A 72,089-nucleotide genomic window follows, 5' to 3' on the forward strand; every position below is an offset into this window, starting at 1 on the left:
AATACAACCACATAGTGGCTAAACAATACGCTACTAAATAACCAAGAGATCACTAAAAAAATCACGGAGGAAACCAAAAACTACCTAAAAACAAATGACAATAAAAACGCAACAACCCCAAACCTATTCGATGCAGCAAAATCAGTTCTAAGAGGGAAGTTTATAGCAATACAATCCTACCTCAAGAAACAAGACAAATCTCAAATAAACAACCTAACCTTAGACCTAAAGCAATTAGAGAAAGAACAAAAAGAAACCCGAAGTTAGCAGAAGGAAAGAAATCATAAACATCAGATCAGAAATAAATGAAAAAAAACTGAAGGAAACAATAGCAAAGATCAATAAAAGTAAAAGCTGGTTCTTTGAGAAGATAAACAAAATTGATAAGCCATTAGCCAGACTCATCAAGAAAAAAAAAGGGAGAAGACTCAAATCAACAGAATTAGAAATGATAAAGAAGGAACAACTGACACTGCAGAAATACAAAGCATCATGAGAGATGACTACAAGAAACTGTATGCCAATAAAATGGACAACCTGGAAGAAATGGACAAATTCATAGAAAAGTACAATCGACACTGAACCAGGAAGAAAATATGAACAGACCAATCACAGCACTGAAATTGAAACTGGGATTAAATATCTTCCAGCAAACAAAAGCCCAGGACCAGATGGCTTCACAGGCGAACTCTACCAAACATTTAGAGAAGAGCTAACACCTATCCTTCTCAAACTCTTCCAAAATATAGCAGAGGGAGGAACACTCCCAAACTCATTCTATGAGGCCACCATTACTCTGACACCAAAACCAGACAAAGATGCCACAAAAAAAGAAAACTACAGGCCAATATCACTGATGAACATAGATGCAAAAATCCTCAACAAAATACTAGCAAACAGAATCCAGCAACACATTAAAAGGATCATACACCATGATAAAGTGGGGTTGATCCCAGGAATGCAAGGATTCTTCAATATATGCAAATCAATCAACAAGATACACCATATTAACAAATAGAAGGAAAAAAACCATATGATCATTTCAGTAGATGCAGAGAAAGCTTTCAACAAGATTCAACACCCATTTATGATAAAAACTCTCCAGAAAGTGGGCATAAAGGTAACCTACCTCAACATAATAAAGGCCATATATGACAAACAGACAGCCAACATCATTTTCAATGGTGAAATACTGAAACCATTTCCTCTAATATCAGGAACAAGACAAGGTTGCCCACTCTCACAACTAATATTCAACACAGTATGGAAGTTTTAGCCACAGCAATCATAGAAGAAAAAGAAATAAAAGGAATCCAAATTGGAAAAGCAGAAGTAAAACTGTCACTGTTTGCAGATGGCATGATACTATACACAAAGAATCCTAAAGATGCTACCAGAAAACTACTAGAGCTAATTAATGAATCTGGCCAAGTAGCAGGATACAAAATTAATGCACAGAAATCTCCTATATTCCTATACACTAATAATGAAAAATCTGAAAGAGAAATTAAGGAAACACTTGCATATACGATTGCAACAAAAAGAATAAAATCAGAAATAAATAAAATCATATCAGAAATAAATGAAAAAGAAATGAAAGAAAGAATAGCAAAGATCAGTAAAACTAAAAGCTGGGTCTTTGAGAAGATAAACCTACCTAAAGAGACAAAAGACCTGTATGCAGAAAACTATAAGACACTGATGAAAGAAATTAAAGATGATACAAACAGATGGAGAGATATACCATGTTCTTGGATTGGAAGAATCAACATTGTGAAAATGACTATACTACCCAAAGCAATCTACAGATTCAATGCAATCCCTATCAAACTGCCACTGGCATTTTTCACAGAAGTAGAACAAAAAAATCACACAATTTGTATGGAAACACAAAAGACCCTGAATAGCCAAAGCAATCTTGAGAAAGAAAAACGGATCTGGAGGAACCAGGCTCCCTGACTTCAGACTATACTACAAAGCTAAAGTAATCAAGACAGTATGATACTGGCACAAAAACAGAAATATAGATCAATAGAACAGGATAGAAAGCCCAGAGATAAACCCATGTACATATGATCACCTTATTTTCGATAATGGAGGCACAAATATATGATGGAGAAAAGACAGCCTCTTCGATGACTGGTGCTGGGAAAACTGGACAGCTACATGTAAAAGAATGAAATTAGAACACTTCCTAACACCATACACAAAAATAAACTCCAAATGGATTAAAGACCTAAATGTAAGGCCAGACACTATCAAACTCTTAGAGGAAAACATAGGCAAAACACTCTATGACATAAATCACAGCAAGATCCTTTTTGACCCACCTCCTAAAGAAATGGAAATAAAACCAAAAATAAACAAACGGGACCTAATGAAACTATAATTCAAAAAGAGTCATGTACCACAATGTTCATTGCAGCTCTATTTACAATAGCCAGGACATGGAAGCAACTTATGAATGACAGATGAATGGATAAGGAAGATGTCACATATATATACAATGGAATATTACTCAGCCATAAAAAGAAACGAAATTCAGTTATTTGTAGTGAGGTGGATGGACCTAGAGTCTGTCATACAGAGTGAAGTAAGTCAGAAAGAGAAAAACAAATACTGTTCACTAACATATATATGGAATCTAACAACAACAACAACAACAAAATGGTTCTGAAGAACCTAGGGGCAGGACAGGAATAAAGATGCAGACATAGAGAATGGACTTGAGGACATGGGGAGGGGGAAGGGTAAGCTGGGACGAAGTGAGAGAGTGGCATGGACTTATATATATTACGTAATGTAAAATAGATAGCTAGTGGGAAGCAGCCGCATAGCACAGGGAGATCAGCTCAGTGCTTTGTGACGACCTAGAGGGGTGGTATAGGGAGGGTGGATGGGAGATGCAAGAGGGAGGGGATATGGGGACATATGCATATGTATAGCTGATTCACCTTGTTATAAAGCAGAAACTAAAACACCACTGTAAAGCAATTATACTCCAATAAAGACGTTTAAAAAAAATAAGGAAAAGAAAACAGGCTTTTATTCAAATTCTTCAGATAGTACAAAATCCACAAAATAGAAACAGTATTCTCTATTGCGAGATTAATCTACCATAATGCCTTTTGGGGATTATCTGTCACTCATTTTATTTTATTTTTTAAAGGACTTAGCTTTTCCTGAAAAAGTATATTCAGAATCTTGGTCTTGAATTGCATGTTCTGTTTTGGGTTATTTCTAATAGAAGAACATAGTATAATTTCATAAGGCTCCAAATAACTGTTATGTTTCTATAGTTAGGAGATGTATTCCATTTTCACTAGGAAGTGGTAAACCAGCATCAAAATGGCCCCTTACCCTTGCCCGTTTTAATTCCCAAACCATACTCAATATCCTTTATGCTTTCCAACACAAGTTGAAAACTCTTAATTCCTCAACTGTGGCCAACTAAACAGTTTCTCTTAAAAATGCAAGCTCCATGTTGTTAGTACTAATAAAAATAATAGTTTACCCAAATTTTCCCCTTTCATCTAATACTGTATGTATGATACATAATGTCTTAAACAATGATTTTCTATAAAAACCACATATTGAAGAAATAAAAAAATCTCTCAACAACAGAAAGGAAACCAAAATGCTTCAGTAATGATTTTGGAGACCAGATTATCCTTATGGTTCCTGCGGTTGGTAGATAAGACCATTTTTAGAAGTTTTATGCAGAGTTCAAGATTACTACAAATGTAAATTTCAGATGGGTATGTCCACTGTGAAGGTTGGAAGATTAGAAAGATCTTCTTAAATTAGCCTTTTTTTTTTCCTAGTGGGTTACAACCAACTTGCAAGTCTTGAACATAATGTATTCCTAGATAAAATTTGAGACCTCTAAGGTTACAGTAAATAGGTTCTATAAAACTAAACCTAAAATGTGTGTTATTTCTTCTAGGATACAATTGGACCAAGCCATTCCCGATGGCAAAAATCCAATTACAGCAGTAAAGACTGCTCTTAGTTACTCCTTCCTTCGAATCAAAGCAAATGGCAAAAAGAGGTGAGTAGGAAGCAACTACCTTCGTAAATACATGGACTGACATTTGGTATCAATTTTGTGTTAGAGAATGAAAATGGAGAAGAGGATCCAGTGTGTTGCAAATGCCTTCGATATAGGTTTTTGCATTTTTTTTTTTTCAAGAAAGTGGCCAGAGAAGGAAAGTAACTTTTTTTCATGAAAATAAGATATTCTGAGTAAGGCAGAATGGTGTCATGGTGAGTCAGTGGTTGAAATTCTGGCCTAGACAGCCCCATGATTCTGAACAGGTTACATCAACTTTGAGCCTCTGTTTTCTTCAGTAAAATAGGGCTGATTACTGTGCTGCTCCCTTAATATGAATTAGGACTAAGTGAAATAGTGCTGGTAAGCCATCTATCAAATAGTCCATGCTCAATCAATATTATCATCAGCTCAGCTGTTACACAAATATGTATTCTTCCTGGCAGACTAAGTTTCACTTTGCCTAACCCAGCTTGATGTGCACTGTTTTGGGGCTGGCTCATTTAAAGCCTAGAAAATGACAAAGATGCCATGAACACAATTACCGTGACACTTTACTGATTTTTACAAGAGAGAACAGCAGGGGGGATGACAGAAGAGATGGCTTTGCTGTTCTCAGGAATCCAATTGTGGAGAAAATGACACATCACTAAGGCCAAGAGTCTGAACTGTGCTGATAAATTCTGCTTTCCCTCTAACTTTTCTTTTCTGCCTGATCTTTCTAATGAACCCAGTTTGTCTAATCAGCAGAATATTTATAGTTCTAAAGCAGTTCTTTTGTTCCTGAAAATGGGCACCAGCCAGAGGTGAGAACAGTGAAACATTTATCTTGAGATCACAGAAGAAGGCACTGCTTTCTGTTCTGTGCACATGCTCTCTGAGTGCGGTAACTGATCTATTCAGCATCCTACAGCTGTCGATGGTGGTATCACTGCTCTCAACTAGCCAGCTTCCTCCTTTCTTGTTGATACAGAAGACCACCTGGAAGCAAGCAGAGCCCACTCACTCATCACCTGCCAGTCCCCGACCCCAAACTCAGGGTGCTCTTCATCTGCCAGAGACTTACAGAGAGATGACTGAACAGACTCAACAAATAAGAGTTCCAAAGTTCCTTCTGTCACTTCCCAGCTGTGTGATCTCAGTGAAGTTGCTTAACCTCTCTGAGTCTCAAGTTTTCATCTGTAGCATAGGACTAATTCTGAATCTCGCTAAGCTTCTCTGAAAGAATTAAGTGAGGTGATATGTAAAAGCCTCTGGCATAAACTAGGGGCTTAGTTTTGATTCAAAAACCTCAGCATTAAAAAAAAAAACAAAACCCTCGGCATTTAACCAAGAACAGTCTTTTTTTTTTTAGTCAAATAGAACTTTCCTGTTTGTTGTTGTATACTTCTGGGTTCAGAAGACTCCTTCTCTGAGTTCACAACACACTCCCAAGGTGATAATAAGAGCTCTGAGAGGTGCCTTATGTTTTTTAAAAATAGTTTTCAGATAATTCCCTTAATGCCACAGTCCCATTTGGGCCTCATGGTTTCTGGAATCATCTGGGAAAATGAGAAACACTGAGATAAAGCAAAAATACAGACTGAACAGAAAAAAGACAGTATAATGGGAAAATACTTCCTTGTACAAGAGAATGTAGTGCTGTCTAATAGAAATACAATACAAGCCACACCTGTAATTTCAAATTTTCTATCAGCCACAGTTTTGAAAAACTGAGACCAGCTCAAATTTTATTTTGTTTAATCTGATATATCCAAAATATTATTTCAATTATTTCAATTATTTGAAATATAATTTCAAAATATTATTTAATTAATATAAAAACCAGTGAGGCATTTTACATTACTTTTTGGTACTTAATCTTCAAAACCTGGTATGCATTTTACACTTACAGCACATCTCAATGAAAAATACCCATGTTTTACATGCTCAATAGCACACGTGGCAAGTGGCTACTGTATTGATAGACTTGGTATAGAATGCAGTTTGCAGTTGTGTTGAAAATGATTAAATTCATAAACCATTTACCAAAGCCAATGTACACATCATTTTCAAACATTTGTTCCAGTTAGAAAATGCCTTGAAAAGAAAAATAATCTAATCACACTGAAACCATACTGAAACCATTCAGTGAGCAAGCCTTCTGGTTTTTGTTTGTTTGTTTGTTTGCGGTACGTGGGCCTCTCAGTGCTGTGGCCTCTCCCATTGCAGAGCACAAGCTCCGGACGCGCAGGGTCAGCGGCCATGGCTCACGGGCCCAGCCGCTCCGTGGCATGTGGGATCTTCCCAGACCGGGGCACGAACCCATGTCCCCTGAATCGGCAGGCAGACTCTCAACCACTGCGCCTCCAGGGAAGCCCAAGCCTTCTGGTTTTAAACCAGTGCCCCCTACTGGGTATGTGCCGGATTAAATAGTAAAGAAAGAAAAGTTCTGTCACAGTTGACACTGGCCTAGACTTGAGCACCAAGTAATTTTTATTGTATTTCAAGAAAACTATCAACTTAGATACATGCAGTTAACTAGCACTTGACTATACCAAACATTGCACTGTCCTAAAAATGTTAGTCCCTTCTCACCTTGGCAAACAAATGGATATACAACTATTTCCAACTCAGTAAATCCAAATGGGCACTCCTAACGTCTGTTTGACTCTAAGAACTTTAAACATGAAAAGGAACATTTAGACTAAAAGATGACTGGACTTTTTATGCAACTTTGTCACCAGAAGCAATCAAGACTGCCAGCTGCTGTTAATTTAGATTGAAATCACCAAATCCATGTTTCAATTGACAGCTCATCAATGACAGCTTCTCAGGTGGGATTTCCTGACCCTGCTTTTGGTGAAGGGGAGGAGACAATCTCAGTAGAAGGTCTCACAGCTGCAGGAATGATAAGGATGACTAAGCATGGGCCCGGCCTTCACTAAGTTTGGAGAAGTTTTCTTTTCTTGACTTTTTCCCAAGAAAGTTTATATTCCTTGGTTAAGTGGCTTCAGATGAAGTGTACAACATTCACAGGGAATGCGTGACCTTGACTTATCAAAAAGCCACAAGTGAACTTGTTTCCTCTTGGAGCTGATCCCTCAGTCTCGCCCCTCAAATCCCTGCCTTTAGTAGAAGCACACCTGTGGCTCTGTTCACCCGAGATGACTTTCAACCTGAGCTCTTAATTCTGCATCACAAAGAGACCTGGGATCAGCTGGTTAGGACTGAATTCCCCTTAGATATGGAAGGAGGGGAGAGAACTAAGTGGCTGATCAATTGAAAGCAAATAATCTTTCCTGGCTCCTATGATAGGCTACAAGTCCACGTCCACATCCATCCTCCTATAGCTTTTATGGTTCAGGAAGTGAAGATGTACCAGGGAAAGGAGTTGTTGAGAATGAAGTGCATGGTAAATACCTTATCTTTCCTGCCATCAAGAATAAAGATCAGGGCTTCCCTGGTGGCGCAGTGGTTGAGAGTCAGCCTGCAAACGCGGGTTTGTGCCCCAGTCCGGGAAGGTCCCACATGCCGCGGAGCGGCTGGGCCCGTGAGCCATGGCCGCTGAGCCTGGGCGTCCGGAGCCTGTGCTCCGCAATGGGAGAGGCCGCAACAGTGAGAGGCCCGCGTACCGCAAAAAAAAAAAAAAAAAAAAAAAAGAATAAAGAAGATCTTAAATTACACCAAAGGCTTTTGTGGAAAACATAGTAGAGCGTTTGAAAGTAATGTCTTGGGAGCCACACGTAGCTCCCAAGTTTTCTATTCCCTCTACCACTGCCCTTGTTCAGACTCCCCATTTCTTCCACTGGACCTGGACAATAAGCTCCACATTCTGCATTGCTGCCTAGTAAGCCACTCCGAAGCGAGTGGTTTAAAACAATGACTTATTATTTCTCATGATTCTGTGGTTTGGCAGGGAGGTTCGACTCTGGTCTTACCTGAACATATCCATGTGGTAGGTAAGCTGGAAGCTTGTCTTGGCTGGGATGTTGAAAAGACACCTTCTTTCTCCTTAATGTCTGGGTGTCTCTATTTTCACCCAGCCTCCCATCTTGACGGAGGCTAGCCTGAAATTCTCACCCGGTGGCTAAACTGCAAGAAGCAAGCCCCCCTTCAACAAGCGATTTTTAAGCCTCCACGGGCATCACGCTTGTTGATGACTATTGGCCAAAGCAAGTCACATGACCAAGCCCTGCATCAGTATGGGGAGGGGAACTCCACAGGTGTGGATATAAGGAGGCTTGACTCACAGAGGCAATCAATGTAGCAGTTTGCCACACCTTAGATGAATTCCCTTCTCCAATCAGCTTTAACATCTCAGCTGCCTTCAATCACGGCTGATCTTGCCTCCTTACCCCCACTCAGAGGAGACACTTCTGATTATCCTCAGTGCAGGAGGTGTGCTACTAGCATCTACTGGGCAGAGCAGGGATGCTAGACTTCCTACAGTGTGCAGGACAGCCCCACAAGAGGATTATCTAGTCCAAAATATCAACAGTGCCAAAGCTGAGAGACTTTGTTCTAGATGTAAGGTCCTGGGATACCACTCGGAACAAAACTGGACCTGAACTCTCAACTCAGGGAGTTATTTCTCATGGGGGAAGACAGGCAGGTAAAGAGCAAATGCAATAAAGCGATAGATGTTCTAAAATATGAGGAAGAACCTGAAGGCTTGGGTGCCCAGGGAGGGAGTAGTCAGTTCTGCTTGAGGTGAGAAGAATCAGGCAGATAGTGAGGAGGGAAGGTGAGCCACACAGACACAGAGAACAGCATACTTTAAAGCCAGAGGGCTTGAAATAGATTGACATATTTGAGAATTTACCATTCTTTCAACATGGATGAAGGACAAGCCATGGGCTGAAAGTGGGGTAAGGTTGGGAGAGAAAGGGGAGACATAAGCAATGGGCAAATCAATGACAGCTTCTGTGGCTCATGGCGGTAATTCTCACTCATGGCTGCACATCAGAATCACCTGGGAGCTTTGACAAACTAGCCCTTCTGAGCCTCACGCCGGCGCATTTAACTCTGACTCTGGGCGTAGGATTCTGACATCTATGCATTTTGAAAGCTCCTCATGAGATTCCAGTTCACAGTTAGAGTTGAGAACTGTGCTGACTTTATCTTATAGGCAATAGGGAAACAGAGAAGAGATTTAAGCAAGGGGCAGCCTGATATTTTAGGACTGTGTTCATCAGAGGGTGGAAAACAGATGGAGGATGGGCAACACTGGACACAAAGGGCCCCATTCTATTAGGAGATGACCAGGGGAAACACCTCAGGGGAGAGATATTGAAGATCCACACCAAGATCAAGGATGGGGCTGTCAATAGGTTAACATGATTCAAGTATCATTTTGAAATTGAGTAAAACGGAAGAAGTGATGAGAGAAGAAGAGGAATTAAGACAGAAGGATGAATATTGCATGATTCCACTTGTATGAGGTATCTAAACTAATCCAACTCATAGAAACAGAGAGTGGAATGATGGTTGCCAGGGACTGGGGGGAGGGGAAATAGGAAGTTGATTTTCAACAAGTATAACCTTTCAGTTATGTGAGGGGAATAAGCTTTAGAGATCTGCTGTATAACACTGCACTACAGTTAACAGTACTGTATTCTGCACTTTAAATTTTCAAAGGGTAGATCTCGTGTTAAGTGTCCTTATCACAATTTAAAAAAAAGGAAAAAAAGGGAGGGATTTAGGAAATCTGATTTTCTGATAGGCTTGCCTATCTGATGGAATAGAGAGGTCATTACTGATTTGAGATCGTGATAACAGTTTGGAGGATTATGAGTCAGATTTGGATGCACGGAGTTTGAGATTCCTCAGCTTCAAGCAGCTGTTAGTGGGCAGTGACGGGCTCTTCCTCATGAGAGGGACCCAGCTGGCTTGCAGCAATTTGTGAGTCATGGGACTGGATAAGTGTGAACAAGTGAGTGTGGAAAGTAAGAAGAAGGGGCCAAGGACTGGCTTTTGCATTGTGGCTGCACAGGAAGCGAAGACAGCAGAGAAGTCAGCAAACACTGATAAGGAAGGTTCAGAGAGACCCCATCTGTCCGCATTCCAGATCATTATACACCCCTGCCACGAAGACTGCTCAGTAATGAAAATATGAGATCCTTGGCCCACTGTTTAAATTCTTCAGTGGCTCTGCACTGCTCCTTGGCTGAAGACTAAGCTTGGCATTTAAAGCCTTCCCACTCCAGACACGGCATGTATGTCTTCCTGGTTTCATCCTTCACTGGGGGCCAGCATTTACCCGACCCTCTGCTAGTACTGAACTGCTTTAAACTCTCTGTACTTGGGCTTCCCTGGTGGCGCAGTGGTTGAGGGTCCGCCTGCGATGCAGGGGACACGGGTTCGTGCCCTGGTCCGTGAAGATCCCACATGCCACAGAGCGGCTGGGCTCGTGAGCCATGGCTGCTGAGCCTGCGCGTCCGGAGTCTGTGCTCCACAACGGGAGAGGCCACAACAGTGAGAGGCCCGCATACCGCCACAAAAAAAAAAAAAAAAATCTAGTTTCCCAGAGATAATGGTATCTGGATTCAGAGTGACCTGGGTTCAAGTATATTCATTCACTCAGGCCACAAATTATCTATGAAGCTCCTATTATCAGCCAGTCCCTTTCTTTGTACATCTTGACTTCTCTATAGGTAACAATTGGATATAAGAATGGCACACCTATGACCACATCTTTCTTATACTACTTACCAGGCCATACGACTTTGAGTAATTCCTTTACTTTCTTGGTGCCTCTATTTCCTTGTGTATAAAATGGGGATATAACACTACCTACCACATAAGATTATTATGAAAATTAAAGAGTTAATAGGTGGAAGTTCATCAGGGTCAGCATACCTTTTCTGTCAGGGATCAGATAGTGTCTCTTTCTGGTTTTGTAAACCATATGGTCTTTGCTGCAATGAATCAGCTACAGAAGAGCAGCCGCAGACTGACTCTACAAATGAATGTGTGGCTATGTTCCAATAAAAGTTATTTACAAAAAAAAGGTGGCAGCCACATCTGGGCCATGGACTATATCTTGTCAACCCCTAGAGAACAAGCCCTGGAATATATCAAAATTTATCTATCTTTATCATTATTTTATATTTTTGGAGGAAATGTTTTGCAATCAATAACATCTTACTTGACTGTTTATCCAGATTTGTATTTGTTTCTGCCAGTCACGTGGGAGCACCACATACCTGAGAGCACTTTAAAGTGCCTGCTCAAGGTTTTGGGACCATCTTGGTGGTGTGAATGCAAGTAACATATCCATGGTACTAAGAGCTTGTGGTTCTAACTCTAATGGGAGTTGTCTTTTTCTTCCTTCCATCCTGTGCCAACATCGAAATATGAAAGCTCATTATTGCCCTTTGCTGCCTGGTGTTTTTTTTACTCATTTGCTCTGACACTGCAGATTTAGCTCTTGGGTGTCCCAGCTTTACGTGAAGGTTTTTTTTTTTTTTTTTATTAAACCCTCACCTTGGACATTTTTTCCTTTCTTTATAGTACTTAAAATAATAGTGCATTTTATAATTGGTGGGGCCCTAAATTTGATGAACTATGTTCTTAAAGCTCAGGAAACATTAGCTATTGTTATTTATGACCATTTCTGCAGTGGACCCTGTGGGGCTCTGGCCAGACTCCCTTCCCCAGCCCCTACCCGGTTTAAGTGTTTTCCAGGCACACCCAGAAGGTGGCCCCAGAGGTGGCCTTCAGCCACTGACTGGCAGATCAATGTATGTTATGGGCTGAATTGTTCACCACCCTCCAAATTCATACAATGAAGCCCTAATCCCAGTACCTCAGAATATGACTATATTTGGAGACAGGGCCTTTAATTAGGTGATTCATTAAAATGAGACACTTAGGGGAGGCTCTCATCCAATCTGACTGGTGTCTTTAAAATACGAGGATGTTTGGACATAAAAAGAGACACCAGGGTTTCCCTGATGGCGCGGTGATTAAGAATCCACCTGCCAATGCCTGGGACACAGGTTCGAGCCTGGGTCCGGGAAGATCCCACATGCCGCGGAGCAACTAAGCCTGTGCGCCACAACTACTGAGCCTGTGCTCTAGAGTCTGCGAGCCACAACTACTGAGCCCGTGCTCCACAACAAGAGAAGCCACCGCAATGAGAAGCCTGCGCGCAGCAATGAAGATCCAACATAGCAAAAAATAAATAATAAAAAAATAAAAAAAAAAGAGAGAGAGAGACACCAGTGACTTGAGCGTGCAGAGAGATGGCCATGTGAAGAGGCAGCAAGAGGGTGGCCATCCGCAAACCAAGGACAGAGGCCTGGACCAGATCCTTCCCTTATGGTCCTCAGAGGAAACCGACCCTATCAGCACCTCAATCTTGGACTTCCAGCCTCCAGAATTATGAGACAATACATTTCTCTCATTTAAGCCACCCAACCTGTGGCATTTTGTGAAGGCAGTTCTAGCAAACTAGTAAAATGGGGGCACAAAATGATGGCCCTCTTGTCTCAAGGTAGAGCCACCTCTTGCTGATCCTATCCCCCTCCTATCTTGCTTCCCTCACTTCTTTCCTCTTGAGCACCCTCCCTTAATTAGTCAAGTGCATCCAAATCCCTGGTTCTAGAGGACCAGGGATCCTGGTCAGGTTCTGCTACTAGAGGACCGGCTCTAAAAGAAGGTCTTCCCTTCTCTTAATCTGCTCCAGTTATTATAACAGACAACCACAGACTGTATGGCTTAAATATCAGAAATTTATTTTTTACGTTACTGAAGACTGGGAAGTTCAAGATCAAGGTGGCAGCAGATTCAGTATCTGGTCAGGGCCCACATTCTGGTTCACAGACGGCCATCTGGTCACTGCATCCTCACATGGTGTTAGAAGCAAGGCAGCTCTCTGGGCCATCTTTCATAAGGGCACTAATCTAGTTCATGAGGACTCAGTCCTTAAGACCTAAGCACCTTCCAATGCCCACCAGCTCAAAACACCATTGTGTTGTGGTTAGGTTTTAACATATGAATTTGAGGGACACAAATATTCAGTCCATAGCAGCACCTCAAAACTCTTCCATGTTCTGGAAGCCTATCAGTTTTGGCAGGTAAATGTTGAGGCTGTAAATTACATTGGATTGTAAGGGCCACCACTGTCAATAGAAAGATGAATATGCCCAGTAAATGAATTATTTTCTCATAATGATAGCATGTTTCTACATCTGTGCTGACATCCCCAGCACACCAGTATGTTCCAGTGATGTTAAAATATCACATGTGTATATACTATCACTGAAATAGAAGACATTCAAACACAGTATCTCGGTTGGCAGAATGACTCAGGAAAAACCTGGCATGCTTCAGCGCATGTGGGGAGCAGATTTTTAAATACCCACATCTCTCTAATTAGAAAAAAGCAGGGAAAAATATTAATATCCTAGGCATATGCAGGAATTTTAATTATCTTTTGCAATATGTTACAATTTTGCATGTTACAAAACATTGTTATTTTTAATCGTTAGATAGCGACTCATCTTGAGAAACTTTAATGACTGTGGACTTTTTCAAAGTTTTTCTTTATTAGAATGCATTAACAAAAATAGCTATATAGCATGTGTGTGTGAGAGAGGGAAAGGGGAGAGGGAGAGAGAGAAACATGTTTGTGAAAACATTTAGATATTTATTGCCCCATGGATTTAGAAGCTAATAAGTTCTTTAAATATATGAGAAGAGGTAAGGGAATTCATGTGTTTCCTTATTTATGTCACTATGGTCTGTGATAACATTGTACAGTATTAAGAGAAAGCAGTGCAAGTATTGTTGGGAATCACTCAACCAACCAGGAAGTAAATTATGGTTAGGTCTTCACAGTCTGATTGAGATGGAAACTGGAAGCAATTATCAGGTAATTCAATGAATTTCAAAACAATTGCCAGAGTTCTCCACCTCCACTGTATCTAAAGGCAGGTGAGCCATTCTAAATTAAGAGAGAAACAAGAGGGATCCTATGTCCCTAATGGAGATTATACTCTACCTCGTTCTTATTTTCCTGGACAAGTCTACACCAATTTTTTCTTTTCCCCTGAATTTGTCTTCAGAATAACAAAAACACACATGCAAAAAAAATTACAAAGCACAAAAGTGATCCTGTGAGTCTATTAAAAAACCATAATTTGATTGCTTGCTTTCCTATACCACCCCCTCTCACCCGCCACATACATGCACATGCTCAGCTCACTGCTTGCCACTTACCTCTGAACTGCAGAACATGTTTGATTTAACTCTTGTTCTTAAGATAATGGCTCCCAAACTTGGTCCCTCATTAGCATCACTTGGGGAAGTTTTGGAAAGTTTGCATTCCCAAACACCAGCACAGAGAGTTTTAATTCTATAAGTATGGGAAATATTTCCCTTGAGTCCTGAAGTTAAATAATAGGAAAAATTAGTCAGTCTTGCCCTTTGACTTTATATACACGAGGAAGGCAAAATGTCTTGCAAAAAACATGCTACCACTTCTCCCTCTCAAACTCATGACAGACATCCTTAGTTGGTCATGATAATGTTTCAAATAACTTCAGACAGTTTCAAAATCCTCATTACAGCACTACTGGTGGCTACTAGCAACTCAAGTTGGGGGAAAAAATTCAAACCTGTTTGCCCTAAAAAGAAAAAGAGACTGAGTTAATTCAATTACTATAAAGACGGTCAAAACTTAAGCAGCAGCAACATGTGTTCATACCATAGTTATTCCACTTATGGTTTGTAAATTGATTAATTTCTTAACGTCATATGCTGATTTAAATATAAAAAACTATGTACCTTATTTTTCCCCAAGAGAGGCCCACTTTATATGTTATCCAGAAAATATTTCATAGAAGTCAAGTCAACAGAAAACTGTCTCATTAAGTAACATATAATCTTAAATCATCATTAGAAGAAGCAAAGGGAGGGGGTTATTAAAAATTTCAAACTTCCCTTTCCATATTTCCTTCATTCTGCAGAATACACTGAGGTTAAGAAGATTCTGATTTACAAAGCTTGCATGAAGAAATTTCTCATTTTATAAACTTAGTTTAGGAAAGTTACACTTTTAAGGGTGGAATAAGATTTTGATTAAGAGCTTATCTGCAAAGACAATAAAGAATATGGCATGACTGCAAATTTGATGATGGACATACAGAGCTAGCAAGGGTAATGCAGGATGAATTAATTTTTTTTAAATGTGTGAAATAATATTAATAATCAGAGGGAAATCTGATATTAAAATCTAATTGAAATTGAATTCAGTCAGAAAACTTCAACTTCTACTCTTCTAACTTGACATCTCCACAAAGACTTTCCTTTGATATTTTCCTTCACAAATAATTGAATTATAGGACTTTTGTGATATAGGAAGCCTCTGGCCCATGCATCCAGGAAAAGCTGCTAGGTGGAAACAGGAAAAATATATTAGATATTTGTTTTAGCTTGTTGTGGTATGGCATGGGCCATAGTGTTTACTTATGGACTAACTGAATAAGATTTCTCCTAAAAAAAGGAGGGAGGTTTTGGGCCCCAAATCCCATGCTTTTCAGTGTGGGAGTGGTTATTAGGTGGGAAATGGGGAAAATGAAAGCAGATTTGAGATGATATTAAAATGTGTGAGCTTATTAACATAGTGTGATAGTCTATTTTTCTTAGATCTGGCCCTGGACACAGCTCGATTTCCATAGCTTGGGGAATGCCACATGGCTAATAAAATATCCAAAGCTTATGCAAACCAAATAGGTTTTGTCTTAGTTTACATTACTCTAGAGCCAAAGAGATCCTGATATATTGGGGGGCTGAGCATAGTTAGTTCTGACAAACAACAGCAAAATGTTGGGGGTTCTCCCTGAGCTCATACCAGGGTAATAACCTTAGCTTCAATTATACTTGGCCTTTCTAAATATTGCCTAAATTAGGGACTAGATAAAATGGTGGCTATTAATAACTTGCATTTATTCTTCTTAAGCATAAATTCATTATTTTCTTACACAGTATGTCTTCTGTCATTTACTGCTCTTTGATAAACTCAAACTCAGCCTTCAGGCAGCACTCATATAACATGGTTAGTATCTATTTGAAAATAGGAAGGTTCAGTCAGTTTGCCATTTTTTTTTCTCTCAACCAGTTTTATCTGATAATTTTAACAAATAGAACTGAGTCTTTTTGTTGTTGGAGGGGGATACAAACATGCGGACCCCACCCCCCATCGCTCTCAATGCATCCCTATTGAAATGACACTCAGAAGCTAAATATTTGGGAACAGGTTTATTTCCTTAAAACTTAACTTCAAACATCATATAAGCCAGAAAGAAAACAGTAATGTAGACCGTCTTCTTCAGAATGAGACAAGCTCTTTATCTGAAACATGGGCTCTGCTCTTTGAACACAAGGGTAAAATGAGCCTCTGACCTGTCTAATGATAAAATCTCTTCCTTGGATTTTTAGCATCGTTAGCTTTAAAAGAGCCTTTTATATTTAATATGTTACTGAAACTTATCCATGTAGAAACATGTTTGATATCGGTGTGGTGCCAGCTTACTTCCAGAAGTCATGACCCAAAGTTAAAACTGAATATGGTAAAGGGCATAAGAGTATGGTTATTGAAAATTTTGCGGTTCCAACCTCTGTTACTGCATTTATTCAAGGGAGAAATTGAGCTCTACAAACCTCACATTCAATATCTGTGAAATGAGAATAATAATAATACCTATTTCTAGGAAGGGTATTCAAAATATTTAACAACTGGTTGAACCCAAGCCTAGAAAAATCAGAACAAACATCCATTTGGTCAAAATAAATGCCAGTCAACATGCATATTGCTGATGAACAACCAGAATATCAGCCAGTTTCATTTCCTCAGATTGTTGACACATACAAGGAGGCCGTCTTAGCTTTACGTGGTAGCTAGCCCTCAAGATGGCCCCCAATGATTCCTACTTTGTACCTGGGTTGGTTTGTGTGACCAACAGAAAGAATACAGTAGAAGGGATGGTGCATTAATTATTTCTGAGATCATATTATAATAGTCGCTGAAGCTTCCATTACGGTTGCTATCTTTCTTCTTAATTTTAGTCACTCTGCAGGAAGCCACATCATGAGTAGTCCTAGGGAGAGGTGCCTGTGGTGAGGAACTGAAGCCCTGACAGTGGCCATTGGAGTGAGCTCAGATCCTCCAGCTAGAGTAAAACTCCAGATGACTGATTCCCCAACTGGCAGCTGGATTACAACCTCATAAAAGATGATAAGCCAGGGCTTCCCTGGTGGCGCAGTGGTTGAGAGCCCGCCTGCCGATGCAGGGGACATGGGTTCATGCCCCGGTCTGGGAAGATCCCACATGCCGCAGAGCGGCTGGGCCCGTGAGCCATGGCCGCTGGGCCTGCGCGTCCGGAGCCTGTGCTCCGCAACAGGAGAGGCCACAACAGTGAGAGGCCCGCGTACCGCAAAAAAAAAAAAAAAAAAAAAAAAAAAAAAAAGATGATAAGCCAGAATTACCCAGCTAAGCTTCTCCTGGATTCTGGACCCTAAGAATCCCTAGGACATAATAAATGCTTGTTATTTTAGGAAGCTAAGTTTTGAGATAATTTTTTATGCAGCAAGAGCCCACTAACTTACTATATAATTGGCATTATAATATAATAGGGAAATGAAGAGAAAAATAAACATTTTAGGGCAAAAAATTATGTAGTACTTAATGCTGAAATCTGAATAAAGGAGAGATCTTAGACACGGACTTTTTTTTTTTGGCAGAGGTGTCTTTGAGAAAAGATCATTATATTCCATTGCGTAGCTTGTACTCCACCCAAGGGGACCGAACCAAAGACATGCCTGGAGGTTCAAATCAAATCATGCTCTGTTCTCCAAGCTTTGTGGCCTGGCTCAGAGTTGCATCTACTCAGAAGAAAAGGTGCCTTTCGCTAATTCATGCAAATGTTTCGTCCTCTTGCCAAGACGTGTATCTGCGAGGTTTGTCTACCTGGAAGAGGCATCTTTTCCTTCTAAGCACAAAGACAAAAAATGGGCTGACAGTGGTTCCAACATTGGTGGGGGCCCTGGGATTTAAACTTTTTGAAGGAGTTTTTTCTAGCTTCACATCTGGCCTACCTCACTTATTTTATTTGCACCTTTGCATAAGTTTTATAATGTCAGTTTTCCCATTGTTAATTTTTTTTTTTTTTTTTTTTTTGCGGTACGCGGGCCTCTCACTGCTGTAGCCTCTCCCGCCACAAAGCACAGGCTCTGGATGCGCAGGCCCAGCGGCCATGGTCCACGGGCCCAGCCGCTTCGCGGCATGTGGGATCTTCCCGGACCGGGGCACAAACCCACGTCCCCTGCATCGGCAGGCGGACTCCCAACCACTGCGCCACCAGGGAAGCCCTCTCATTGTTAAAATGAGAAATGAGAACAATATCATCTATGTGATTGGATTATGGGGAAAAATCATATGAGGTAATTTTTATTTATTTATTTGTGGCTGCATTGGGTCTTCGTTGCTGTGCGTGGGCTTTCTCTAGTTGCAGCGAGCGGGGGCTACTCTTTGTTGTGGTGAGCAGGCTTCTCATTGTGGTGGCTTCTCTTGTGGCACAGCACGGGCTCAGTAGTTGCGGGGCGCGGGTTCAGTAGTTGTGGCTCGGGGGCTCTAGAGCGCAGGCTCTGTAGTTGTGGCGCACGGGCTTAGTTGCTCCGCGGCATGTGGGATCTTCCCGGACTAGGGCTCGAACCTGTGTCCCCTGCATTGGCAGGCAGATTCTTAACCACTGCACCACCAGGGAAGTCCCATATGAGATAATTTTTGAAAAGCACTAACCTCAACAGGCTGTTACATAGTAAATACTGAACGAATGCGATTTTCCTATCTCCATTATACCAGTTTGAGTTTAGGCACAATTAAAGGGCTTTTATGGAGGAAATTGCCAGCCTGCCAAAGGCTTTCTCGTATAGATATGAGATTGAGACTAGGCTATATTATTCCCCTATCATATAATAAGTATAATAAATTTCCAATAAATAAATAAGACAACTTCTCACTTGATATCTAATTACTAGATTCATTCAACTAACATGAATAGGGAAAACAATTTACGTGGCTTACCAAGAACTGAATACTCTTAATTAAAGATGTCTTTATCAATACCACATATGCTCCAAGAAACTCCAAATAATCTATAGGAGAGGATAAAATACTTAGAGAGAAAGAACATCTTATTGTAATAAATCTACCTGCACTAGCAGCAATTAATCTCATATGTAGGGAAAAATGGAAAAGAAAGACTAAAATTATGCTCTGGTTTATTATTTAGAGTTCTTTTTTTTTTTTTTTTTTTTTTTTACTTATACAAGGTTTATTGAGATCATAATTTCCTCCTGAGAAAAGATTTTTTTTTCTTTGTATGTCTTTTTTAAACTAAAGTTACAAATGGGCCTTTGGTGGTTAAAACAACCATATAATTACCTTTAAATAACTCTTTTTTTTTTTAAGTTTTTTTTTTTTATTACAAATTTAATCAGTTATACATATACATATGTTCCCATATCCCCTCCCTTTTGCGTCTCCCTCCCACCCTCCCTATCCCACCCCTCCAGGCGGTCACAAAGAACCGAGCTGATCTCCCTGTGCTATGCGGCTGCTTCCCACTAGCTATCTACCTTACGTTTGGTAGTGTATATATGTCCATGCCGCTCTTTCACTTTGTCACAGCTTACCCTTCCCCCTCCCCATATCCTCAAGTCCATGCTCTAGTAGGTCTGTGTCTTTATTCCTGTCTTACCCCTATGTTCTTGATGACATTTTTTTCTTAAATTCTATATATATGTGTCAGCATACAGTATTTGTCTTTCTCTTTCTGACTTACTTCACTGTGTATGACAGACTCTAGGTCCATCCACCTCATTACAAATAGCTCAATTTCATTTCTTTTTATGGCTGAGTAATATTCCATTGTATATATGTGCCACATCTTCTTTATCCATTCATCCGATGATGGACACTTAGGTTGTTTCCATCTCCGGGCTATTGTAAATAGGGCTGCTATGAACATTTTGGTACATGTCTCTTTTTGAATTATGGTTTTCTCAGGGTATATGCCCAGTAGTGGGATTGCTGGGTCATATGGTAGTTCTATTTGTAGTTTTTTAAGGAACCTCCATACCGTTCTCCATAGTGGCTGTACCAATTCACATTCCCACCAGCAGTGCAAGAGTGTTCCCTTTTTTCCACACCCTCTCCAGCATTTATTGTTTCTAGATTTTTTGATGATGGCCATTCTGACTGGTGTGAGATGATATCTCATTGTAGTTTTGATTTGCATTTCTCTAATGAGTAAAGATGTTGAGCATCCTTTCATGTGTTTGTTGGCTGTCTGTATATCTTCTGTGGAGAAATGTCTATTTAGGTCTTCTGCCCATTTTTGGATTGGGTTGTTTGTTTTTTTGCTATTGAGCTGCATGAGCTGCTTATAAATTTTGGAGATTAATCCTTTGTCAGTTGCTTCATTTGCAAATATTTTCTCCCATTCTGAGGGTTGTCTTGTCATCTTGTTTATGGTTTCCTTTGCTGTGCAAAAGCTTTGAAGTTTCATTAGGTCCCATGTGTTTATTTTTGTCTTTATTTCCATTTCTCTAGGAGGTGGGTCAAAAAGGATCTTGCTGTGATTTATGTCATAGAGTGTTCTGCCTATGTTTTCCTCTAGGAGTTTGATAGTGTCTGGCCTTACATTTAGGTCTTTAATCCATTTTGAGCTAATTTTTGTGTATGGTGTTAGGGAGTGATCTAATCTCATACTTTTACATGTCCCTGTCCAGTTTTCCCAGCACCACTTATTGAAGAGACTGTCCTTTCTCCACTGTACATTCCTGCCTCCTTTATCAAAGATAAGGTGACCATATGTCCGTGGGTTTATCTCTGGGCTTTCTATCCTGTTCCATTGATCTATCTTTCTGTTTTTGTGCCAGTACCATACTGTCTTGATTACTGTAGCTTTGTAGTATAGTCTGAAGTCAGGGAGCCTGATTCCTCCAGCTCCATTTTTCGTTCTCAAGATTGCTTTGGCTATTCGGGGTCTTTTGTGTTTCCATACAAATTGTGAAATTTTTTGTTCTAGTTCTGTGAAAAATGCCATTGGTAGTTTGATAGGTATTGCATTGAATCTGTAGATTGCTTTGGGTAGTAGAGTCATTTTCACAATGTTGATTCTTCCAATCCAAGAACATGGTACATCTCTCCATCTATTTGTATCATCTTTAATTTCTTTCATCAGTGTCTTATAATTTTCTGCATACAGGTCTTTTGTCTCCTTAGGTAGGTTTATTCCTAGATATTTTATTCTTTTTGTTGCAATGGTAAATGGGAATTATTTAGAGTTCTTAAGGAGAGCAATGAGTACTGAAAATTATTATCTTTAGTGAAGTGGATCTAGTAGAAGAATAACTCTAGGAGTGAGTTGGACAAGAGATACTTCTCACTGAATCTACTAGAAGTAGTAGCCAAGGGATTTCTGGGAGCTATGAAGGGAACTAAGGAGGGCAGTCATGACACTGCCTTGATTGTCACCATCAACACTGCAATGAATCACCTGCAATCATTTTCTCTTATCTCTTTCTCATTTACTCAAGATTCAGCTTCCAAGAAACAGCTTGGCAAGCTTTGGTTCAGTAATTTGCATGGCAGGAACTGGAGCAGGGACAGTAGACTGGTACATCAGTCTTCTGTATCAGAAGGCCATCACCTGGAAGTACATCTGCATCAAGACTAGAGATAGCAGGACAGAAACACTTCCCCAGTGGAAAGGGAAACTATTTCTCTACAGTCTTCAGCCAACAGCCAGCAAGGACATGAGGCCTGCCAACACTCGTATGAGTGAGCTTGGAAGTAGATCTTCTGAGGCTGGCCAACAGCCCTGCAAATAGCTTGGAATAGGATGTGCTAGGCTGAACTTTGAAATGACCATGGAGACACAGTCAACATCTTGATTACAGTCTTGTGAGAGACTCCAATACAGAAGCAGCCAGTTGAGTTATACCTGGATTCCTTTACCTGATTCAAACTGAGTTAATAAATGTTTGGGGATTTTTGTATGTCACTAATTTTTTGGTTAATTTTTATGCAGCAGTAAATAACTAATACGGACACTGATTTTTATAACGAATGGTTTTGCCAATTATTTAGCTGTTGTCGAAACCCATCCTTTTACACTCAGCTTTGTGATGCAGGGCTGGGACTCTGCAAACCCTATTTCCTCTTTTCCAGGTGCTCACTGGCTCTTCCATCTCGGGGCAGGGGGGAGGTGATAGAGAGTGATGAAAGACTAGAGAAGGAAAAATGGATGTGTTCCTTCCTGCTTGCTTCATGTGTTCTTCCTATTCTTGTGACCCTCACCTTAGCTGTGCTTCTCCACCCTGTAACATCTGTGTTTGTCGTAGGGGTGTTTCAGCACCTGTAGAACCAGCCTCACTGTGTCCCCCTTGAGACGACCAGTGCCAGCTGTTCAGTATCCCTGCTCAGAACTCTGTGTGTCCGTTCCACAGGGCTTTTCTTCCAAGCTTCTAAGTTGCAATGATTCCAAGCTTCTCCCTGTTTCCCCAGCCCTACTGGGTGACAGCTGCTTCCTGCAGTTACCATCTCCATGATACCTTAGTTTCCCTTTTTGCCTCTTCAGTTACCTAGTTACAACTTTATACATGGTTAACATTTCTTTATATCACATTCTCTCTATTAAAAAAACTGGTGTGGTTTTGTCTCTCAACTGGACCCTGACAAACACAATGACCTAAGGGCCAACTCTACCCTAATATCACAGGGGACAATAGGAAAAGGGTATTGGTTTTTCTAACCCAGAACATTAATGATTAAGTTAAAATTGGCATTTTTTAATTGAAGGGATTATGTATCAATAGATTATTGTTCTGTATTATAATTTATTGTGACTGTGTCTCTACTGTGCACTTCAAAATAGACAAATACATGAACAATTACCTGAGGTTTAAAATTTCCAATGACTTACAGCTCTTCATTTATTTCTGCTTCATTGTGTTTAGCAATTCTACTGCTTTCTGTTTCACATAGGAAAAAGCTTAGAAAGCCAGAAGAGAAAAAGAAATAAAAAAGGTATAACCTTTACCTGATTCCCTACTAGCCAAAATATTGATTTTTTTCTATTTTTATTTTACAGGAGAATTCAATTCCACCAGCTGAACAGGGCAGCAACTCCCTTCTGTTCTGCTTGTTGTCACAAGTAGAATATATCCTAGCTCCTGCCTCTTATTTCCTTTTGTGGGTTCAATAGGCATTTGGAGGGTTTCACCTGAGAAGAGATGTACTGTACAAAAGAGAAAAGGTCTCGTTGAACCTTTTAAAAAAAACTATTCCTGTATGAGTCCACTGTTTGAACAGACCATTCAAGTTTGAGGTTAATGATACCATGACTGTCAGTCTGGAGAAGTCCAGGAATTTAGTGATTTTGGTTAAAGCATCTGACAGTGCGTTGAATATTGCACATGCTTTGTACATATCTGGCGATTAACCAAGAACAAAGAATGAACTTTCATGGTAAGGAGCACAGACTTGTAAAGGCTTTGATTAAGACTTATTAGAGTAGGCAGGAAACAACTTTGAAAACTGTTCACAATGTGCTCAAGGACCTAAGCAGTGGTGTAAAACACAATTTTTTTAAAGCAGAAGGACTCTTCATTCAAATAAGATCTTATGAAGTACAAAATATATATTAAAATTAAAGATAGTACTGCAGTAGTTGAGGTTGAGGTTGGTTCCTGGCACCTTGCTAAATGGAGCCATCTTCCTCTATCTTCCTTGCACTCATCCACTTTCAGCCTTTACTGGGTACTGTCCCAGCAGGAAAATATAGCATCTTCAAATTTCATAATTTGAAGATAATTTAGCAGAGATTATTTACAAAGGTATAGACAGGGTATAAAGCAACCCAAAATAGCACAATACCCCAGAGTTATTAATTGTCTAAAGCAGTCTCTTTGCATTAAAAAAAATGCCTATAATATATCTCATCCCAGGTGTTCTTTGTACAGTATCCCTTTGATTCCTTTGACTGAGAGGTGGTATCTCTGTTCCCTTCCCTTGAATCTGGGAACATTTGTGACTCTAGTAGAAAATGATGCTATGCAATGTCCATGGCTGCATCATGAAAGGTGATGCCATTTACATGCTGGTTTTCTTTGAGAAGCTTGCTCTTGGAACCCCACCACTATATTGGGAATTTTGGAAATTCAAGCAGTATAGCCTTGAAGAGGCCTGTGTGAAATAGAACCAAGGCCCCCTGACCCTCAGTCCAAGCTGAATTCCAAGCGTAGAGTCAGTACCAACTTGTCGTCCATGTTAGGGAGCCTTCTCGGAAGTAGACCCTCTACAGGTAAGAGACAGAAATGAGCCCTGCAAAAATTGCAGAATCTCTACCAAGCCCTGCGAAACTGCAGAATCTTGGGGCAAATAAACGATTTTAGTTTTAAATCACTATGTTTTGGGATAGCCTGCTTTGTATTAATAATAACTAAATTGAGAAGTTGCTACTACCCTTAGGCCTTAAGAAGAAAGGGGAGGTTTTGGTTACTAAAACCAAGAAGAAGAAAGAAGTGTGTGCTATTAATGGCCCCTCCCAAGAGAGGAAACACCGAGAATAAATACCCCCAAACCCACTATCTTCCCTCCTGATGAGCTCCTGCTGGTTCTCTCATTGGCTGAACCCAATGGGAAGCTGGAGGGTAAGGGTGCTTATTAATATAATCCATTCAAGTTAGCCTCAAGTGACAAAGAACAGTGGAAACAAGTGTCACAGACCTTGAGGGCAAAACAAACAAACAAACAAAAAGTGATATCTAACTCAAACCCCTTCAACTAATAATCTGTAGGGCTCTGTGAAACAATTTAAAACCTAATGACCTAGATAGGGCACACCTATGGAGTAGACACTCCTCTGGAATTCCACAACTGTTTAAAATTCTGCTGTAGATTATTTCACCTTTGTAAAGTGATATACATGGACATATGGATCTATAGACCTATAGATCAAGATATAGATATAAAATTTGAATACAGATTAATACACCATAATGTCAAGATGTTATCGGCAATTATCATTTAAAAATTTTTCTTTCTTTTGCTTTATCCGTTTTGTTTTTCTACAATAAGCAAGTACTACTTTTGTCATTCTCAAACTCATTAAGCAAAAAAAAGCCTCAACAGAGAGTGTTTTTCAAGTTTGTGATGCTCTTCTTGATTTATAATGCAAATCATCCTGGGAGAGGGTGAGTAGCCTAACATTTAGGCCATCAGTCCTTCACAGGGCAATAGGAATATTTTTAAAGACTTTGTTGAAGGTAGGCTTTAATGGAATTGCTAAAGGAAGGCTTTGTGGAGAAAGGAAGAGGAGGTAAAGGTGAAGAGATACAATGAAATGACCAGACAGGGATTAAAAGAGGTAAGTTTCTGAGTCTAAAGAAAATCTTTGAATACTCTAGTTTGGCCAACAGCCAGACTAGGACTACTGTTTGAAGAACAATGCCAATGGGTAACAGCAGGAGATCACAAAGGCTGCTCTATGTAGGGTTTTTTTTGCCCACATCCAACTCAGTACTTCTCTCAGCTGCTTGTCTGCCTGGTTCTCCAAGATCCTTTGTTATTCTCTAAGAGTGGCTGAAACACTCAAGATTCACAAAAAGTAATTGTGCCAATGTCTTCATCTGAAACCTTGTACTTAAGAATCATGTGTCTGAAAAGCAGTGACCCCAATTTAAAACACTAACCTCACTGTGAGGTCACCATCCAACTAGACAGAGGTTGAACGGCCTAGATGTGTTTGGGCTTTCAGCACATTCACTCTTTCATTGCACTCAGACTTTCTAAGAGATAGGACTCATAGAACTCGGAACTATATTTTGGATTGTTTGGAAGAATCCTATTAAACATTTCCTCCAAAGCAGTAATCCAGGCTTTTGAGAGACAGCATGACACTTAAATGAATTATTCATGCAAGACTCTGCAAGATGGGCAAGTTTCCTGCCAAGAGATGCACAGCAAGGGGTGTTATAAAACTGAAATTGGTAAGTGTAGAGGGGAGCTGATGGAGAAGATTTCAAAAGATGATCTCTTTGCTGGGGAAAAAAAAAGAAAACCCTGTAGACCTTTAAAGCTTGCTTTCACAGCAGAGAGCTTTCTAAATGCTCTGATTCCCTCCTGCCATTCTTTGTCTTTCCATAGCCCAAGATGCTAAAACATAGTTCTCTCCTAAGTTTAATTAGAATAAGAAAGCAGTTATGAAATAGACCAATCAGTTCTGAAAGTACCCGTTGGCATTTCATCCTGTGACTCCCAGTACTGCATTTTGTGCAGATGAAAGGGGTTTGAATGGCAAAGTTACTGTGGTGGCGGCAAAGACGCTATCTTAAACAAACAAGCAGGCAGCACATGCCCGCATGCCTGCCTGACTGCGCGCAGACTAGAAACTTAACTTCAGCGTTGACATATGGCAGCGGTACAACGGCGATTGCCAGTCTAAGGATTAAAGCCTTGGAGTTTTCCCCACGTTTGCAGGATTTAATACTTTGATGCAGCCCTCTGCATCTGTAAATGAATAAAGCTTATGTCATTGATGGTACAGCCCGCTGAACAGCAGTAAGTAAGCTCACAACGGAGATAAAAGAAGCCATACCCAGGTAAGCAGTCATAAGAATAAATACAAACTACAGATATTATTTATCTGGTCAGGCCATACAATTTCTGGGTGCACAAATCATTCAGCACTGAATAGTCCTGATAATGACATTATGAATAATGCAAACCTTTAGCAGTACAAGGGAGGCCATCATTAATGCAAAGCTTCTCCAATGACTCTGAAAATGCTTTTTATTTTAATTTATACCTTAGTGAATGTCAAGTACACACCATCCACAATTAGGCTGGAGAGTGTAACAACCATTTATTCTAATTTGGTCTCAATTAGGGATTTGGTGGCAACCCCATCTTCCCGTTCAGCAAATCGCAGAATGATAGTCTTCAGGTTATTATCCCATTTCTGACAATCTAAGAAATAGCAGCTGGCAAGTGATGAAAGATACATGTGAGTTTGAGGTTCCTGCTCTTTCCAAAATGCTCTTAAAGATTGTGTACATAATTTTTAGACAAACACAAAAATGTTCTACTACAGTGAACTACAGAACATGTAAATACCTTCCTAGACTCTAAAAATGTGCACACCCAAATCTTGTAACTTTGACTGGAATGAGACTGCAAATGGATAATGGGAAATAAAATGTTCTGGGTGATGGTTTCATTTTCAAGATGTTAAACCAGAACTATTTATTCGTGGCTGGGGATTTGCTGATTAGGCTTGTGTTGAAGTTACGAAATTTCCCACTGGAAGTTGTTTCGGGTTCTAAATGACTGGGACGATCTTTTCTTAAAGATAAGCATGACTGGAACTCAAAAGGAATAGCATTTCCATTCTTCAAATCTAAGGTCTTGGGGATGTTTGGAAAATATTCAAAGCTGACTCCCATGCTCCTAAATTTTAGAATTAAACTCAATTCCTGATCTGTCAAGCTAGTTCAATTATGATTATGATTAATGAAGAAGCACAAATTCCCTTACTCTAGATTTGATACTCCACTTTTGAGTGCTTTCTTGAGCACTGGTGGTCCATCATATTTATTGGATGTTATTAACTATAAAAATTAGATAATAAAGGCAGTAACTTGGCCATTTCCTAATTTAAATACACAAACTTTAAAAATACAATGCATAACACTCCTCTGGAATCACTAAGTAATAGATTATATATACAGAAGAAAAAATACTCTTCAGATTAACTGAGTGAGTAGATAAAAGACTATCCAGAAGTGTCTTCCACCTATCTTAAGGTGGGTTATAAATATCATACAATTTTTTTTAAAAATGCCAAATGACTTCTAGTTGTCATTTGCCAACTATTAGATAATATGAGAAATAAGTAAAAACCACAATTAGGTACACAGAATGACAAATTATGCTGTAAACCAAGTTATCACCTCTGGAAATTTCAGTTTTTTAAATCCTAGAAAGTTGGCAGAGTCATTTTTTAGACTTTGGTCCATGACGTCTCAGGTGATTAATATCATAGACACATGCCCAAAGTACATCAAGAAAGAAGATGATGCTGTTTGTTCTTTTCATATTTTGGTAAACTCATATCTGATCAAGAAGTATGATCATAAAACACTAGTATTAAATATAGCTGGCACAATTTTAGCATTTTAATTATATAATTTTTGCATAAGTTATGTCTATGCAAACACAACAAATTAGATTAGAAATAAATATAAAGCTGCTCCAGCTTGTTAGTGTCAAACATAATATTTTTCATTACACACAGCACCAGAATTTCCAGTGAATATAGCCTTTGTGTTCTGAATTTGTTTTAGGAAAAACAGTCTACATCTAAGAAAAGTTCGTAAGAGAGACTCTAGAAAAATATTTGTGCATCACATACTCTGAAATTTCACATTATGTTTTTGTTTTGATAGAGTTCCCTAACGTGAATGAAAATTTTCTATAGTTTTACATAAATTGAACAGTTACTGGTTGACATAAGAATGTATATCAAGCTCATCCACATGCTATCTGTCATTCTAACATTTAGCCAATATCTAAAATTGCTGAACATGTCCACTTGAAACATATCCGAATTCATTACAACAAAACAGAATTGATAAACACCTAGAAGGATTTTGTCATCTGCATATTTTTTTTTTTTTAGAAATTGACAATATTAAATAATTTTTTTTCATGCTTCGTTCCTGTAGTTGCTGTTATTATTGATAACGGGGTTAAGTCAGATTCTCCTAGTGCCTAGAATCCCATTGGCACCTCTGGGTTTTACATTCATTTTTTTTTAGGCAATCAGGATCCCATTCGGTAAACAGAGCCACTGAGTGAAAAGTGTCTGCATAATAGAATCTTCCAAATTGTTCTATTTTATTTTTAATATTTATTTATTTGTTTGTTTATTTATTTGTTTGTGTCCAGTCTTAGTTGTGGCGCACAGGATCTTTCCTTGTGGCGCGTGGGCTTAATTGCCCTGTGATGTGTGGGATCTTACTTCCCCAACCAGGGATCAAACCAGTGTCCCCTGCATTGCAAGGCAGATTCTTAAGCACTGGACTACCAGGGAAGTCCCCCAAAATGTTCTATTTTAAAGAAGGGAGTAGCCAAGGGACTGTGAAAATTAAGCACTCTGGTACATTTTTTTTTTTTTTTTTACATATCTTACACATTTTTTTCATTCATTCATTTAAAACCTAATACAATCTGGGCATTGACCTATGCTAAGGGTTACAAAATTGAATGAAATAAGGCAGGTATCAAGGAACTTAGATCCTAGTTGGAAGGTCAGACGAGTGCAGAGTGAAAATAAGACAGTAATCCTTAGTTAGATGGCAAGATGTTGCAAAACGGCTTTCCAAATAGGTGATTGATGCTCACATTTGAACTTGAAGGAAAAGTCACAGTCAAATAAAAAGTAAGGGCTGCAGTAATCAAGCCAAAGAAAAAGTATTTCCAGAGGGACACACAACTGTACCATGACCGAGGAAATCCCAGTCATGACAAAATGCTGATAAAGGAAAACAAAGCCCATTTTTAGCCAGACAGTAGCACACAGTGAGTAAAATATACCTTCTGTAACTTGAAAGGCTGATTTTTGAACAAAGTCCTGCTTATATAGCAAGTAATAAACCTGAGGATACCTTGGTTAACCCCAGAGATGTTAAGTAGAGTTTCATAATATAGTTTCAAAGAAGATTTAGTTAAATTAATGACAGGAAAATAAACTCTAAGAGTAAAATCATAACAAATAATAAAAACAGCAACATTGTACATTCATAACACAGTCAATACACCCTTATACATTAACTGATTAAATCCTCACAATACTCTTTCAAAATTGATACTGTCATTGCCAATTTACAGAGGAGAAAACTGAGGCTCAGAAATTTAATGGAGGTATGCTAGATTTTAGAAGGATATATTTCTGAACCTTTAAGGGTGATATCACAGAGGGACGGCTAAGATTTTTCCTGGAATTTTGCATAGAGAGAAAACAGACTTCTTCATAGGCTCTAAGCATGACTCAGTACAGTAATTTTAACTATTTTTTCAAGCAGTGGCCATTCGATGATTTCTAGCCATCAGGATCTGCATTAGAATCATCAGTAATTCTTCCTAAGATCATGTTTTTTGCCAGCTGGGCTTCAATATGCTTATTTTGGACTTGGTAAACCTTGAGGATATGGAAATTCACAAGTGGGTTCGGAAACGTCATTGGTATTTTTAGGACATATCCATCACTTGCTCCAAAACACAACTTCAGGAATGAAGTCCACAACGAACTCAGACTCACATGCCATTGCACGGGTTATAAAAATAAAATAATTTCCCAGACTACTCAGTTATAATGGATTTATGAATACTGAATATTTTTCTAGGCCCTGTTTGATTTTGTCTGTGCATACTGTGTGCTAGGTACTCTGATCTAGGTAGGATATAAAATTAAAAATAAAACAACTTCATAGGAGAAAGATGAATTATTGAGCCATAATTTCAAATTGAGTTTCTGGTCAACCCACAAACCACTTGAGCTTTGCACTCATGTTTTCTATTGTCATCAGTGGCTCTCTAAGGAATTACAGTATCTCATAATTCAGACTTGTTTATTCCAGGGTTAACAGCACAGAAAGCTAACATCATTTTATGCTTATATGGTTGCATATTAAAAGTGCTGTAGGGCCTCCCTGGTGGCGCAAGTGGTTGAGAGTCCGCCTGCCGATGCAGGGGATACGGGTTCGTGCCCCGGTCTGGGAGGATCCCATATGCCGCGGAGCGGCTGGGCCCGTGAGCCATGGCCGCTGAGCCTGCACGTCCGGAGCCTGCGCGTCCGGAGCCTGTGCTCCGCAACGGGGGAGGCCACAACAGTGAGAGGCCCGCATACCGCAAAAAAAAAAAAAAAAAAAAAAGTGCTGGAGATGATGTTTGTCCTTGTATCTCGGTAAAGATAAAAACAGTCAATAGATGGATTTTGTACTTTCTAAAATGTTTATTGTGTGACACCTGTGTACACAACACAACTGGATACCAAGAGCAGAAAGCTAGTGCAACACAAGTACAATCCAGCTGAGAAAAAAAGGAGGATATGTGCGTACTTCTATAAACATTTATTTTAAGAATGAAAAATAATGATAAAACTGCCTACTGACAAAGTTGTAAACATTTAATGAAAATGGAATAACTGATGAAATGATGAAAACTAATGGAGTTATCCAAGTGAAAAACTGAGATGGCTATTGTCAGCGTAGAGTTTTGGAAGAACCAAACTTCACCCAGTTATTCTTTTACTGAAGACTTCTGGGGGCAGGCAGAAATTTACCTCTGCTAACACAAATTTATGATGGAAATTTCTTTAAAGGATACAGAAAAATCTCATGGAATCCAAGGGCAGGAGGGTCGCTGGCCTCACATAGTATAGAACTAGGAATCAGAACGCCCGTAGGAAACACTCTTCCCACATCCCATGGCTCTTACTCTCTCTTTCAGGAACCACATAGGCTCTCATTTCTGCCGCCTGATACTCTAGTCAGTCCGTCCGAGTCTGAAACCCAGCTTTGTCCCTTACTCTCTTAGCCTGGACAAACGATGTAACCACTATTGCTCCATCTTTCTCATCCATTAAGTGGGGTCATAATAAAAGTGCCCACTTCATTTGGTTGTTGAGAGCATGAAATGAATAGGCACCATGATTCTCTATTCTCTGGAATTTTCCACACCAGAGCTTTTCTGGAACTCGAGTTTTGTGAGAAGTTATGAAAAATGTGCAGTGGGTTGGAGCTAGTTATCTAGGCATATCTACTGTAAGATTACTAAGAACCTAATTTGGACCAGGGTAAGGAAACTGAGGCATGTGCTACTGGAGCGAAATTTTAACAGGTACCAAAAAAACTCAGGAATCAAGAGAAATATTTTAATGCAATAATAAAAAAAGAATCAGTAAACTATAGGCTGCAGGCTGTGAGGTGAATGAGGAAGGGCTGTGAAATATAGTACTGGATTCCATATTCATTTGCAATTTCGATATAGCATCTACCATGGATTTTTCCCATTAAAATTGATTTTAAATTAATATTCCATTAAATATTATTTATTTTGATTACTGCATTTTGGGGCACCCGCTTAAGTTTCAGGCCCGAGATGAGGGCCTCACTCACCTCACCCTGGTCCTAGTTCTGTGATGTTCATTTTGAATTAGCAAGTCTGTATGTACCATTTTATTAATGGGAGTGATCACAGAACTCTTCTCTGCATGGAGCATGAAGGACTAGGCTTTACTGGCAAAAGACAGCCAGGGAAACAATAATCCCAAATTGCCCAAAAATTGCCCAAGCACTTTTAGCCCGTCTGCCTTTGACACAGGGCAAAGAGTACCAAAAAGAGGGCAGATGGATTTTAATAAAACAAAATTTGGTTGATCTAGGTCTTTAGGGCCAGTAACTTATACCTTGAATACACCCAGAATTGGTTTGGCAGCCACAGCAGAGATGATCACAACTGGGTGGCACACGTGCAGTGAGTTAGTCTTATTCTGAATTAGAACTCATTCCCAGCCACCTTTCAAGCAGAGGGCAAGGCTTTAAGCCTGATTTACCATGTGAGTGAAAAGGATGAGGCCAATTCTAACTGGATTAGGAAGAAATGGCTCTAGGGCCAACTCCTATGGTCATTTGGGACCCCAAAACAGTAAGGCTGACTAACTCAGTGCAATCTATGGAAACATCCAGGCAGAATATAAGCAGATGAACAGAATTTCAAGCAGACACTCTTTCCTCATCCCAGCTTCCAATAAAATACCTCCCCTTCTTCATCTGAAGCATCACAGAACATATTCCTCCATTACTTAGGCCTTATCATAGTTTTTCTTGGTTTATAGCTATTTGTCAGAAGACCTGAGTTTGAGTCCTGACTATGCTTTTGGTAACTCTGCCTCCTCAAGAAAGTCTCTAGCTTAGATTTCTCAAATACAAAATATTATAATGGTGTCCTGGTATTCCATTATGTCACAGTAGAAACTGGATATAATTTCTAGTCTCAGAAAGAAAAAAATGCGTGTCAAAGTGCTATATTAAACTCTTAAGCCATCCATAAATAACACACCATTCAAACCTCAATTTTTTTGATTGAGCCCTTTGATCAGAAATTACATTACTCATTACCAGTTATGATAATAGTACTAGTAGCTAACACTTACTCAGCATCTGGAAGCTGGTAGTACTCTGAGTGCTATACAGCTATGAACTCATTCATCCCCCCCAACAATCAATGATGGTAGCATTATTATTACCCCAATTTTAGAGCTGAGAAAACTGTGCCTGACTGGAGAGGAAAGTGGAAGAAGAATCTACTTTATTGTGTCAACAGAATGTGATTTTACTTTGATGTTATTTTCTTATCATAATAAAACATTTCTCCTGTCATTAGAACAGACTCCAAGTCACACTCCGCCCAACCTTATAGCTGGACATTCTGGGGATTCCTAAATACTGTGGAGAAGCTAGAATCAAGTCTGTTGGCCTCAGATAAAATGTAGGAGGTATTATTTTCCTGACGTCATGCACTAGCAGTTTCTCTAAGTATACAGAGGACATACTTTGCCTACATTTTCTCTCAGTTTCCTCCCTGTATTACCAGAACAATCCCCCTTTCAGGAAAACACTGAGATTAATTTTCTTGTCCTGAGCCCCTTCCTCACTAATGAGGTTACAAAAATAGCAGATGCCTCAAATCACCCCTGCTTTCAAGATACCTATGAGGTATGGGGTTAGCCTTAAAGGTCTGGATCCACCCATTAATCAATTCTAAATTAAGATAGATTTCAATTTTTAAGTGTATAGTATTTAAAGCAGAAAACATTGCAGTCCTTACTTGCCAAGGGGGGCTGTAACAACTCACTCGGGTTAGATAGACGAGGCATGATGCAGGTGAGTGTGTTTTTCATAGTAAAAGACCAAAATGGGGCAGTGTGCAGGGAGGGACTATGGGAATCTAGAAAGATCCTTTGACATTAAAAGCAAACCTACACCATGCTGGCCTCTGGCTAAAACAGGAAAAAAAGAAAAAGGATGAGTTTAAAAAAAACCTCTCACCTCTGTGAAGGTTTGCCCAATTCTGCCTTACAATTAGATGAGAGCCACAGCAGGTAACAATTAAAGTAATGACTTCTAAATAGGATTGTAAATGTAAATCATCTGGAAGACTTTCTGATCATATTTTTACTTGGGCTACACCCTCACATGTTAAATCAGATTTCTACAACTACGTTTCTACCTTCATGTGGAGGAAATGGAGATGAGCTGCACACGTCTGTACGTGCTTGTATGGAAAGGCAGCATGTGTAGCCATGGAGAGTCTGGGCTCTCCACCATACGGGCACACCATTGAGAGGACGTGTGTGGAGCCACACTGTCACATTCATATTGCACTTTCTAGCTATGTGACCACAGGCAAGTCACTTAACCCCTCCAGGTCTCAGTTGCCTCCCCTACAGAAAGGAAATGATAATACTAGATCTTACCTCATAGGTTGTGATGAGGATTAAACGACTTAATAGCTTAGAAGAGAGCCCTGCAAATAGGAAGCACTATGAAAGTGTTCAGCTGCTGCAAATGTAATAACAACCATAATATTATCGAATATGTACGCACACATGAGAGTGTGTGAGTCACTGGAGGCCATCCAGGAAAACAGAAATTGCTCTGTGAAGCAGCTCAGAAAATTCCAGGCGGCCATGGATGTGCTGTCCCTTTGGAGCTGAGAACCTGTAAGAACAGCCACCCTGTGGGAGCAAGAGCTTATGGTGGAGTTTCCCCTGTGGCTCGATCTGCCGCAGAAGCAAGTAGGAGGGACTGAGCAGACATACCCTGCTTTCTCCACTCCCCTACCCTCCCTTGTAAGGAATGGACTTGAGAGCAAACAGACACATGACCAGCACAAGCTACTGAAGCATTCTCGTCCATGGAGGTGAATCTGTGCACATATTATGTATATGTTTATGAGTGTGTAGTGACAAACGTGTACCCACACATACATACAGATATACATCATATGTTGTCTGAAAAAGCTCTCCAGGCAACTCAGGCTTGGACCACCTGGAGAACCACTGAGGCAAAGGGAATCTGAACACCTGGCTGCAGCAGTGCTTGTGTGAAAGTTAGCTGACTATTGGTCCAGTCTACATATGGCGTTATTGTTGAGGGCTGCTAGTTGCTGGTTTCTATTAACGGACTCTATGATTCAAAGCACCATAAAGCATCTCCTTTCCAAAGCAGTGTGAGTCTTCTGCACCAGGACCTTTAGATCTATACTAAAGCTAAACCTCCAAATGAGGACACTCTTTTTCCATATTCAAACCTTCCAGGGTCATTTCTGATAGGAATCATAACCAAATTAAGTAGTGAGTGAGTCCTTAGTGAGTCTCAATTATGACCCAGGGGAAAGCCAAATAAATAACTTAATAAGTAAAAAGTGAAATTTACAGTTCACAAGTTCCAAATAAACAAAAAAATAGATGGAAATAGCTGAACATGTTTTCAAACACAGAAACTCCAAGTATTGTCGGCTAAATGTGTTTTGTGGCCTCACTGACCCTTCCATAAAAATATTGTTAAGGAATTATGCTATTTGCAAATTATTAAAGAAGGGAAACAGTGCTCAGAGTAACAATAACATTTTAAGTACCTCTTATAAATAAAGGTTCAAATTTTAACTAGAAAAGGTTAATACAAAGCATGTTGCAAAAAAAGAAATGTAAATTTTTTCAGTGATTTTTGTAGAAGAAAGGAAGCGTAGGAATGTTGGAATTGAAGATTCAGTCAGAGAGGAGATCTATGAAAACTTAACCTTCTTTGGCATTTTCTTTACAATACTTTGTCTCCATCCTAAATTGTTTTGACCCATCCTGTTAACCTTTCTCATTTCCCTTGAAGTATGTCCACACCTGTTTTGACTCCATTTTGTGCGTTTCAGCCTCCAAATAAAGTTTTCCTCCCCTTCATTGTTTTTTGTGTGTGACTAATACATCCATACTTTTACTTCTTTCTGGGTAGCTTCTACCATCAATTTCATGAGTTTTCTTCTGTGTTGTTCTTCTTTACACTTATTTTTCTTCAAAATACTGTACCCATCAAGAAATTTTGGCTTCAAGGAACAAAGACTTGACCAAAGAACCTCAGGATAAAGGGGAGATTTTGAAAGGAGGTCCATACACGGGAAGGAGATCAAGAGTACCTCGACAACCATTCTTATGAAAGGCAGAAATGCAGGCAGCGTTTAGGTCCAAACATGTCTCTATTTCTGCCACAGTGACATTGCATGTCTGTCCTTCTCCAGACATTTACTCAGTTTTCACTTTCTCTTCTTTTTTCTTCCTCTCACTCTAATCTTCTATTCCCTAAAATGGTGGCCCCAAGACCTGCATCGACATGAGCTTTCAGTTACAGCAGCCAAGCTCATAGTCAACTCTGCTCCTGGATTCTCAAATAACTCTTTTTTTTTGCGGTACTTGGGCTTCTCACTGTTGTGGCCTCTCCTGTTGTGGAGCACAGGCTCCGGACATGCAGGCTCAGCGGCCATGGCTCACGGGCCCAGCTGCTCCGCGGCATGTGGGATCTTCCCGGACCGGGGCACGAACTCTGTCCCCTGCATCAGCAGGCGGACTCTCAACCACTGTGCCACAAGGGAAGCCCCACCATTGACATTTTGATGCAAGGTCTAAAATCAAAACTGAGATTTGCTGGCAATTAGATGTGCGGGGTATTTTCACAGGGGTTACAGAACCTAGAGGAAGGGAACATCAAACCAGTGAAACATCTGTTTTAGCATTTCAAAATTTCACAACATAGTAAAGATCAAGAAAACCTGAGAGTGCCAAGGAAGAGCTCATACATCTGGAAGAACCCTCAACATCAGCTGGAAGTAGTTAATGCCACCAAGACTGGAACGTGCTATGTTATGTGGGCAGGGGAGGTGTAGGGAAAGTGATTTCCATATCTCTTTATTTTCTGATTGTTGAAAGAGTATTTGTCCATAGCTATGAATAATTTCATATTTCCTTTGAAATGCAAAAGACTGAAGCAGGGCTTCCCTGGTGGCGCAGTGGTTGAGAATCCGCCTGCCGATGCAGGGGACACGGGTTCGTGCCCCGGTCCGGGAGAATCCCACATGCCGCGGAGCGGCTGGGCTCGTGAGCCATGGCTGCTGAGCCTGCGCGTCCGGAGCCTGTGCTCCGCAATGGGAGAGGCCACAACAGTGAGAGGCCCGTGTACAGCAAAAAAAAAAAAAAAAAAGACTGAAGCAGATGAGGCCACATTTTTGGATCAGCACACGAAAAGGTATCCAGAACACCCTTGGGATAGAATGATGAACACTGGGCTTGAAATCAGGTTAGAAAATATGCATTTCAGAGCAAATTTTGCCAGTGTACAAGGGAGATGCCAGCTAAGCAGAAGTGCCAAAGATATCTGCAGTGCAATCATTCAGGTTTAAAGAGATCACCTAAATGACACAGGGTGAGCAGGAGCTGTATGTAGCCAAGGAGCGTTTTTTGTTCATTGTAAGATGTGAACTTAATGACGACTATTGGCATGGTGTTGATCTAGGCATTAGGGGTTTTACAAATGTGGAAGGCATGCTGCTGTCCCTCAGTGTTTGCATTTTGTACATTGTAGATATCTTAATTATCTGTATTGCTGTATATCTAGCCACCCCAGAACTTAGAGGGGCTTTAAAAAGCAATTACCATTTGTTGGCTCGCAAGTACACAATTTGTGCCAGGCTTGTGGGGTATGGATCATCTGTGCAGAGACAGAGTTGACTTGAGTTACTTATGCAGCTTCATTTAGCTAAAAGCTCGGCTGCAGCTGGAACATCTAAGATGGTTCACTCACATGTCATGTGTTTCAGCTGCAGTGGCTGGAGTGGCTGGTGTGGACTTTCTCTCTCTCTCTCTCTCTCTCTCTTTTCATGTCTACAATAACCCTCCAAACCTTTCACATGGTAGATGGGTCTCAACAGGATAAAAGTCAAAGTTTCCACCATAGGCCTAGAAGTCTCACAATGCTTCTGCAGCCATGTTCTGTTGATCAAGGTAATTGATCCTGGGCCCACCAAGGATGTAATGGGAGGGGAAATAGACCTCACCGCTTGATGGAGGAAGTAGTCAGGCATTCAGGAATGAGAGGTGTCGGCAGCCATCATAGAAGACAATCTTCCATGGTATACAGGAAAACTACATACCTAAGAATGCATGATACAAAGGGAGGGGATATCTGTATGTGTATGGCTGATTCATTTTGTTGTGCAGTGGAGGCTAACATAACATTGTAAAGCAACCATACTCCAATTAAAAAAAAAGAATGATAAGGGAAGCATTTCTGTACAAAATCAAAAGTAAATGGACCTTTAAGCTCTAAAGGAAAAAAAAAAAGAATGCATGATACAAAACGTGGAAGAAAACATAAAAGAAACCAAAAATAGCTAATGTTTCTTAAGCATCTATTTTGTTCTACGTAAAAGGTCTGCATCAATATGTATCTTAGTAAATGCTAGGAAATAAAACAAATTCAGAGAAATAAATATAGGATTTGTAGATGAAATTGTATTTCTTATAGAAAGAAAAGGATGAGAAGGTATAAGTAGACAGGGGGAAAGAAAGGAAGCTTATTCCAAACTGAGAAAAGAGCAGGAAAATGGCATATTAGAAGAGTTAAGGAAGAAGCTTGGAGGAGAGGAGTAGGTGTGTATGTACGTGCATGTATGTTTAAGGAGTGAGACGTAAAGCTGAAAAATATGGCATGGATTTAGTCCTGGGAGATGTGGCTGGAGGTTTGGAAGTGGATGGTAAAATGTACTAACTGTTGAGAACATTACAGGCAGCAAGGCCAACATGATTTGTGGTTTTGCTATAAGGGATGTTTCTCAGATTTTCTAATTTTCTGAGGGTTGAGACCATGGTAGCCTTTTCATCATTGTATAAAAGCACCTAGTTTTAATTTAATTTACTAAATTTAAAAGAGTATATCCAAACTTAAGTCTTTGTCCTTAAAGGTATTTGGTGACACCATGGGTACCAATGGTTACGTGGAAGAGACCCCAGTCTATCCTCGTCATATCCTTTGCCCTCCATGACCTACTTATCTTTGGCAGGAGTTCTGATCATAAAGACTCAGACCCTGCTGTGCTGGCATACTGCAGGCACCAAAGATTATTTGCTGATGGACTGATGAGGGGTCTCCCTTCTGAGTCAGCATCCTCTCCCACTGCCTGCATCTCTACTGCCAGATGAAATTACCTGAGGAATCCATAATTGACACTGTCATTCCCAAGGAGGAAATGTAGGGTGTCTAAATGCCTCTTGTCAGTGTTTGCCAGGCACAAAGCTCCATTAACATTGCTTTCAGACCGTCACCCTTCAAATCACAGTTTAGAAACATTCCTGCAACACCCTGGATACCCTACCCAGGTGGATGCATGCCATTTTGGAAATCATTTATCCTTTGGAGATGTGAATAACTGGCAGGCTTCAACTGTAGCGCTCTCATCAGACATTATAATGTTGCCAGTTATCAAACTTACTCTTATGTTAGCTGCTTTCCAACATCATTCTTTTCCATCTTATAGCAAGACAATTTCTGGGTTGCACTGAAATAAGGAAACAGCAACATGCATGCTCGTTTTGAGAAAGCCAGATGAGACATTCTGCATTTGGCAGGGACAATTTATGAAAAAACTTTAGAAACAAGGGATTTTATTGGAGAGTTATGAGGCAACAGTGGGTCCTAGTGGACATTGTTTTACACTAGAAATAAAAAACACATTTTATTTCCCTTCCTAGATGGGTAACCTCATGAGCAATTATGAAAATGGTATTTTTAGGCCACAATTTCTGACCTTCTCTGAAGGGATTGGATCACCCTCTCAAAGATCAAACATATTATGTTAGGCTCTCTTCTAATTTTGTGGCACATAACTCTCTGGTTTAAGTAAGTTCATTTTAAAGGAATCAGCTGTGTTTTTAAAATGGAAATATTCAGCAATACTTTGGAAAATTGGAGAACATTCTCTTGGTGTGAAACTGAAGTGCTGCTTTTCTTGTTTAGTTTTTTTTATAAAGCTCTGTGTAGGTTTAGAGAAGTGGAGGAGGAAGGGAGTAGAAACTCTGAAAGGTGAAGTTTATTAGTGGTTAGATTTTGTCTCCTGACATGAATATTCATGTGTTCATTTCAAAAGTTTGTATTGAATTTCTAAGAAGCTTAAATTTAACCACTGTATTAAATTGGATGCCATCAAGTTACAGAAAAAGTTAGAAAAATATAACTCATATGTCTTAAAGAGTAGGAAATACATTATTTCACATAATAGGAAATCTTGAGCAGGCAGTTCAAGGGTTGATTAATTCAGTGACTCAGTAGTATCAGGTGTCCACATCAACTTCTCAGTTTCTCTTGACTTTCACCTCATGCCCTCAAGGTAGCTGCCAGAGCACCAAGCATCACATTACCACAAAGCAATATTCAAAGCCAGGATGTGACATTTTTCTGTCTTGTATCTGGAAATGTCCAACAACAGAATTCCCAGATGATTCATTTGTCAGTATTATATCTGCTGCCCAGTCAATAGCAAAATAAATGGAATTACCATGATTGGTTTACACCAATCAAAATTTAACCAGTGGGTGCCAGAGAGAGGCTTCATAAGCTTTTATGTACCTAATTCCTGAAGGCCATTACTGTAATGATAATCAGAAAGAGGGAAGGAACAGCCATTGAATAGACAACCAAAAGTACCCACTACAAATATTTTCCCTTCTGCAGTTATAATTGGGTAACAGTTAAATTTTGCTACATAACCAACCACTCCAAAACTTACTGGCTTGAAACAACACTATTTATTTAGGTTTTAATTCTGTGAGTCAGCCATTGAGGTTGCACTCAGGTAGTTTTCCTGCTGATCTCGACTATTATTGTGTACGTATGTGTAGTGAGCTGCAGGGAAGATGGAGGCAGTTAGGTCAAGGGGAGGTTGTGTTCTAGGAGTGGTTCTCTGCTCTATTCTGTATGTTCTTTGTTCCTCCAACAGACTTGCCTGGACTTGTTCACATGGTGGTTGAAAGGTTTCCAGAGCCACAAAAAGGTAATCCCCAATGTACAATTTTTTTTTTTAAAACCTCTGTTGCATCATATTTATTAATGTCTCACTGCTCAAAGAAAGTCACAAGGCTAATGAGGATTCAAGGGTAGAAAATAGTATCTGCTTCTTAATGAAAAGATATACAGTATCATGTTGCAGGGGGTGGGGGGAATGCAGGAGAGGAAGAATGTACGGCCACTTTCACAATCCACCATACAGCTTTCCTAGAAGTTGCTGTGCTGAGCTGCTTTCCAAATTTCTTACAACACACGAACAAAGGCAAAAATCAGAAGAATAAATGACAGTTATATATTACTTTTTACATGCCATACATTATTCTGAATGCCTCACACATTAAATTAATGATATCACTCTTATAAAACTTGTAAAAAGCATATGATGAAGTGGAAAAAATCTGGGTTTTCATGTAAGAAAGATCTATGTGTGATCCTGACACTTGCCTTTTACTAACAATAGGTATGTGACTTTGGGAAAGTTATTTAGCTTTTCTATGGATTGGTTTTCTATCTGTAAAATGGGGAAGTGTTAGTTTGAATCCTCTAGGAAATGGACACTAAGACAAGGTAAGATATGCACAGTATTTGTTGGGGAAAACACTCATGAAGATTAAAAAGAGATGGAGCAAAAAGTAGGCAGAATTTCACATTGCAGGCGAGATTTGGCACCTGTGAAAGGAGAAAGGGAAGGGAACTGGATATGAAGAACCTCAGACAAGAGCACAGAACTAAAAAGATCTTACAGCCGAGGGAGAACACCCAAGCCTAACTTGCCCACTAGAAGAATTCTTCAGAGGGCAGGAATGGCTTACTTCTAGTGTCCCCATTGGGCTTAATCCTTGGCTAGGAGCAAGCAGCCCAGGGAAAGCACTGCCTGGTGTCAACACAGAGGAAAATTCAAAGAGATGGCGCTAGAAGCTGTCAAACAGCAATGCTCCCTGCAGCTGGTTCTCTTGAAGAGCAATCTGAGCAGTGTAGTTTCACGGTGCTAAAAGGTTAGCATTGCTGTGTCAAATGACATACTATGAAAAGAGTCTGCTGTATTGTCTGGTATGTAATAGAAACTACAAAATGATACTTTCATCCTAACTGCTGGAAGTATAAATAGCCTCAAAGTTCAGTCATCTTACCCAAAAGTCAAGTCCAGTGCTGATTGCAAAGTAGGTGTTTAATAAAATATTACCCAACATTCACTAGCTGTAGTGAGCATCTCAATATAATGGATACTGTAGTGAGCATCTATTACACTGATTTTCAAGCCCAATCCTATTCTAGTTTATGTGATTTGTATCCCTCAAATCATGTTGGTAGAGCCGAAGCAGCCATGTCTATATTATATGTCTCAACCATATTGTGTACAGTCTATTGACTTGGAATGGGCAGCTAACCCAACATGAGCTCATGACATATCTTCATGACATTTTAAACATTAGGGATTACTAAATAGAAATACTTTACAGAACCATTTGTTAGAGTTTAAAATTCTCCAATATTAAAATATATTCATAGGGCACTAGTAAAATTATGTAATTGGTAGTATTTAAACAGATGGTGGCTGATGGACCTCCTGTGCTTATATAAAATGGATTCCATTCTATACTGGAGATTGAACCAGACTATCATTAAATCCATGAACTCTCTGATTCAAAAAGACCACCATAAACAACACAATGTACAGGCCATGCTAAGAACTGAAAAATGATGAAAATGATGAAAATGAAAATGATGCAAAATCCATCTTTTTATATGTTTGTTGGCTACCTGTACATCTTTTTTGGAAAATGTCTATTTAGATCTTCTCCCCATTTTTTTGATTGGGTTATTTGGGGTTTTTTTTATATTTGCCATCTAAATTGATTTTAATTATATTAAGGAACAACCTCTAGATATTATTGGAGTGTCAGGGAGGGATAGGTATAAGGTGACTGTTGGGATTTAGGAAAACTCTTTTCTATGGAAACCATAAGATTGTGTGTTAAATATTCATGTTTTAGCCTTTTGCCCATTTATTCTTTCTTGCCATTGCTCTTTGTCATTCACTGTCCACTAGTAATATTTTCTTTCCATTGACTTTGGGGAGGAGTTGAAATTTGACTCAGATAATTCAGAAGTTTCTGTCCAATTCTAATGAATTTTTACATAAATGTAGAACTGTACTGTACATTTATGATTACATTATAGTAAAATTTGGTGGAAAAGGGGCTGCAATCTTTATTTATCTATAAAAATCTACAGTATTCCTACTTGGATATTTGTGAATAGGCCTTGTAACAAAGACTAAGAAAAATATTTTTAAGATAATCTGATACTCATAATAAGTCTCTGTGCACTTGGTTCAACCATGAAACACATTTGCAATCTGTGAAATGGGCATTTCAACACTGTAAGTTTAAAAGATTCTGCCAAAAGGTTGCTAAAATTTATCCACAAAGACTTCAGGCACCTTAAGGATGCTCTTTTTAAAATATTAAACCAATTGTGTGGATTTTATTTTAGTTCCTCTACTGCTGGATGAACTAGTAATCTCTATAAAATCAAAACAGCCTCATTTTACTTTGCATAAAAGGCAGGGGTGCAGGAGAGAAACACAAATGCTTGGCAGAGGTCAACTGTTTCTCCTGCCAAGGAGGAGTTGTTAGTGGCAAGAGACTGTCAAGACAAATTAATACAAACTCTTGTTTACATCTCTTGAGGAAAGTGGCTCCTCTACAAGCCGCTTCCTCTGGGAACACTTGATTCATAAATCTAAATCACAATTCCAATTTCAGCATGTTCATCAATCTCACAGATCACAATGCTCCGTGTTTCCCTGGTAGAGCACTTCATTTCATTTCACTTTAATGCACAGTATGGTTCTGCTCTCATGCAGAAATTACCATTCCTGGTTTTTCAATGAAGAACATTTACTCTGCAAAGTTTCCATAAGAGGGAAGATGCTGAATTTAAGTGGTTTATTCTCTTGTGTGATATTAATTGGCTGAACATAACTGAATAAAATCCATCAAATTGAGTAGCCAGTCAACAAAAGGACAAGAAAATTAAAAAAAATTTTTTTTCAATGAGTAATCCTCAATTAAGGATATTTCACAGGATGCAAGGCTGCACGTACTACAAAATGTCCAGTGTATAATAGCTTTAAGTATAATATTTAATCTTTATATTCATTACAATTATAACCCACCCCTCTAGCAACTGAATAGTCTTGACAACACACAATCTTATGGTTTCCATAGAAAAGAGTTTTCCTAAATCCCAACAGTCACCTTATACCTATCCCTCCCTGACACTCCAATAATACCTAGAGGTTGTTCCTTAATATAATTAAAATCAATTTAGATGGCAAATATAAAAAAAAACCCCAAATAACCCAATCAAAAAAATGGGGAGAAGGTCTAAATAGACATTTTCCAAAAAAGATGTACAGGTAGCCAACAAACATATAAAAAGATGCTCAACATCACTAATTATTAGAGAAATGCAAATCAAAACTACAATGAGATATCACCTCACATGGGTTAGAATGGGCGTCATCAAAAAATCTACAAAGAATAAATGCTGGAGAGGGTGTGGAGAAAAAGGAACCCTTCTACACTGTTGATGGGAATGTAAATTGGTACAGCCACTATGGAGAATAGCATGGAGGTTCCTTAAAAAACTAAAAATAGAGTTACCATATGACCCAGAAATCCTACTCCTAGGCACATAACTGGAGAATTCTGTAATTTGAAAGGATGCATGTACCCCAATGTTCATTGCAGCAGTATTTACAATAGCCAGGACATGGAAGTGACCTAAATGTCCATCAACAGAGGAATGGATAAAGAAGATGTGGTACATATATACAATGGAATATTACTCAGCCATAAAAAGGAACAAAATAGTGTCATTTTCAGACATGTGGATGGACCTAGAGATTGCCAAACAGAGTGAAGTAAGTCAGAAAATGAAAAACAAATACCGCTTGTATGTGGAATCTAGAAGAATGGTACAGATGAACTTACTGGCAAAACAGAAATAGAGTCACAGATGTAGAGAACAAACTTATGGTTACCAAGGGGGGAAGAAGGGGGTTGGATGAATTAGGAGATTGGGATTGACATATATACACTACAATGTATAAAATAGATAACTAATGAGAACCTACTGTTTAGCACAGGGAACCCTACTCAATGATCTGTGGTGACCTAAATGGAAAGGAAATCTAAAAAAGAGTGGATATATATATATATACATATAACTGATTCACTTTGCTGTACAGCAGAAACTAAAACAACATTGTAAAGCAACTACACTTGAATAAAAATTAATTTAAAAAAGAGAGCAAAATTGTTTTCATTAAAATGTGGGAGAAAGCATGGCTAAAACATAGTTTGAAATGTATTTTACAATTAATATATACTGAAAATATTTTAGTTAAAAGCAGACATTTTAAATGCCCTCCAAAACACTAAAATACCACAGTAGCAGTAAAATAGTTCAACCAAATGTTTTGATTATATTATGCTTGATCTAATACCCAGTTTTGAACATTACAAATATCAATAGGTTATTTCTATCTCAAAACTTTCAGTCCATTGTACCTATGCTGATTGGAAGATGCTGATTATAAATTAAGACACACAATGGTCTATGAAACATATAATTTCCAAGTTGGGGTGATACAATTCACAGGCCAGTGAAGGTTCCAATACCTGAATGCAATGGGAAGGCTGACCTGGTAGACTCAGAAATCAAAGTAGACATGACTTGAATAACTTTCCTAAATCCAGGTAGCTTTGCAGTGATCATTACATTTTGAACATGATCACTGACCGATCTGCTTTCATATTCACATTATTTTGCATATTTCTGCTTTATCATAAGCTCATTTAATGAGCTGTAGTACAAATATGGATATTTATATTGATTTGCATGTCATTGCACACAGGAGTTAGTTTATACCCTGATGGCAAGACATCTGTCCTCTGACTTTCTTGGCTCACTCATAAATGAGGGTTAAGCTAAACTAAGCCAAAAGAAAGAATTATCTAGAAAATAATTTACTATACAGCTAGTATGTATTTGTGTGCAGACATGTACTTACAGCACACCTTCTCTTTCAATCAAACTAAGAGGAAATCTCCCAGGGTAACATTAAAGCATCCTTATAATTTACCTCTGAAACCTCTTCATTTATTTTTGAAGCAAGTCATATAAGTTAGCCCTGTACTTGAGGAAATTCTGGAGTAATAAGTATAGATCTCTGCTGGTTAGTATGACAGCCACAAAACAGGTGTAGCTACTTTAATTTAAATGAATTAAAATTAAATAAAATGAAAAATTCAGCTCCTCAGGTGTACTAGACATATTTAAAGTGTTCAACAGCTGTATGTAGGTAATGACAATGTACTGGACACTGTATCTATAGAATATATAAAGCAATCATACAAATCAATAAGAGGAAAAACAACCCAACGGAACAAAAATGGCCCAGTCATTTCTATAAGCAAATGAATCGTTAGCAAAGGGATGGCCTAGGAACATAATGAGGAAGGAAAGCTGAAACAGTGGATCAAATGGTACATGTGTCAATAGAAACAAATGTGATCTTAATGATAAGTAAAAAGTAGCCAGAGGTAGACCCGCTATGCTCCAACCCCCTATGTTTAATGAATGTTACAGGTGAGCCGACACCTGCCCCTCTGACTGCCCTCGGGGACGTAGATGCACTCCTGGTCCCCCAGGGATGTGCTTACTAACAGTTGCTGCATTTGCTACCCAAACCACTTATCTGAGTTGAATGATAAGCTTTAAGTTTTATTTATCAATAAATATTTTTAAAACTGAAGAAATATGTGTGTTCTATAAAGTAAGTCAGAAAGGGCATCTTGATCAAAAATTATTGTAGAATTAGGTATATAGTAGTTTTAAATAATTGGGGCAAACAATCATAAAAATATAAAAGACCTCACTCTGTAAGGAAACTAAAGCTGGAAATGTTAGATGATGTGTCCTGAGAATTTTTTAAATGAGTAAAAATGCAGCAGGGAACTTTTGTCAGCAGACCTATACTCAGTAAATAAAAAGCCTTGGTTTTGCAGCAAACAGTTAATGAATAAATGAACATTTATATTTTTATATTAAAAATGTTTGTGTGCATGATCCCACACATTAAGTGATATTTTTATGGGTGATCAAATATCAGTGCCAGTTATATCAGATTTTATATATAAAATCAGTGTTTATTTCAGGGTTTCTACTATACACTTTTCTTTACACCTAAACTGTAAAGGACAAAAAACCCCACTCATTGAATTCTGTTTTATTAAGAAAGAAAATATTCACTTTGTTGCCATGGGTCCATTTAAAATGCCAAACCCTGATTTTCTAATTTTTCCCTTCATGTAGCAGAACCTCAGCTTTCTCACCTGTAGAATACATATCGTAGTCCAACCTCAGAAATGCATTGGGAAAATTAAATGAGATAATGTTATAAAGCACTTAACACAGTGTCTGTGACTTAAGAATGCATTACATTTCATAAGGTCTATTTACACAGTACTTCTCAAATTCATCAACAAGACTCAAAATTTACAGTCCCCAGGTCACCACGGGGAACAGTAACATTCAGCCCAGAAATTGGATGGAGAAAAAAATCAGCTGGGCCAGCTGCCAGCCATCTGGTTGCCGGGCCTGGCCAGACCTTTTTCTGTGTGAGCTGGCACAACTCCCCGTCTGAGGTGCTCAGCTGCTATCAGCGCAAAGCTTGGTCCTCCTGTCCCTACATCCACAGGGAGCCTGATGGGGACATCCACAAAGTGGCCATAGACAAACCCTGGCACACCTGGGCATGGGAAGCACAGCCAGCCTGCTGCTGGCATTCTGGGATGGGGCTGTAGGGAGGGGAGAGGTGGGCTGCAGTGCCACCTTTTAATCCATTTACAGTACTACAAAAGCAAAATGTATATCTTTGTACCTTGGTTTCTCTTCCATTTGCAGTCTCATCCTAACTCCTAAGCCAAGTCCAGAAGAGCTGCTCAATAAATGTTGGTGGAATGCTAACTTTAATTGATTGCTATGTGTCCCTTCTAGATCTAAAAGTCTGAAACACTTCGGTGAAATAAATGAATTTTACCCACAAAGGTACTTCTCTGGCAGCAGGACACACTCAAAATGATTTGTCCCAAAACAATGAAATTGGCAGTGCTACAGTATAAAAAATGGCAAAGATACACGAGTACTAGCAAACATGTATTGAGTGCTTACTGCCTGCCAGGAACCTCACATGCATGATCTCATTTACTCTTCACAGAAACGGAGTGAGTTAAATATTACTATTATTTCCATTTCATTTGGGAGTTTACAGCAAAACAAAGGGAAATTAAACTAAGGTCATAGAACTTGGATTCAATTTCATGTCTATCTCATTTCAAAGAATGGGCTCCCTTATCAGTTACATTAATTTCCTCTTAGAGATAATAAGAATGGATAGAGGGTGTGCCAGCTGAAAGATAGAAGAACTTAGGCCATGTGGCTGTTTTAAAACATGGCTGCAAATGTTTTGCTATTCCGCTCATGAGAAGTGGAGTCTATGTCTCCTCCCCTTGAACTTGGGCAGACTGGTGACTGTTTAAACCAACAGAATATGGCAGAAGGGACTCTAGGTATCTTCCAGGGCTACCTAATGAAAGGCTGTGCAGCTCTGCTTTTTTCACTGGAACACACTCCCTGAGCCATCATATAAGAATTCACATTACCATTATCATTCACACTACCTTTATCATTCTACAAAAGGTGCTCCAATGGACACTCCAGACACCCGCTCATGCTATCAGCATGTGTGCAAAGCTATCTTGGGCCATTGAGATCCACCCATCCCACAGCTGTGTGACAGCCATGAAAATGTACTGCTCAGATCGTCAAGATAACTGGCTGCAGGGGGTGTGTGTATATATATATATATATATATATATATATGCATATATATATATATATATATACACACATATATATATATATATGTATATATATATATATATACCCCTCCTGAACCTGGTGTTCCAAAGCCACCCTTCTCCTAGACTCCTATTATCCAGTGACTGAGTATAGTTAGTCTAATAGTGGAATTTCATTCCTGGAGGACATGAATTCAATACATTTCTTCTCACAGGCAATTTGTAGCCTGCCTGAGCCTTTCTTAAACTAACACCGCAGCCTTGGTCTTCCTCCCCAGTCCGCTCTCCTTCCCTGTCTCTTTTATAGGTATCAGACCTGCCTGCCAGCCTGAGTCTTTTCCTACCTATTCCCACTCCCTCCTCTTTATCCTTCACAGGCATTTCCCCAAGAAATCCCACGCATGCCTAGACTCATTTTTACCTCTGCTTCATAAAAGCCTTAAACTAACACAAATTGGAAGAGAATAATTCCCCAGTTAAGCTCTATCCAATTCCTGACCCACAAAAATCATGAGATGCAATAAGATTGTCACTGTTTTAAGCCGCAAGTTTTGGGCTAGTTTTTAATGCAGAAAGAGATAGCTGGAACAGCAATGTTTTACCACAAGCTGCATGAAAGACAAAAAGTTTGTATGTGAAAATGCAATGTGTTTCTGCAGCAAATACTCTTCTAAAAACAAGACTTTATAAAAAATAACCAGTCCAGGATATGAAGCCTGAACTACAGTGACCACCTCATCCAAGTTTGCCCAGGTCTTTCTAGTTTCAGCACTGAAAGATCAAAGTCCTGCGAAAGCCCTCACTCTAGGGTAAGCCACGTCAGTTGTTCAACCCACCCAGAACTCTTCAAGTGCACAAAGTGAACTGGACTAAGGTTTTCCTCTTGGCATCTACGCTGAGACAAGTATTCCTCTTCCTCAGAGAACCCCATTATCTTAACCAGGAGTCACTCAGCTTAATGTAATTGCTTAGTTATGAACTCAAGGTCATTCCGCTAAATTAAAATCTGAAGATAATTAACTCTTACTACTGTCTAATTTCTCAGTGAATTCCTTTGATGGAAAGTTCCAAATATATTCAACTTACCCTCCAGGAAGCCTAGAGAGAAACTGTACACTGCATCCCAGCCACCACTTGAGTCCAAGCTAACATTTCTGAGAGAGTGCTGAACTCTTGTGTCTTGAGACCTTTTAAGAAAGAAAAAAAGGTGCTATGGTTACTTTGGGAAACATTGTATATTGGCTATCCCTTACAGAGAATCTCAAAGCATGTTAATATATTAAGAATCTGAGTAGGCTTGCAGAAGAGCAATCTTTTTGTAGCAAAATATAAATCACAAGAGATCTATTTCACTCATCAGACTGGCAAAAGCAAAAATAATTTGTAATATCCACTCTTTGCAAAAGAATAGGAAAATAGTTCCTAAGATAAACTGTGGATAAAAATATAAATTGGTAGAGATTTTTCTGGAAGGCAAGTTGGCAGTTACTATTAAATATAAATGTACATATTCTTCCATCCAGCAATTCTACCTCTTGGTGTCCTCCTTAGAACAAATACTCATCATTGCACAAAGATGTATATACAAGGGTAGTTATTGCTACAGCTTTGTAATAGCAAAAATTTTAAATCAGCCTAAATGACCATTCATATACATTTATTTTGCAAGTGTTTATCAAATGTTTGTTACATGCCAAACACTGTTCTAGTCATGGGAGATGGACCAATGAAAACTGGAAATAAGAAAATGGTCATCCATCATGGAGCTTTTACAGATGGAATTTATGTAACAAGGAGAAGGAGGAAGGTCTATAATCAAATAATAAGCAAAAAAAAATCTAATAAATATATATCTCTTAGATTTAAGATTGCCTTGGTATATCTGGACTCCCAAATAATAGTGGCTTAAACAACGGAGTTTGTGTCCTTCTTATGTCAAAGTCTAGATAGGTGTTTCAGGGCTGGTTTGGTGACTATAGTCAAATGAGGCCAAGTTACTTTCAACAGTCTGTGCTCCCATCCCTGTGAGTAACCCTCATTTTCAGGGTCCAATATGGAGCTTAAACCATCACATCCATGTTAGGGAGAATGGCAAAAGGTGGGAAGAGGAATGTCTGTTGGGATTTGGACATTCCATGTTCACTTAATCTCAACAACCAGAACATACGCTTATGGTCACGACTAACTGCAAGGAAAGCTGGAAGTTACAGCACTTTTTTTGTTGATGTTTTTTGTCTGTCTGTTTGCTTGTTTTTTAAATGAGCATTCATGTGACCAGAAGTTCTAGTAATGAGGAAGCAGGAGAGAAGAGATATTTGGTGACAACTAGTAGCTTTGCCTTAAGATAGCAGTGAGCTATAAAAAAAAAGTAATAAAATAAACTGAGTTATTTTTTTAGTGAGGATGGAACATTAAGATTGGGTTGTCAATGACAGAATTTCTGATGATTTTATAGTTAGGTTGACACCTACATGAGAGGAAACTTCCTCTATTATATTAGTTATCTATTCTGAATAATAATAACCCCAAACTTAGTGGCTTCAAATAATATACATTTATTATCTCACAGTTTCTGTGGGTCAGAAACTTGGGCATGGCCTAGCTGGGTCATCTGTTTTCTGTCCCATGACAAGGCTAGAGTCAAGGTGTTGACTAGGGCTATAATCTCACCTCAAGGCTCAAGTGGGGAGGGATCAACTTGCAAGCTCAGGTGGTTGTTAGCAGAATTCAGTTCCTCACCAGTTCCTCACCAATTCTTGGACTGAGGACCTGACTTCCTCACTGGCAGCCAATCAGAGGCTGCCCTCAGGTTCTAGCCACGTGTAGGTTTCTCTAACATGGCAGCTCACTTCCTCAAAGCATGTAAGCCAAGAAGGCAATAAATAAAGTCTGCAAGCAAAATGGAAGCCTAATCTCAGAGTGGCATCCCATCACTTTTTGCTGCATTCTATTTATTGGAAGCAATTCTAACTCCAATCCACATCCAAGGGGAGGGGATAACATAAAGACACAAAAATAGCAAGAGGTGGAGCCTTCTTAATAGACCGCATGCCACACCATCTATGAAAATACATGCAGTGAAATCATTCCAGGCAGCTGGACCAACTAGTACGAAAACTCTAGTCTGCTCGCAATCTCGGCATGTTCACAAAAAGAAGGAAGGTATATATTTTTGGAGTATAAAGGAGAAAAGTGCTATGAAATGAGGACAAATTAGTAGGTGGAGGTCAAAGCACATGGGTTTTCTTGAGATATAGTTGATGTACAATATTATATAAGTTACAGGTATACAACATAGTGATTCATAATCTTTAAAGGTTATACTTTGTTTATAGTTATTATAAAATATTGGTTATACTTCCTGTATTGTATAATATATCCTTTAACTTATTTTATACAAAATGGTTTGTATCTCTTAATCTCTTACCTCTATTTTGCCCCTCCCCCCTTTCCTCTCCCCACTGGTAACCACTAGTTTGTTCTCTATATTTATGAGTCTGTTTCTTTTTTATTATATTCACTAGTTTGTTTTACTTTTTAGATTCCACATATTAGCGATAGCTATAGTATCTGTCTTTCTCTGTCTCACTTATTTCACATAGCATAATACCCTGCAGGTCCATCCATGTTGCTGAAAATGAGAAAATCTCCTTCTTTCTTATGGCTGAGTAGTATTCTATTGGTTATACAGATGTATAGAGCAATTCTCTTCATGGAAAAGCAAGGCACACTGAAAATTGCTGCAGCCTATCTCAAGCAGTCATAGAAGCTCTGGCTTTTCCGCCAAACTTCACCTCTGTCCCCAAGGGCAGAGATAAGAAAAGAAGGAGAACAGTGCTTTCTGGAAGCAGCAAGTTCTCAGGAGAAGGTTGAGGCCCAGCTAACATAAGTTGCAGGAATTTACAGCTCTTCTCAGGAATCAGCAGAGGACACCAGCCAATCCTCAAATGCCAAGTCTGTTAACACCATCACTGGACTCCCTTTTATTTCACACATTTTAAATCTATGCAGTTTCAGGGCCTTGCACATAGTCAGTGATCAGTTAATGTTAGATATTATTGATATTATGGAAGAATAAAATTGGTACTTAATATGTATTAATAAAGATCTAGGATATTTTACCTTCTGCCTGATTTTAAGACAGGAAGAACATTTATATATCTGTCACTAAGCAGCATTACACACTATTTTCATTCCTATACATACAAACTTATAATAACAAATTTAGCACTTATATAGATACTGTCACATGCCTGAAGTAAAAAGAAAGTTGTAGAATCTGAGTCAAATTCTTTAAAAAATTTTTTTGAGATATAATTGACATAAACCATTGTGGTGTTTGTGTTTAAGGTGTACAATATGTTGATTTGATACATTTTATGACTTGCAATAAGATTAGCATGGCAGCATTAGTCAACACTTCTATCACGTCATATGTTATCATTTCTTTTTTGTGCTGGGAACAATTCAGACCTAGTCTTAGCAACCTTGAGGTTTATAATATAATATTACTATTTATAATTACAGAGCCAAATTCTTTTTTTTTTTTTTTTTTTTTGCTGTACGCGGGCCTCTCACTGCTGTGGCCTCTCCCGTTGCAGAGCACAGGCTCCGGACACACAGGCTCCGCGGCCATGGCTCGCGGGCCCAGCCGCTCCGCGGCATGTGGGATCTTCCGGGATCGGGGCACGAACCCGTGTCCCCTGCATCGGCAGGCGGACTCTCAACCACTGCGCCACCAGGGAAGCCCCAGAGCCAAATTCTTGATCTCATATGGAAACTGAGAAAAACTTTCTGACTTTTGTCTACACTGTATCTCTATCATTACCCCTCATTAGTTGCATAGAAGACTGTGCCATTAAATGCTCCAGTTTTGAGAATTTCCAGAGGCACATGCAGGATGTTTATATATAAGAAATATACAGAAATCTTTCATACTTAATAATGTGCTTTCAGCTTTAAAATAAGACGTGCAGATTCAAAAGCTTGACATCTTCATCAAAAAAGGTGATGTGCTACAGTCAGTTATTGAATTCCACCTAAGGTTGGTAGTTCAGTAGTGGATTATGGATTCCAAATGGTGTAAGGAGTTATATCCTGTACCTGGCAGGAGGTCATAGGTTTGGGGCAGCCCATCCAATATGCTCTCTGCAGTCTAGCTGGACAAAGTGTTCTCTATTTTCTATAAATGTGCTAATTTGTTCCTAGTGCTCATCAACAAAAGTTGACTATGCTAGAAAATTGAAGGACAGTATGCTAAAGCAGTATGGTATGATTTGATAATTTGGGATGTTAATAATGACACAACTAAAATTAAATGACAAACAATAAGAAAAAAAATATTCATCACTCTAATTGTTCACAATTCTTCCCAAACACTTCTAAGTAGATTCAGGTTTAATTGCAAAAGGTATTTAATAAAGGTGTGCCAAATATGAAAAATGATCATACCACTTAATTACTTATAGTTCATTTAAGTAGATTCAGTAAAATATATAGTAAATATGAAAACATAAATATACCATTATGAATATCATTGATTTTATTCAGTTGCCAGAATATACTCAGATTTGTTAACCAGGTTCCAAATTATCTCCAGGTGGACAACGAGTGAGATAATTCAAAACCTTAACTATTTTAAAGGTAGTATATATTCTTCTCTGCTTTGGCCTTCTTACTATGTTTTTCCTTATTACAATTTGAGCACAGTTTAATTTCTGCTCCATTGAAAATCTGTGCTAATTTGATCAGAAACTGGACATAAGGTGTTTTTAGCAGCAAAATATGGCTTGGTAGTAAAGTTAGTATCAAGTTTCGAGTGCAAGTTTCATTCTCTTAAAATAATAAGCAGTTTGTGGGAATTTTGAAGTGTATTTTACCATCAATGTAGTTAACATCTCTGCTTAGTCTGGTATTTTCTCTGTCTATACAGCATGTTTATAGGTTCACTAACAAAGGGTTTCTTTTGCCTATTTCCAATTACTATGTGTTCTTCAATGTAATAAAAATACCTTTGCTTTTTGGTCCAGTAATTAAGACTTTTAACTAATTCAAGCTGACCTTCCTGCAATGGGTGCAAATAAGTGAGATTAAAATGAGATTGCTTGTCTCTGTTCTCCTGGTTTACATGCAACTTTTACTACAGCTCATTAGCTAGCTAGTTCAGTGCAATGAAGTGCTACTTTGTCCTTCTTCAGTGAAAATCTGGTCCTATTAGGCTTAGTAGCTCTTTCTCAGATTTTGAAAATAATTTAAAATTAAAACTGGTATATATAAAAATTCCTAGCTGGTATTCATTAAATTTCTATCACACGTATAGACCTTAACACAGTATTTAACTCTTTCTTTTTATGTGATTTAAGAATAAAGAAGGGCCTCCCTGGTGGCGCAAGTGGTTGAGAGTCCGCCTGCCGATGCAGGGGATGCGGGTTCGTGCCCCGGTCTGGGAGGATCCCATATGCCGCGGAGCGGCTGGGCCCGTGAGCCATGGCCGCTGAGCCTGCGCGTCCGGAGCCTGTGCTCCGCAACGGGGGAGGCCACAACAGTGAGAGGCCCGCATACCGCAAAAAAAAAAAAAAAAAAAAAAAAAAAGAATAAAGAAGACACGTGGTTAAAATGTGGCGTATCAGTCAGCACAGGCTGGTTTACACTGCAGAAACAAACAATCCCCAGATTTCAGTGGTTTGCAATACCAAAAGTTTCTCTTTCACAAGCTCCTTGCCCAACAGGGATTGGCAAGTTGGTCTATTCTCATTGTAGTCACTCAAGGATCCAAGTGCTGAAAACTCCTTTTCTTCCACAATCAATAAAGGAGACATAGTTAGTCAAAACCGGCTTTAAGACTTCTGCCTGAAAAATGACACTTGTAACTTTTTGCTCCTATTACAGTGGCCAAAGCTAAGCTTAATATCAAGGGGGCCAGTTGAGTACAATCCTACCATGTGCCTGGAAAAGAGAAAAACTGGAATAATTATGATTATCCCTATTGACCAGCAATCTGCCTCTGGTCACCACATATTTTATATACTCTCCTTTCCTTCCTATATACACACAACAACAAACATTCACCTGGTCTATGAAGGGAATAACCTATAAGCCATACAGAGTCACAACATCAAGATTAATGTCTAGGATACCTGAGTGATGGGCTGTAGTTCATGGTAGTTATAAAAAGAACTGGCTATATCTCTTCTTGATCCAGAAACCTCCAAAATTAATGATAAGTTATCTACTCCTACTCACACAAAATATATAATCATGAAACAGTGATAGGATATACATAATAAGTATTTTCACTTTGAAAAAAAAAGGAGACACAAGCCTCTACAACTGACAAAGGACTCATCTCCAAAATTTATAAGCAGTGCATGCAGCTCAATATCAAAAAAACAAACAACCCAATCCAAAAATGGGCAGAAAACCTAAACAGACATTTTTCCAAAGAAGATATACAGATTGCCAACAAACACATGAAAAGATGCTTAACATCACTAATCATTAGAGAAATGCAAATCCAAACTACAATGAGGTATCACCTCACACGGGTCAGAATGGCCACCATCAAAAAGTCTACAAACAATAAATGCTGGAGGGGGTGTGGAGAAAAGGGAACACTCTTGCACCGTTGGTGGGAATGTAAATTGATACAGCCACTGTGGAGAACAGTATGGAGGTTCCTTAAAAAACTAAAAACAGAACTACCATACGATCCAGCGATCCCACTACTGGGCATATACCCTGAGAAAAGCATAATTCAAAAAGAGTCATGTACCACACAGTTCATTGCAGCACTATTTACAATAGCCAGGACATGGAAGCAACCTAAGTGTCCACTGACAGATGAATGGATAAAGAAAATGTGGCACATATATACAATGGAATATTACTCAGCCATAAAAAGAAACAAAATTGAGTTATTTGTAGTGAGGTGGATGGACTTTGAGTCTGTCCTACAGAGTGAAGTAAGTCAGAAAGAGAAAAACAAATACTGTATGCTAACACATATATATGGAATCTAAAAAAATAAAATGTTCTGAAGAACCTAGGGGCAAGACAGGAATAAAAACGCAGATGCAGAGGTAGCGAATAGACTTGAGGACACGGGGAGGGGGAAGGTTAAGCTGGGACGAAGAGAGAGAGTGTCATGGACATATATACACTACCAAATGTAAAATAGATAGCTAGTGGGAAGCAGCTGCATAGCACAGGGAGACCAGCTTGGTGCTTCGTGACCACCTAGAGGGGTGGGATAGGGAGGATGGGAGGGAGACGCAAGAGGGAGGAGACATGGGGATATATGTATACGTATAGCTGATTCACTTTGTTATACAGCAGAAACTAACATACCATTGTAAAGCAATTATACTCCAATAAAGATGTTAAAATTAAAAAAAGATATATGCTTCTATAAAACTGAAAACTCACTCTACGGGCCCTCTACCTTGAAGGTAAGGCATACCCCTTGGTTAAGCTCTGATTCTGTTTTCTGAGAATCCTTTGCACAGTGGTCTCTATAGCCCCTGGTCTTACCTTCTGAAAGATACTTTCCAATTTATTATCCTTCTTGGCTATATCCATAGGAGAGACTAGGAAATATCCCCTATTAGGAGATGAACAGCTTTCTCAGCCTACCTCCTGTCTGCAACTTTTGAGGCCCTACCTGACTGATTTACATTAGATATCTGTTAAGACCAGTTTCCTACTTTTAGTACTGGTTTTTGTATCAATCTAATCTTAATACAACACAAGTTTATTTCCTGTTACATTTTGAACATGGGGCAGCAGGGAAGCTCTGCTCATGGTATCACGGAGGGACACAGCCAATGGGTGCTCTGTTTTAACACAGGCCTTCATAGGGGCTAAAACAGGTAAAAGGAATATGGCTAAAGTGGCAATTTTTTTAAAGCTTCTTTCTAAAATGATAATTGTTATTTCCACTACTTTTGTTGGTCAAAGCAGTCACATATTCATGGTATAAGTAAAATATTACCATTTATCTAAAATGATGAAAACAAGAGTTCTAGGTGACAATATTAAATGATTATCACATATGGAAAATATTTATTTAAGATTTTTAGCTATAATTGTGGCATTAAAAAATGAGAAGCTAGTCCTGAAAAGGTTACAGTAAATGTGGGAATATTTCCAAATACTTTCTGTCAATACATAATTTATATAATCCTATAAAAATTAACTTGTTAGCATAAATCTATATAAAATAAACTCTTAAAACTATTATGTGAATTTGGCAAGGTTACTGTTCATAAGATCAACACAAAAAATAATTACATTTCTATATACTAACAATGATCATGTAGAGAATGAACTTAAAAAAAACCCCACAAAACCTTTTGAAAAACAGAAAACTGTTGATCTACAATTGATCCAAGAAAAATCAAATACTTAGGTATAAGTCTAACAAAAGATTTATAAGATTGAAAGAAATTAAATGACACCTAAATAAATGAAGAGATATATCTTGTTCATGGATTGGATGACTCAACATGCAAAGATATCAATTTTGACAAACTGATTTACCTCTTTAGGCATTTTTTATTTTTAGTGAGATCTGTGTGTATCAGTGAGATTTGATATAATTTCCACCAAATCCCAGTGAGGCTTTTTATAGACATAGACAAACGTATTATTAAATTTAATAGCGCCACAATTACTGAAGCCCGCACACTTAGAAGCCATGCTCCACAACAGAGAAGCCACCGCAATGAGAAGCCCACTCTCTGCAACGAAGAGTAGCCCGCTCGCCGCAACTAGAGAAAGCCTGCGTGCAGCAACGAAGACCCAATGCAGACATAAATAAATAAATTTATATTAAAGAAAAAAAGAAAAAGAATTGAATGGGATGAATTATTCTACCTGAATATAGGCCTACTATATAGATACAGTAGTCTGACAGTGTGGTATTGGCAGAGGTATAGGCACATAGAGCAATAGAGCCCAGAATTAGACTCACTCAATGATGTCCCACTGGTTTTTGACAAAGGTAGCACAGCAATCTGATGGAGGAAAGACAGCCTTTTCAACCAATGGTGACTGATTATAGGCAATAAAAATAAAGCTTGACCTAAACCTCCTACCTTACATAAAAATCAACTCAAAATGGACTACAGACTTAAATATAAGAAGTAAAATTTTAAAACTTAAAATAAATAAGCAAAAACCTTCAGTATCTATAGATAGGCAAAAAGTTCTTAGACTGATATCAAACGTGTTTCATAGAAGTAAAGATTGATAAATTAGACCACATCAAAACAAAAACAAACACAAAAACAAAAAACAAAACAACAAAAAACTTCTTTCCTGTAAAAGACCCTGTTAAAAGGATGAAAAAAACAAGATACAGACTGGGAGAAAATAATTATAAACCACAAATCCAAAAGAAGACTGGAATCTAAAATACATAAGGAAATTTCAAAATTCAACAGTGAAAAAACAAACAATCCAATTAGAAAATGAGGAAAAGGTATAGAGATATTTCACCAAAGAGAATGTACAGATGATAAATAAGTACATGAAAAGATATTCAACATCAGTAGCTATTAAATAGATGCAGATTTAAAATCCAGTGAGATATCACTACATACCTACATAAGTGACTAAAATGAAAAACAGTAACAACACCAAATGAAGATAAGGATGTGGAGAAACTGTGGGAGAATATCTGCCATATATTATGGGAATGTGAAATGTTACAGAAACTCTGGAAAACAGTTTGGCAATTTGTTATGAAACTATATATCAATTACAACACAATCCAGCAGTAGCACCCTTGGACATTTATCCTAGACAAAAACAAATGTATGATAACACAAGCCTCTGTACACAAATGTTCATGTCAGCTTTATTAAAAATAGTCCCAAACTGGAAACAATCTAGATATCCTTCAGCTGGTGGATAAACATATGGTTATAGATCTGTGGCATGGAAGAGTACTTAGCAGTGAAAAAGAGCAAATTAGTGATACAACAATTTGTATGACTCTCCAGAGAATTATGTTGAGTGAAAAAAAAAAGTCAATCCAAACGGTCACGTACTTTATAAATCTATTTAGATTACATTTGGAAAAGACAAAATTTTTGAACTGGCAAACAGATTAGAGGTTGCCAGGGGTTAGGAAAGGAGGTATGGCAAAGGGTAGGTGGTGGATATGGTTGTATAAGGCAGCATGAGGGATCCTCGTGGTGGTGGAATTGTTCTGTATCCTAACTGTGGTGATGGATACACAAACCTACATATGTGATAAAATTGTATAAAACTAAAAAATACACACACATACATACATACAAATAAGTACCAGTAAAACTTGAGAAATCTGTATAAGACTGGTGGATTGTACCAATGTCAATATTCTAGCTGTGATACTGCACTATGTAACAGTGGGGGAACCTCGGTAATGAGTATATGGGATTTTTCTGTAGTATTTCTTATAACAGCACATGACTCAGTTATCTCAAAATAAAAGTGCTAATTGAAATTAATTTGGCAATATAACTCAAGATCTTAATTACTTTCAGTTAACTTAAGTGTAAGAATGTCTTACACACAAACACACACAATGCTGATGCAGATCTGTATCAGTCAACATTTGGAAGTAACTTCAAAGTAAGCTAACTGATAAAACACCAAGCCTGAAAATATATGCCTAGGTAGATCACATTAGTATAAAACAAGTTGTCTGGGTCTGGTCTGTGTCAGTGAGTGTTCAGCTAAATGGAAACAATCCAATTATCAGTGGTTAATTCTGGTGATTATAATGTGGGGTACTGTAAAGAAAGATGAAGTTTACTTTATATTCAAAGTAATTCTCACTGAGATTTTTATAATGCACATGTGTAAATTTGTAATTAAACTGTTTTCTTTAAGAAGAGTATGTGCTCATAAGGAATAACACTTGCTATGTAACTGAATAAAGCAGAGTACATATTTGCTCATAAAGTGTGGTTTGTGCACTAGATATTAGCTTTTTGGTATTTAGCCATACTTTTTATTAATTCTTAAGTTTCTAATTCATAGTGCCTACTGCAGAAGAAGTCAATAGATACTAATAAATATAGATTGTGTATAACACAACATACATAAAGGAAAGGAGACTGAAGGTGTTCAGTAGATTATAAGGAAATTATTGTTTTAATCATATCTACGGGTGATTTCATTGTTTTTCAAACTTTGGCTGCTCAAGATATCAAAATTCATATGATGAAAAAAAATAGCTCTCAAATCGGTTCATGGTGATCCGATTACTGAAGTATGTAAGAAATACAATCCAGTCATTTTGTCATTACTTTTATTTAAAATAAATAATCCAGCATATTCTCATGTTACATATGACATCAAACAGTGAGGATTATTATGTTCAAAGGAAATATTTGCAAGCTCCTGATATTTTTGAACTTGGCCTTGCCTGGTTTGAAGTACGGATTGAGCAGCAGATTAAAACCTACATGTTCAGTCACATCTCTAAATGATGTTTCAGTTGTTCGATATGTCATGGCATTTCTCTTTAACAGTCTCAGTTAACTTGCTTCTTCAACATATGTACTCATCTTAATCATTCACTCATCCTTGAAGTAGCCAAATTTAAATGCCATGTGTTTTTATTTGCAGAGCATGGAATCAATCTCATTATACTCTTGAATGCACAGCTTTTACTAGGAGATCCTCCTTCTAAGCCAAAAAATCAATTTATGTTTATCCGGAGGAATGCTATCTTCTTCTTTGTGTTGGCAGAGTGGGAAAGAGAGGGAGAGAGGGAACAAGTTCGCTTATTATACGTTAAAATGTAACTCAGCAGCTAACTCCCATGTGCAGGGTGGATCTTGGCAGCTAATTTACCTTGTCAAATCATGTTATTCTCACTTTTAAATTCATTTGTTCTTTCTGGATAATGTAACTGAAGTCGATGTTCTGCAAGGGAAGATGCAAGATCACATTAAATGCATTGATGTGTTAATGTATGACAACATAGTATGATGTAGCCGTAGTCCAGTGTTCACTAGGACTCTTAGGAGTGACTTTGTCTTAAAGATCAGCAAGAGCTGCTTTGTAAGGACTAACCCAGGAGATAATAATTCTACAAGATCAAGGGATTAGTGTGGGGAATGAAAATCCAGAGCTTACATTCACAGCTTCATGGTGAGTTTATATCCAGTTTGCTTTTCTCAATTGTTAGTATGCTAAGATTCAGAAAAGAATTCCCTTTGAGATGCCTCTTGCATGATTTGTGTTGTAGATCAGAGAGCACTCAAGAAATTTGGGGGGCTTCACATGATGATTTAAGATGGAAACACATTAGTACTGATCTTTACAGTTTGACAAAATACTTTCACATCTATAGCTTTAGGTGATGTTAGTAAAAGCCTTGTAAGTAGGCAGATCAGTTACTGACTCTAGAAAGGTTAAAGAGATTGATTAAGATCACACATTTGGAAAAGGACAGCACTGAAATAATAAGTTTGCCTATTGATGGAAAGCAATGAATGAATCAATGAATGAATGTAAATGAATCAATGAATGAATGACAAAATAACCAACTCTAGGTCTTTCTTACAAGTAGTACAGCATTGCATCTACTAGCTCATATGGCATATACCATTTAACATTGCGTGTTCCCCCAAAACTTTTTTTATGCATTTGAAGGTAATCCTTTAAAGAGATGGTGTGGACAAGCCTCAATGCAATTATTACTTTTGTGAATAAATATTGGATGTGTCAGTTTAGATATAAAACAGGTTCTGGTAGTTTGCACAGTGTAAAACTCTCAGCTTTGTCTCTATTTGATAAGAAGCAGTGACATCTGGCAGTAATGTCAGAAGGCAGTAAGAATTCCATATTGTTAGATCTACAGAACCACTGTACACAGTGATTTTACCAAGTGATATGAAAAAACATTCTCATTTTTATAATTGTAAAGGACTAAATGTCCTTGAAAAATCTTTTTAATCAAGCAGTGCAAATTTGGAATTATCCATATGTATTCACTTCCTGAATTGAAAACCATCAAAAGGAATTCTGTGTCATATTGATATCATTTTTACTACTGCTACATCAGTGACTAATTGAAATATGTTAATAAACATATTTCATCACTTTTAACACAAATGCTATTTCATTATAATTAATAGGTTTTAGAAACATTGATTTAGTTGACAGTTTGCAATACCATGACGAAATGGGATGAATAAGTCAAGTCTTAAAATTGACGAAATACAGGTCCATGAGTCTTTTTTGCCTATAACTTTCATTAGTTAATGGTATTTCCATTAGTTATACTGCACATATGTCATGGCAAAAGGAAATAATGAGTGTTTTTATCAAGAAAGAACAAGTTGTAAGTCATGAATTATTTTCTTCCTACTGCAAGCAAAACTTAAGCATAGGTGTTGCCAACTAAGATTTGGTATTGCTCAAGTTTCAGGCTATAATCAGCTCTTACCACAAGTACTATAAGAGCCTCCTAATTTGAATAGCTGCACTCACTCTGCCTAGGCTCAAATACTCAAATTTTGAAATCTGTAACCACAGGAATTTTGTTTTTAATCAAATATAATGACATCCACTCCATTGCTTAAAACCCCTCAATGGCTCAGAACTTCTCTTAGTATAAGACATTGTATTAGAGAAAGAATAGCTGCTGTAACACATAGACCCCAGATTTCACTGGCTTAACACAGTACAAGTTTCTCTTTCATTCATGTTCAGTAAAAAACAGATGTCTCTGCTAGGCGTGATTCAATCTAATTATGATATGAGAACACCAGTTCCATCCCTTAAGGACTCAGAGTTTGCTACATTCTGAAGGAAGAGTGAAGAAAGGGTCAAGAAGTCACATTACTCCTTAATCATGTTATTCCAGATGTGCACATAAATTTTAACACATTCCATTGGCTTGAAATAGTCTGATGGCCATATATAGCTGGACTTATATCTGGGGCTTATGTTCCTTCAATGAAAAGCCACTTCCAGGGAGTTTTCCATCATAAATGGTGAGACAGTTTTCAGTGGATAGTTAACTGTCTCTGCTACAATCCTATCCCCCAAAATGCCATGTAAGACCCTGTATTTCTGGCCTTATCAAGTACCCTGCACTACTTTGGCTCACACAGGTGTTCCTTCTATCTCTTATTTATTTATTTTGCGGTACGCGGGCCTCTCACTGTTGTGGCCTCTCCCGTTGTGGAGCACAGGCTCTGGACGCGCAGGCTCAGAGGCCATGGCTCACGGGCCCAGCCGCTCCGCGGCACGAACCCGTGTCCCCTGCATCAGCAGGCGGACTCTCAACCACTACACCACCAGGGAAGCTCTGTTCACTCTTATTTCTAGGCTCTAATGCAGTACTTAGCATAGAGTATGCATTCAGTAAGTACTAAATTAATTAATTAATTGACTTTGACCTAGTACTCTTCAAAACGTTTTAAACTGCTACTGAGACCTTCTAAATGCAAACATTCACCAAAAGTGTTTTCTTCCATTTTGACAAAAGTTAATGCCTTAATTTAGGATCTCTCAGAAGCAGACCCTAATTTGAAATATTCAAGTGAATGTAGTTTATTACTGGGAATGGAGAACATGAAGAGAGAAATAGGAAGGTGATACAGGGAAATGTAGGTAACCAATAATGTGTTATTAAACCACAGTGGGTGAATGAAGCTGACTTTCAAAGAGAAGACTGGGAAACAATGTAAAAAGACCCAGAAATATCCAACTTAATGGTCAATGGACTTGAGGTATTAATACACTCCTCATCATCATTACTTTAGGAAGAAAGTTGATTTTCCAGCAGGGATAAATCAGAGTGGCCTTCTGAGAAAAGATTCTGGACAAGGATATGCAGATATTGGCAGTTGAAAGTTGTCAGATGCACTGAAAATTTATATATAATTATATGTATATATATATAAAATTATATGTGTATATATATACATATTTATATATTTGCGCACAAGACATTTATACCATCTGCTACAGTTTACCTGAGGCTTGGTACTGTTGTGCTCATGTAGCTCAAGCCTTTCTCCATCTCACCTTTGACTATTATCTTTCTGGTCTTTAGTTTATGCTCTTCCCCAATCTATCTAGAATACCACTAACAGATGAATATTTTTAAAGCATGTCATCCCTCATGTTATGTGCTTTCTCAATAGTCCTCAGTAAGTATTCTGTTGTTATAAGATTCAGCCCAAACTCATAGCTTACATTCATATAAGTTAGTTTTATTATGCTTTTTTTCATTCTTGGCATCCATTAACGAGTTTTCTCCTTTGATATGGTCTTGTGCTTTTCTGCATAACTCCCCTTATCCCCACTACCTGGAATAATCTTGGCTTATTGAATTTCCACTATTCTTTAAGATAGCATTCAAATCTAAGATTTATTTAAACACTGTTTATTAGAATGTTTAATCTTGGAGCTATCTGAATGACCTACTCTAGAAGGTGATCAGTTTGCCATTCCTATACATTTTTAAGTACAAGTTTGGCAAAAACGTGGTGAGGGTTATCCAGGGGAGATTGGATGAGTAATGCATTATATATCTAGACCTCTGAATGCCTTCTTATCCTGTGATTCTATGAACTCCTTCCTAATTAGTTCAACCAGTATTGATCATTTTGTAAAATGCCTGTGACAGGCATAGTTTTAACTAGGCTTTTGGAACTAATCATCTATAGCAATTTTCATACATCAATTTCTCATCTCCCCTACTAGATAATAAATTCTCAGAGGGAAGTTATGTTGCATCTCAGAGATGCACCATAATTCAATCTATATCTCAGAGTGCCAGTATTTTGCTTATGGTAAGAACTAAAAGTATCTAAAATGAGCCAATACATTTTCCAGCGACCTTCAGGAAGCTTCATTTTCCTTTCTTGATCCCAACCACCAGTGAGCGTGTAATGAGTATGTAGTGATCCTAGCCCTGTTGACCCTGAGCAGTGTGGTGCTACATAGTTCTACTCTCAGAGTGAATATTTCCCTCAGAAAATAAACTATAAAAAAACCCTTTGATTATCTTGTTTCTAGAAATCATATGTTAGAAATTTCAACATTAATGAATAAATAATGTACATTTTCTTTGGGTGAATTACGCAGGTGAGCTGGAAATGCTTGTATTTATATACTAGAAATACTGTGGGAGTTTTAGTAGTTCCCAGGCCTTGCCCATTACCCTACTCCAAAGTGGTAGCTCCTGTGGACGTGTTCGCGTTATGTGTTTCTACCCATCCCATTTTTTATTGATGGGTCTGGGGTATATATTTGCAAAACAGAGACAAAAATATCTGATCTTTTTACTGTCAATATATATCCTGAGTGCAAAAATAAGAGTATTCAGCTATACAGGGAAAAATAGGTATAAAATTCAATATGTTACTGAGTAGAAAAAACTCACTTTTAACAGTTCTTTTGCCCTTTGAAATATACTATATTTTCTCAATTCATACACAGGTTTAAATTTTTCTTCTCACCCTTTCTAGCATGCATTCACCCACATACTGCCTCACCACAATTTTATCCTGTTTCTCAGTTCATTATTATGATTAGCTGTTGCAGTGATAAATTAAATACACAACTCTAATAATGAGAAAATATACTGCAAATTTTTCTTGTATAGAGTCCACTTGTTTCTAATTTTATTTGCAATGCTAGTGTATTCTTTGTGATTTCTCTCATCGCCACCATCATCATCCCACATACAAGAAACAAAAACCGCAAACTAAAGAGTAAAAGTATTGCTTAAGCTGAATACTGGTCCATTCCAGATCTGGCTCAAAGGCAAATCTTCTAGGCAGGATATAATCTAGAGTCTTGAAAGTCAAAGTTTGATTCTTGAATAATTAGCAATGGTACCACTTGGGAGCTTGTTAGAAGTATAACCTCAGATTCTATCTCAGACCTAATAAATCACAATCTGCAACTTAACAAGTTCCTCAAGTGGGTTATATGCAAGTTTTGGACATCTGAGACCTGGACATTACTGTAGCAGAGATGACTGGATATCTACCAGCAATTCTTTATTTTATGTTTTTTTAAATAAAAGAACCTCCTAGTTTTAGCTGGTTCTAGGTTAACCATCAAGAGAGTACATTTCTCAATATTTCCTGCAACTTCCTGTAGTGATGGGACAAAGTTCTGCCCAGTGGAATGTGAGTAGAATGTGGTCTGTGATTTTCAGGTCAGGCCTAGAAAGTGAATGTGTGTGAGCCCTGGTCCTGTTCCACATGATGCTGCCTGACAGATGGTGACAATCTGAACAATTAAATTGGACCCAAAAGAGGAAGCCATATATTAAAGATGAGAAAACCAACTTTGGACTGCTAAACTAACCCTAAACTACTCCATGAGAAAGAAAAAAAGAAGTTTTATCTTGCTCATGACACTCTGTTTTGTCATTTTATTAATATTGTAATTGCACGGATAATATCCAAAAGTTAATTTTATCTTTGTCATTCTATTTAAACCACATCTATGACACAAAGTAAGATATAGTGAGTTGTATTTTAGAGTAATGGAAATTGCAAGAGAGAAGGAAATGAGAACCATCGTTAACATGAAATTTAGCCAAATTTGTCCCATCATGACATTTTTAACAGCTGAATCAACTCATTACAATCCAATGATTAATTTAAGTCAGTGACCATCTTTATCTCTTTTGCAACTTTCAAATTTGTGCTACTTAGCAGCCTTTAATTTAAGCATATGTCGCTCTTTCTAACAGGAAAAGTGATCAAAATATTACCAGAAAAAAGTCATAAAACAAGCCCTAAAGTATACAGCATAATCAAACAATTATTTATCTTTCTGATTTTCAATGTTAATTTTGGTCTTATACTTTAAACCCCAGGTAATTGCATTTTTCTGATTATACAGTTTTATACTTGGCAAAACAAACCCTGTTTAACATAGGGACTTACCTTCCTACAGCAGAATCCCCTAGAGTTTTAGGACATATTCCTGGCATGACGTTCTGTATGGAGAATATGTTCATTTACACAGTCTTTCCCAACTTTTAAAATATTACTTTCTAAAACAGTTTTAGGTTTACAAAAAAAAAAAAAACAATTACAATGATAGTACAGAGAGTTACCATACATCTAATACCCAGTTTTTCCTATTACAGATATCTTGCATTAGGGTACTGTATTTGTTACAGTTAATGAACCAATATCAAAATATTGTTATTAACTAAATTTCATAGTCTATTCAGATATCTCTCATTTTTACATAATTGTCCTTTTTCTGTTCCAGAATCCCATCTAGTTTCATTTTGTTGTCATGTCTCCATAAATTCTTTCAGACTGTAACAGGTTCACACTTTCCTTTTTTTTGCTGACCTTGGCTTTTTTTCTTTTTTTTTTTTTTTTTTGGAACACAGGTATTTTGTTGGCTTTCCCTCTATTGCAATTTGTCTGATGTTTTTCTTATTATTGTACTGGCAGTGTGGGTTTTGGGGAGGAAGATCACAGAGATACAGTGCCATTTTTATCACATCATATCAACTATATATACCATCAATATTATTTAGGACTTGATCTTTATCACCTGGGTGAGAGAGAGCTTGTCTGGTCTCTCCATTGCAAAGTTACTTCTTTTCTCTTCTGTTCCCCCTTTCCATACGGTACTCTTTGGAAGGCCCTCATATGCACAGTCTACATTTATGGAGTGGGGAGTTATGTACCTCCTTTCTGAGGGCAGAGTAGCTACATAATTTGAACAGAGTTTTTATGCAATTTTTCTTTACTTTTTATGTTTATCTTTATGTTTATCTCCTAAGATAATGCTGTTCTGAATATCTGGTAAACACATTTCAGAAAAGCCTAATTATCCATATCTTTATATCCATGTTTAATATAATGGAAATAACTAACCTAAATTTATGTGTGCTTTAATTATGGAATAAACTCCTGTGTCTGATATACTGGTTTAAGGAAGATAACACAATACTTTTAACTAATATTTACTGATTGCTCACTGTGTGAAAAGAACTATTCTAAGTGGTTTGCATGTATTATTTAATTGATATTAAACCCCACTCTATTCCAAGGATTATTATTAATCTACCACTGGGGCTCAGAGAATTCAATAATTTTTCCAAGTTTTCACAATTGTTAAGTAGTAGATCAGGGAATTTAGTCTAGTCTTATTCAAGTAAGGTTTAGTGACAGTTATGAGATTGGTATTAGGTATTCAAATGTTATATTAAGGCAAAAACACATTTACTCAGTGAAACTTAGAACACGTATCATTTGAAAATTTCAGCTGTGAAGAATTTTGGTTTCAATTTTTATATAATGATAACTGCATGGCCTAATGCAATCATCCAAAAACCACTCAATTTCAAATGATAATCCACCCACATAGCATTACTCATCTGAGAATATATATAGATTTGGATTTGGAGAATTGAAAAATATGTGGGTGAGTCATGACATCTACAAAAAAAAATAGTTTTGTCCTCTTGGTATGTCCTCTAAGAGGATTTTCAATGATTCATAATTGAGCGTGATAGAAAGTAGGTAAGCGTTTTTAAAATTCTGTTGATGGCATGTGAACAGAATTTCATACCCAATTAAAAGCATTCCATTTGTGATCTGTTGGAGTATACAAGTGTTTCCTATTTTCACTGCATTAATTGTACTAGGATATAAATTACATAACAAAATTCACAAGCAACTGAGAAAGTTTACAATGATATCATGGCAGGCATAGCATCCTGGAAGCACTTTTGCAAGTATGATATTTAACAGCCATAAAATTTTTACTCTGAATTAAATGTACTTATAACTGGCAGTTAAAGAATTAACAAGACACCAGTCATTTGTACAAGTTTCCAAACACAGTGACATTGATTAGAAATGCCCTTGCTCCAGAGATAGCAAACAGAATGACTTGTAAGATTCTGCTTTAATGGAAACAGTAATGATGCATTTGATAGGTGTTGCATATAGAAAATGAATTAAGGACCACTCTGCCATCATCTCATTTTTTAATAAGAACAGTGCCCTTTGGCTAAATTTCATGTTAACGATGGTTCTCATTTACTTCTCTCTTGCAATTTCCATTACTCTAAAATAAAACTTAGATAAATTCATTGGACTGCCTACTTTGACATACATATTGTAAGCCTGCGAATTCTGGAGAGATTTATATGGCTTTATAACTTGTTTTCAGCTACAATATGATCACACTGTTATCATTTTAAAAGTGTCAGTGTTAGATAACTGGTCTCTGGTGGAATTAAAAGTCAAGGTATCTAACATGTATCTTTTCAACTGAATTGATAAATATGGATCTCAACAGTGGTTCAGAGGCATTATTAAGTATGGGAGCTAATATTTCTCTAATATGACTGCATAAAAGAAGTCACCAGTATCTATAATGTTTAACACAATCCTGGTGAAATACAAAATAGGATAGCTCTTTCCCTTAATATGACACCAATAGTTAGTGCATTCATGTTGAGACTTCCTTGATGCAATGTCTCTCATATTGTTTTTCTTTGCTGTTTAAACCATTATTTGAAACTGATTTAGCTTCAATTTGGTTTCACAGATACATATGTCAGGCATTTTATCCTTTTGATGGATGTAGGTTTCTGATTATGATTCTATAGCTGTCAAATTTCACATTCAAAATCTGATCCCAAACTACCAAATGTATAGAGTTGAAGCCCTGATTGTAAAATATTAATGATTCAATTCAACTTCTTCATCCTAAGTCAAACAAATCAAAAATTAAAATTTGATACACTTAACTATTTAAAAAACAGACATTGATTAAATAGCCATGGGGTATCTAATCAATAAAATAACCACATGGCCACGAAGAGTGCTATAATAGAAGAAGATGGAATCACACAGAAAAAATGGTTACAATGTATTTTAGGTAAAAAAGGAGTCTATTAAACCTTAAGATCCTAATTTCAAAAAGAAATAGTTGAATACATGAATATATAAACAGGCAGATAGGTATATAGTGGATCAAGAAAAGAAGAGAGAGATAAAAGGATTGAAGGAAACAGAAATGATAAAAATGATATCATCCTTGATTTGTTTCTTTGTGCTTTTTTGCACTTTTTCAAAAATAAATAATAAAGTATATCTGTATGTATTAAGAACAACTCTCATTATTAAAACGATTAGGAGTTTTAGTAATCAGTTCATGCCTAATCCCTTTATTTTGAAAGAACTGAGGGCACTGATTTATACCAAGAATTATAGTGTCAGAGCAGAAGCAGAAACCAGAAGCCAGAGCTCTGATCTCCTGGTTAGTGTTGACCTAACTAGACCTCAATGCCTCTCTCCTTCCCCTGCCACTTGGTAACTTACTGGTAGTTCTTTACTAGGCACCTCAGGTGTGGATCTTTCATTGCAAAATGGGCTTGAAATGATCTTATAAGAGGGTAAAATAACTTTTCAAATTCTCTGACAGTTTGGGAAATAATGGAGAAATCGTTAAGAGACGTCTGTCATTAAAGGTGGGCTGGGAATGTATATGTGCAAATAATGTATACACAGCCACCTCACAGCTAGGAGTTATAAAAAGACTCCACAAACGTACATTTTGTGTGGCATTCTAAGTGCAAAGTAACATGTTTAAATTCAATTTTGTCTCTCAATTAAAGTGATGGGGCATTTTAAGAGCTTGGCTGACTCATGTGTAGTCAAGCCCATGATATATTGACAGAATGTGGTATACGGAAGTTGTTATTCATTATTAATTATGGTGAAGAAATTAGTGAAGATGTGGGCAGGAATTTTGATGAATACTCCATTTCCTCCTTTCTTGTTGTTTTTCATGGATTAAAAGAATTCAAATGCTTTTGGTGATTATTTTTGCTTATGGTATGAGATGTGGAGCTAAGTTTGTGCTTA

Source organism: Mesoplodon densirostris, chromosome 10 (assembly GCF_025265405.1).
Source record: "Mesoplodon densirostris isolate mMesDen1 chromosome 10, mMesDen1 primary haplotype, whole genome shotgun sequence".
NCBI classification, from domain to species: domain Eukaryota; kingdom Metazoa; phylum Chordata; class Mammalia; order Artiodactyla; family Ziphiidae; genus Mesoplodon; species Mesoplodon densirostris.